Below are 60,948 nucleotides of genomic sequence, written 5' to 3' on the forward strand. Positions count from 1 at the left end.
TTCCCTCTATCCATTGTGAAATTCTTGGATATTTAAGTACAACAGGGAACCCCCTTCAATTTAGCCATACAAAGCACCTCTCTCTTTTTTTCTCTTTTTTTTTCTCTTTTTTGGGGGGGGCAAGAGCAGGGGGTCCGGACCCCCTGGACCCCCCTCTGGATCCGCGCCTGTAATAATTTTTACGAATCACAAGCTTTTAGCAACATACAATATGTTTTAAGCATATCATCAGAGAAAATATTCTGACCTCTTGCTTTGATGATTTTGTGGTACGTAAGGCATCTTTCGCACAGAGATTCAAGTTGCTTGCTCTGTAGCACACATAGTAACACATCCACCAGGAAATGAGCGGTGTGATCTGATGACAGAATTGTTCTACATAATAGGCCTATGGCAGGCTATACCAGTATTTATCTGAGTACTCATCACCATAGTGTATAACGACACACAATATCAAATTACGGTGTGAGTAAAACATGACCAGCTAATTAGTAGTCCGTAATCGCTTAATGAAAGACAAACATTATAGAAATAATAATAATCATATCTGGTTCCACTAGATTCATTCTCATTCTGCGTCCCAATTGTGCATACGAACTAGTCGATACCTTTTCTGATTGTGTAAAGCAAGTGCTCATTCTTGTTTAAAACCTCCATGGGGTAATTTATGTGCAGATTAGTCCGGTAGGGTGCTCACGCCTAAGCCATTCGGGAAAACACATAACTAGCGCATGACTAGCGCAAAAGTATGGACAGATTCTTTTTGTTTTTAGTCTTTTGCGGTAAGATTTGTCTCGCGAGCCGTTCAAGGTCTAACTATTCATATTTCGGGAATAACTTACACATTGTTATAGGTAATTTTACATCAATTGTTTTAAGGATAACTTCAGGCGCAATACTAATTTTGATTTGTTGCAGAATATTAAAACACACTGCTATCAAGTCCAGGTTGTATTGATATTCCTCTTTAAACTTTTGAGGAATGACTCTTTAATCAGCTGAGGTTCATCAGTTAAAGTGACTGGACTATGCAGTCTAAAACACAGACCATTAAAGCAGTTCCTTGGGTGCTAAACATAGCTCAATGGTAAAGCATAAGACTTTAATGGCCTCAAATGACATATTTACAACGCCTTAACAATTTGTAAAGGACAGATGGTGTTGAATGTCCTCTGTGGTTTACATGAAATTAAAAAAGAACATGTTATTGTAATTTAAAGAAGAATGATTTGACATTAACAATTGACACATCGTCGTCGGCACCATCAAGTTAGCCTTAAAGAAAATTCCGGAGTATTATCATATTTTTAAAGGAGCATATCTTTGAAAACCAGAAACTTTACAAAAGCTCTAAAGGTTACCTTTCCCTTGGACTATGACATATACAAGTCTAAAATTCTGACTATAGTCATAATTAAATCTCAAAGCAATGCTTTTAGAAGAGCTTCACTATTTACGACAAACTTCAAACCAAAACAGAAGAGAAATAGTTCAAAAATTAGGTGGAAAACACTATCCGAAATTACTGCTTACATTTAAGTGCTATACTTATATAATAAAGTGTCTAGGATGTTGACGAAATTCATCACAAAAGAACTTTTAGAATCACTAATTACTGATTGCTAAAGGTAACGTTCGTTTGGTGAAACATGGTAGACTGTCTAAGAATTTTGTTTTTGTTTTTTTGTGATCAACAGCAAACCTATTTCGAATACTATACCGTTATCTTCATAGAAAACGCATTAGCTACATGAACTTGAAGTAAGATCACAAACTATATGGTTACACATCACAAAACACGTAACGAAATGTCAAATTCGTATAGTCTTCTTTTTGTCTACATCAGAACTAGCCTTGCGGATAATTATCCTCACAAAATCGTAATGACGTTTCAATGCGAACATGATCCATTAGGGAAATGTCACCATTTTACCATTTATTAACAGTATCCTTTATGCATTTAGCTCGACCGTGAATGGGTGTCGCCTTATGTCACAGAAGTAATAAAACCAGCTCATGTATAAACCAGAAATTGAAGCTAAAAATACATCTCCCTAAAAATCGCGAGTCAAGGTGACTTTTATTAAATGAATAACGTTCACTCCTTTTCATATTAACCTAAAGGGCATGCTGTAATCAGGTGTAAAAAAAAGTTCACTGTTATTTTCCCGAGATGGATGATATTTGATGAAACGGTCAAGGCGGGCGAATTTTTTCGTGCGTTATGAGGTATAAATCAAACCGTTCCGTTTCCAAACAAAATAATAACAGTATGTAGGCTATATTTTGAGAGGATTTGAAAGTTTTGCTACAAGAGGCCTTGAGATGGGGTTTCTAAACTTAAAAATGTTTCGTTGATGGGCGATGAAGTTGCGAGGTTTGGAAGTTAAGACATCATGCTAATTCTTGTCAGACAAATATGCATTGAAAGGATGACTTTAGGCGTACTTTTAGGCATAAACATTTTAATATTTTATAGAGCCATTAATCACAAATTCCAGTTTTTTTGGGGGGAAAGACCTTAAAGATCAGAGGATCATCAGTTAATTTGGATAGAGTGCCGACATTAGAACAAGAACCAAAAATTATATGGATTAATATCAAAAGACAATTAAAATTTCAAGGAAGATTTTTAATTTCCCTGACAACCATAATCATATCGGAGTTGGCGCGTGCACAATTCTCATAATATCTGTAGGCAAGCAGCAGAAATCCAAACGTTCAGTCCTTAATACAATGGCGTTGACTGTGAGGATGAGGAGGAAGATGAGATTGAAAGTCATGGCGATGCTAATGAAGATGACAATGATGACGATTATGACGATGATGATGATGATGATGATGATGATGATGATGATGATGATGATGATGATGATGATGATGATGATGATGATGATGATGATGATGATGATGATGATGATGATGATGATGATGATGATGATGATGATGATGATGATGATGATGATGATGATGATGATGATGATGATGATGATGATGATGATGATGATGATGATGATGATGATGATGATGATGATGATGATGATGATGATGGTGATGATGATGATGATGATGGTGGTGGTGGTGGTGGTGGTGATGATGATGATGATGATGACGACGACGACGACGACGACGATGACGACGACGATGACGATGACGACGATGACGATGAAATATTATAGTTTTCATACGATGAAACGTCTGGTATTGATCTGGCCAATCCAGTACTGAAGTGGCCGTTTTTATAAACTGCAAGCTTTCAACGGACTAGCTGACCGCGCATCCAATCAAACATTTTTTTTTAAATTTTATAATCGTGGACAGCTTTCTTCACTACCTGCTTCCACGTTAGATGCAATCAAAGATTGTTTCATTTAAGTCGAGCACCGAAGTAAATTAGTCTTCGGAGGTTTGCCAATAGGTTGTTCGCCCGTATTTCTCGATAGTTCACACTGCCGGGTACCGTCACGAAAACGTATAAACACAATAGGCTTTTGTGAAGATTGCGTGTTCTCATTAAGATATTCTGAAATGTAACGATATACTTGACATTATTTCGTTGTTTGATTAGTTCAAGAGAGATCACTAAAGTTATTCCAAATTCTTTATTGTTACCTGTTGTGGGTATAGGATGATGTTAGGCAAATCGCCGAGTGAGACTGTAGCGTTGAAGTTGGTCCTCGTTCACTTAATTACCAACCATATACTGGTAGGCTATTAATTACTTGCGTGCGAAATTGATTTATGCTGGTCGTATGGTTAACTATCGTGTTATGCATATTATTCATGCATCACTGTTTAGTATCGTTCTTATGACGCATTTGATGAGTTAAAACAGAGAGAAAAAATGTTAAAAGAAATTAATCAGTCTTGAACCCTTGCCTATAGGCTTTGCTGCCGAGATATTAAATGCTGAAAATCTGTAGCAAATTAAACATGATCACAATTATTCTTTTGCTTCTTATTTCATGAACTGACAGTACGAGACCATAGCCCTTTCTAGCACATAAATATTACTACAATGATATTGCTTTCCAAGGTGGCTATACCAAAGAACTGCCTCACAATTTTGTCTGTATTTATAAATAGAAATGTCTATAAGTTGACAGTGCATTAGATCAAATTGGTCTGTACCACCCGGCTACAGTGATTCTGCTGGTGTGAAGGCTTTCTTTATCCGTCAATGACAGCACATGACACACGCGTTGGGATTGTATAGAAGTTCACCCCTGATGCTTTGAATCTGACAATGTACACAAAATTACCACATTTTGAGGTTATATATATATATATATATATATATATATATATATATATATATATATATCTATCTATATATATACATATATATATATATCTATATATATACATATATATATATATATATATATATATGTATATATATATATTATATATATATATATATATATATATATATATATATATATACATATATATATATATATATATATATATGTATATATATATATATATATATAGTAAAAAAAACTTTCCAGCGTCCATCGGGATTCAACAAAAAGGAGTTTACCCCTGTTCGACCTCGCAAGAGGTCCTACGGGGAAAAAAAAATCCATCGGGATTCGAAACCGGGCCTCCCGCTTTATATGGGCACACCATAAGCAACTAGGCCATGGATGCTGATTGTATGTCCATTGTATTTTATGAAAAATGAAAGTGAGACAAAGTAGGAATAATATTTATTTTAACAATATAGATGTATTGAAATTTTCGGTCCCTCTGCATGAAACAGAGGTTCTTTTCTCAAGTATCTTTGCTAATGATTACTTGTTTGTGATTGCGATTTCTTGTTTGTATCCTCTATACCCGTACATTTCATGCTGCCTAGTGGATGAAATATTTATCTTTGATATAAAGTTATGATTGTCATATGGAAGCTTCGTCTTATTAAATTATTTATTCAATTCTACCGCGGTGCCTCATTTGAAATCATTACTGTTGTCCTTTGACAATTTCTAAAATGTTTTTTTTTTTTTGTTGTAATACAGGAACCTCCTTGCAATGGCCTAAAGTTATTATTATATTATACTTTCAGCTGGCGAGGAAATCATTTGTTTGAATTAACCGACGATAATTTAATCAATTTTTTTAAATGGTTATAATGATTTTTTTTTTTCTTTCTTTGTGTTTGGGGCGACCGCATTTTTGCTGAGCCATACATAACTTTATATATCAAGAAAAGATTGGTAGATTTGATAAAGTTACGTCATTCGCACAAAACAGTGTTAGGCAGTTTGTTTAGGCCAGACACGAAATTCAATTATAAAAACAGTTTAGTTGAGCAGTTTGGTAGGCGGTCCCTTTCTCTCTGTAGTTTCCATGCATCTAAAACTGTCTATCGGTTAACAAACATTCCATAAATTTACAAAAAAAAATGGTAGTTAAAAGCTTGCAGCAAAATGCAGCTGATGACGTATCAAATAATATAGAACAACACTACTACAAGATTAGTGTACTTTGTGTTGCGGCTTGCGTAGACGCCATTTATAACTTCCATAAATGTTACTTCCATGCGGTAATTACTCGATAAGAACTTGTCTATGAATGAATTTACCGTTAGATCTTCTATTTCATGGTAGTATAACAGCACACCGAGTGAGGTCATGCACGGGCGCGTAGCCAAGGGGGGGGGGGCGAAGGGGCGACCGCCCATCCCCCCTTGAGCATATTTTTTAAATTTATTTAGGATATCGCTAGCAATTTCAAAATAGAAAATGCTTAGATGTATATTACAAGACCTCGGAAGTGCCATATCCAGCGATCTGGGAGGCATTTTCGGCCAATTTATTTTTGTACGCTTCGCGCCAACGCATGGTCGGAATACGATAGTTTGCCTACAAGCTTCGCCTCTCCCTTGGCAAATTCCTTTCTACGCGCCTAGTCATGCACCGCCGTCTCTCTGGTTACCTAAAATACTTAGACTAGCTTCTCAGCCACGGATGTAAAATTGTACTTAAATATCTGATCATGGACTAAACACATACCTACTGAGGTCCCGGACAATTTGTTTCAGACTCCAGCTTCCTTCATAAATCTATGCATCTTATATTACTATTAATCATTAAATTATTTTTCGATAACCGTCATTGATTGCAGATTGGGTATTTATAGTCCCATTCATCACGAATTTTGTGAGTGCCGATTTTGTTAACACTGTTCAAAGGGTAAAGAATAGTTATCCATTACATAGCCCCTGTGGCCTAATGGAGAAGGCATCGGTCTCCTAAACCGGGGATTGCGGGTTCGAGTCCCGTCAGGGGTCTAAGCTCTGGAAATTTGAGTGTCAATTTCCTTTTGCGGGTTCTTCCTGTAAATAAAATAACTTATTGTGTAAAACATCAATTTTGATAACACTGTTCATAGCGGGAGAGGAATTAACACTACATTATAATTTAGCCCTTGTAGAAACTTGTAAATTTGTAAATTAAATGAAGGAACATTTGAATAACAAATTTAGGAAAAAAAACACTTATATTTTAAAGTTTCGTCTGTGTCTATCTTCGCCTGTCTTTTTCGAGTCTTGTGACATCCGACAGATACCTTTCCAAAAACCTGATATGAAAAACGAAATCTTAACGATAAACGTGAGAATTTAACATAATATGAGTTTTCAAAATATTTTTGTCCCGTAGTATATCGCCTCAAATTTCTTGCTACAAATTGTGATATATATATATATATATATATATATATATATATATATATATATAAACATATATACATATATATATATATATATATATATATATAAATATATATATATATATATATAAATATATATATAAATATATATATATATATATGTATATATATATATATATATATATATATATATATATATATATATATATATATATATATAAATATATATTTATTTACCAAATCTTTTCTCAGTTCAAGGTTTTTTTCATATTAACAGTATTATTTTGTTTTTTGTTTTTTTGCTTCAGAGACTTTTGCACTTTACATCGATCCTGCAAGTTTGCGTATATATTAAAGCTGTAGGTTGTTATCAAGAATGCGAACACTTCAAAAACTAAAAGTACAACCACTTCCTTGCAAACACCCGGGAGTTAAAATTGTTTAAATAAATTTACATTTTTGTTAATGAAATTGTGAAACGATTTTCGAGAAAGCATGATTTATATTATAAGGCGTTAAGTTGCATGACCTTCCTACAGGGTTGACGTCAGAAAGAGTGTTAGTGCGGATTGACGCCCTTGGACAAATTGTTTTACTGTTTTCAAATGTTTTATTGAGCGAAATGAACACGGTAAAATGTGGAGAAAAGAAGAGAATTGTTCAAGAAGAATTCAAAATTGGAATTCACCTCTTAAAACTATTTCTTTTTTTTAACGTGAGTCTACCACATTGTTCCGTGTGAGCTGCAGCCAAGTTGCTTTCTGCCAAAACGTGTTTGACAATCATATGACAATGTATTTTTGAAACAAATATTCGTGTTCAATGTTCTGCGCATGTGTAATGGGATGTAGGCGTGTTCTAGTAAAGGAGAATGTTCACATTTTGAAACAATATGGCATTTTCTATAAGATATGTGCATGTTCACATGTATCAGGAATTCTAAATAGGCGGCCGCCGGGCCATATCTGGTTGCGAAAATGAAAAAAACAAAAGTGTCCTCAAAGATAAGCGCATGATTGATATTTATTGATCGATATATATAAATGTATGTTTAAAGGCGATATGAATACTTTCCAAACGAAATATAGCCTGTCCATTATCTAGACAGATGTGTGACAAATAAAATTAAACACCTTATTGTTGCTTCTAGGCACCATTATAAATGGCTAGACAAATATATGCGAGATGTGTTCAGTTATGGCGTAAAAATATCGTGTTGTCAAATATCAGCATATCAATTTACATTATGAGATTTAAAAACATTGCTCAACCGCGGACATATCTTTGTGAACTTTATCACATTTTGACATTTCGTGTGAATAAACAAGGGTGATTTGACATGCGCACTTCCAAGAACCTTCTGTTACGTAATGTTTCTGAGCAGCATGTGTCTATCAAATTTATAGACAATATCATTATTATTATACGGTTATTTGACGATGACTTCATCAATACTTCTCAGATTATGGGTATTATTGCCGAGTTGAAATTAAGTTAGTTGAATTGATATGAACATAGAAATACAGAGCAGTCTAATTTTTGTAGAAAAGGTGCACTGTACCATTTGATTATGACTGTTGTCGACTTAACGTGTTTTTTTTTAGTTTTTGTTTTAGTTTCGTTCTAATCCAAACGACTGCACACAATTCTATTATTGACTTTCTCATGTCGCATATTAAGAATATACACAGACATATACGACACAGGATACCAAACTTAACACGCATGTTTAAATAAACATTTGAACAATAATCGCAAAGTTTAGAATACAACAAAAACCTTTACGTGTCCTCACGCGATGCATAAAACAAACTCACTGAGTTACAATTTGCTGAGAGCAAATACGTATCTATATTTGTAAATTGACGATATCTCGTCAAGCCCATTTTGAACTAATGCCGATTCTTTCCCCTACTCTTTCATGTAAAAAATCCTACCTTGAATTAAACTATGTAGTTTACTGAATGTGTTTCAGAGATGGATCGCATGCATCTAGGCTCTCAGAAATGTAAATGCCATTCGCATTAGCTTCAAGGATTTATTTTAAAAGCAGCTCAAATTAGGAGCCAGACCGTAAGTGACATTTCAGTTTTGTTAGCTTTTTAGATTTTTCACTAAATTTAATAAACCTTGGATTCCGTTTGTAACGCCGAGTGGGGTAATGCAGAGCTAAATTATAATGTGGAAACCTAAAAAAGAAAGAAAAATTGAAATAAAACATTATAAAATAAATTACCGCGACAAATAAGAATTATGTCTATAGCTTATTGAATTACGTTTTAGCCTATACCTGGCAGGAAAAATGAAAAATAACCGAGGCTTGGAATGTTCTTTATTAATAACTTGCAAAGTACGACTTAAATAATGCACAGCATGTTTGAGGTTATAAAGTGTAGATGTCTATAGTATAGTACATCCATCTAGTAATGTACATGATCTCATGTAACCTTACCACAACCGATGGAAAACATTAAAGGTAAAGTAAAAGCCCATGCAATCATCATCTTTAGCTCACATAATAGAAAAATGTTTGTGGTTAACAATTCCCCCTAAATATTTAAATGTTTGTGGTGAACAATTCCCCCTAAATATTGTATGGCAAATTGTGCTTGGTTTGGGAAACAACGTGGTTTAACAGATGACAAAAATAACTTTGTTATGTTTTATATTGAACATTTATTTTAGATAATATATATTTTATGTTAATATATAAATGTATAATATATAGTATAATATAATGTGTATATATAATATATAATATATAAAATGTATAAGATATAAATGTTAATATATATATGTTATGTTAAAAACTACTGTTTTCAGCACAAGTAATATTTTGACAGAAAGTATTCTGGCAAAACAGAAAGCCGTGTCTTGTAGAAAAGCTGTGAAATCCTTCGGAATAATTTACTATGAAACTCCTGCAAACACACAAAATCGATTGATTCGCAAAGATGAAGCCAATTAATATGGTGACTTAATTAATAGAAATGCACAAGATTATGAAAAGAACTTTTTTCTTAAATGATGTCTTAGCTGATAATTGATGAATGAAATTTGGTTGTACCAGAACGTTTTCATTTTAAGATGTCTCGCTCGACTATTGTCCGTGTAGTCATGTCATCGAAGCTGCATTATTGTAACTATACCTGCTGTATGGCCTGCCCCATGTGTTCAATTACAACTGTTGCAGAGTGCTCAGAACACAGCAGCTAGGATTGTCACTCGTAGAAAAAAAATCTCACCACATCAGTATAGGGTTTGACAACAGCTTCACCGGGAGTAAGTCTCATGCTGTTGTTACTTTTTTTTTGCTAATTACTAATTACTACTTCCCACTGACATTAAAACAGCTCCTAGTGTCCACATTCATTTTTCAAAGGAAACTCAAGAATGATTCGTTCTCAAGAGCATTTTCCGTGACTCTGAAACATTGCTTGTCTTTGGATATTAGGCGCTAGACAATTTGTTTTTGATTGATTGAAGGATAGTTGTCAAGACTAAAATTTTGCCCAAAGTCATCCTTTTCACTGTCAAAAGACATGCAGTGTAGGGACAGACATAGTGTCAATCTGTGTCTACGTCACAGAGGTATACAAGGACTAAGGAATTACATTTTTGTTGTTGTATTCCTTCCATATTTTCGAGTTCAATTATTTTTTCATTTCATTTATTTGTTTCATCACATCGTACATATATGAACCATGTATAAAGTAATTAATACGATGATGACGTGCATTGTAAAATGAGGTGACCTAAAAGCCTTTGTAGGCTTGTCTTGTAGGTCATTCCCTGCATAACACATGTGGTAACACATAACTAATATACGTAAGGTCTACGTAAACAGTCATGGTATACCAGATGACATGGCATTTTATGAGGTCTTGTTGAGAACTTCAATGGTTTCAGTATTCAAAAGCCGTTACATTGAATAAACATATTACCTAGTTCACTTACAATGTGTGTTGTGCCGCAGAAATCTTGTCATGTCTATTATGTGCATCACTAACGGCAATATAGGAACCAGAAGACATTTGGAAATCAACCACGAAAGTATTAACATTAAAAGTTAGGGGAAGAAAAGTCTGTTTCTTGATAATATGGATAATAATATGTTTTCTGTACAAAATTAAAAGCAAATGATGAGTGTCTATACCTCATATATCTGTCAAGTGAGATTTCGGATTGCCCAATACTGTCTGAATGTTGAAACTCAACGCAAGCTACATCTTGAAAGCAGGGAGGTGTCACTCCGAAATAACTACGCCCTGCGTTTAACGCACCCCTTTATATGAAACTCCAAATGGCTCTGCAGTTCTGAAGGATACTTTCTCACTTTATTCATTTCAATATGTCACGGCTTTGCTCGCATAGGAACGACTCTTATACATACGAAGCATATCCATGGGCGTCAATCCAGGGGGGGACGGGGGGACACGTCCCCCCCACATTTCGATGGATGGGGGAAACAATATCAAATGTCCCCCCCACACATTTGGAAAAAGAGTAGTAGAGTGTCGTGGCTCTATTTGGTTACGGCTTACACATCTTAGGATTCATATCCTCGAATATCACTCAATGTTGCTGAATGGAGAATTCCACCCAGATCTCGTGAGTTGGTACCCTGAGCTCTCCAACAATCTTAAGCTTAGTCTGCCTTTATTTCGAGGCCAGTTCCATTCGTCGTCGGTTGAAGGGTATAGACAAATATTCAAGTTGATGAATCCAGTGGTACGGGCTATGTTTGGTGAAGTCGAAGCTCTCTTGCGGTTGCTCCTCGCCTCCTCCGCCAGTTCGACGGAAGCCGAGAGATCTTTTAGTGCTTTGAGGCGTTTGAAGACAACGCTACGGAGCACCATGACTCAACAGAGGCTGAACCATGTGATCGTGTTCCATATTCACCGCGCAGGGACGTCGTTAGAGGGGGTGTGGGTGTGTTTCACCCCCAAGCCATGGTAAAACTGACGCTAGTTGGAAAATTGGAGTGCGACAGTCGGAATTTCCGACTGTCTCACTCTAGTTTATCTAAGCCTTTTCATGTATCCCTGTGATTGTGCATGACCTAAAAAATTTTTAAAAATTTCGGTCAAAATTGACCTTTAACCTGTCATATTTACCACGTTTTCCTTGCCACTTTGGGAAATTGTTTCTCGCGATTCTTATACTCCACCGTACAAAACTTCTTATGATTTTGAATACTACAAAAAAATGCCTAATAGAACTACCGTCATAGGCGTAGGAGCCCAATTTGTTTTGTGGGGGGGGGGGGGTTGTAACGACTTGCCCGAAAAATATAACCAAAATTTTTCGCGCGCTACGCGCGCATCACACATGATCATGTGCATATCATACAGGCATGCATCGGATTTTACATCGCATGCAAATAGCATACAATCATTTTCCGTCTTATTACCCTTCCGTATTGGTGATAATTGTTGGGTAATAATAATATCAGTATAACCACACATTGCAAATTATCCAAAAAGCTATCAGCATATTGCCCGAATTTCACAAAAATATTTGCTTGGGGTGGGGGGGGGGCAATAAGTTTTTGAAATGAGTGCCAGTGGGTACAATGTATCGCAACAAGTTCGTAACAGAAGTGCTGTCGCGAAAGATTGGGTTTTCTGACTGACACTGACCGTATCGTTGACGAGTAGCGGGAGGGTGGGGGGTACAAAGCAGCAGTTGGAATTTTCTGGCTTCAAAACAGATTTTCAGCCACTACACCCCCCCTCCCCCAATCATCAGGCCTTAGCTACGTCCCTGGGTACATGGTGGTTACATAGTACGCTCACACCATAATTCACCCGATAACCAGATGCAAATCCACCTAGCAACCGAGGTAACTTGCTTGAGGACTCCAACGAACAACCACTGATTTATTTTCATGCCTTCATCACTTTAGCCACCACTCACATGGGACCTATTCTAAGTCTGACGATACATGCGCATGTGTGAGGTCCTGAAAACATAATCAAAGTTGTTTGTCTTGCTATCCTTGTTTTCAAATTTCATGTAAATGTATTCTCGTAGACCTAGCAACCTGGTTTAACATGCTGGCGCCAAATTTGCGCTAAGCTCGCTATACGAACTCGGATATGGGCTGTGCCTTATTAGTTAGTTATTTAAATTATTAATAATGGCGTATGAGGAAATGCACCATTTTGTGGTATGACTCCCAGGACAGAAAGTCGAGAAACTCACATGCAGTCGCGGCGGATAGCTTCCTTCGCCTATATGTCCGGGGAAATTTTGGGACATCGTTCCCATAGACCAGGGGTGGGCAACCTGCGGGCCACATGCGGCCCGCCAGTGATTTTTTTGCGGCCGGTGAGATGTCTCAAGAAAAAGAAAAAAATCAATCTATTTTGCATCATCACCAAAAACGAGCTAGCTGCTTAGAATTTATCTGCACTTATGATGCTGTCAGGTTGGTCTATTATCACCATTAATTATCAACAGGACTGTATTGATAATAATCAGTAGTTATTTTTACGGCGCTTAAAGACCAACTATGGAGACTTTTCGATGAACATAAAATCCCACCATTTTTCATGTATGTAATCCTTAACTGACTCCAATTACATTGCTGTAATTAACTTTACCAATTTCGGACGTTAAATAAGTGAAAAATGGGACGAAAAGTCAGCTTCTATTTCAGACATTCCTGAAACATTCCTAAGACATCAGGTGACCATGTGACGTCAACGTTTGTATACCTCACTCACAACTCTACTTTTAGTGTGTAAAGTCGTATACTTGAGCTGCCAAAAACATCAACGATATTACTCCTTTTTCCTCAAAATGTCACAATTCTGTGTTGTTGGAGGTTGCAGTTATACCTCATTCAACAAAATCATCAGCTTTTTTTAGATTTCCGAGTAAAAGAACCGACGTAAAACGCCGCAGACTTTGGATCAATTTTTTGAGATCCACGCGGAAAGATTTTTCAGCACCCTGAGTATCTCATGCCCATGAGTCCACATGCATGACCCTGCTTCTGTGTATGCTGCAAATGTCTCATTCTGTGAAAATTATATACTGTCGATAGCTGTGTCGGACCATGCTCGGACATAGCTAATGTGAAATTGACCGTAAACACGCCCTGGACGTCCTTACATGTAACATTATATCACGCAATTGACAGTAATATATTTACTGTAAGAGATGACCGTGCCAAGGGTATAGCATTGTTAGCACATGCACGGTAGTTAGTTACAACTCTCGCCGGCTTTGGCTCACAGCATGTGTAAATAGCCATGTTAGGATTTATCTATTTCATTTGTTGTATTCCAGTATCGTGAGTTCGTGATACATGTGTAATATTGTCCGTTCTGTTTATTCCGACATCTGCATGGTCCAAGGAGTTGAATAAAAACGGTAGTATGTAGCGATCGGACGTTTTATTTCGTTAGTGACTGTCTTGTGATTGTGGGATGTTAGTACTGGGCAAGGCCTGTTTCAACTAGACCTAACTCTATGGAATTACACAGACTCATGGTAGTTTTTCGCCCAGGATTGAACAAGAAACGTGGATTAGGATATTCACTGCTAAATTTGTTTATTGACAGGATACTTTTTCTGTGTTTGTATACTTTTGGATATTAAAACGAGTAAGTACTATGTAAGTATATTGTACCGTACGGACCTATTGACGCTACGCTATGTAAAAGATGCCTCCATTTGAGTGGAAATTTTGCTAATAAAATAAGCAATTTAACTAAAATTTCTGCTTATAATTGTCTTAAAACTTGTTGTTAACCTTCATGTGTTCTTGTTTTAAGCTAATAGCTTTTCAAACGCTCGAAATTGGAAGTCAAAAACAGTACAATTGTTCGCTATCTGTGTACAAACTGTGCCTATATCAGCGTTTGATTTTCGCGGTATACAAACTTTGACGTCACACGGTGACTAGAGGCTCCTTTGGGTCAATCTCTGTTTTCAGACATTCCAGAGGTTCATGTCACGTGACTACCCAAAATGTCCATTTTCGTGGTCGTTTTTGATGGGTAATAGTAGGTTTTGGAAGATTTTTTTTTACACATATTGATTATGGGCATGTAAACTCCTAAATTAATGGAAAATCTCAAAAAAAAAAATTGCCTCCATATTCGGTCTTTAAGCGACCACAAATGTGGGAGAAGCCCGCAAGGGCTTATGGATTACAACTTACACGTCGGGTGGCTTCCAATTCAACATTTTAACTCAAATTTGGAATCTTTTCAATTTAGAAAACCATTTCAGATGGGAAAACCGTAGATTGCTCTTGGATGAAAAACCCACCTTACTATGGCCCGGCCGGGAATCGAACCCCGAACCTCCCGATTGCTAAGCTTCACTGCTTCAAATGCCACCGCCTTTATCCACTCGGCCACAGCACCGGTCAACCATTGACATTATGGTTTTGTGAATACAGATTAAGTACACACACCTATTGCTTGAACGTCCTCGGAATCAAAGGTTTGAAATCAGCAGCAGGCCGTTGGTTAGGTGCGGCCCTGTCAATCTTTCACTCCTAAAATCTGGCCCATTCATTCAAAAGGTTGCCCACCCCTGCAATGGGCCTATATCTGAGGCCCTGGGGTCAGTGGCGTCGTGCCCATTGGGGCCCGGGGGGCACAGGCCCCCCCCAAAAAAAATCAAAGGTGTCATAAAATTTTGTCATAATTTAAAAAAAAAGTGTTTTGGAAATCGCAAAGTAGACTAAATATTCAATTGCTCTTTGATGGTCGTTGCGGATTTTCCACACACCTCAAAGACGACATATCGGGATTAGTAATGCCATTACCTTTGAATATGTTTGTCCTAAGCTCGCGTTTGATACAGTCTCAATTAACCTGGAAAATAATCACTGCGTTATCGCGCGTTTTACCTTAGGTTTCGCTACTTTCACTTTTTCTGCCCATGTTTTCAAACGGCATGGCTTTTTCTTCACCCAGTCACCACTTCTCACGGGCATGGGCGGCAAGGGCGGCGGAAACGGGGGCACAGGGGGCACGTGCCCCCACTTTTCCCCAGGTTAAAAATGTGCCCATTTTCTACATAAAAATTGAGGTGTCTCAAGTTAGCAAGAGGCCAGGGAACCAGAATGAACACTCGGGAAGGGCCTTTTTCCGGCCATCTGAGGGGTTTGTAAAACCAAAAATTTTCTACTACGCTCCGCGCCAACTGATGGTGGCGCTCCGCTCAGATAGTCGTGCATACAACTTTGCAACTCCTGGCTACGCCTCTGACTCTTAGTGAATTTCTGTGGGTCAAACTCAAAGCTATTTCGAATGGAAAAAATTTGTTAAGATATTAACAAGAAATAAACTCTAATTCGGAAGATTCCTACATTAGCAATTAGCATGATTTCGCCTCATTTTGTCTCAAAAGAAAACTTGTTCCTTGTTTCCCAATTTGCACATTGGATATTGCAGTGCTAGTATGCATATTTTCCTTGAGAGGGGGGGGGGGGGCGTTGATGGAGTGATGTGTGTACACAAATAAGATAATACAATAAGAGTTGTAAAGGGTACTAAATATAAGGCTGCATCAGTCCAATCGAATTGCTGCAAAGTGCCCTTTGATGTCGGTGCCCCCCCCCCAGATTAAAAGTGCTTCCGCCGCCCTTGATGGGCGGTGATCATGGATCAGCCAACACGAAAATGTTTCGACATCTTAAATGTTGGGCGCTTCTGGGAGACAAGGAATTGGTAAACTTAGGAATAAATGGCGATCACTTCCTTCGAGAATATTTCCCAAAATAAAAAATTGCCGGAAATTTTTATCAATTTTAGGGGTGTTGCTTTCTGCCATAATGCACGGGAAGTGCCGTTTCCTGCAATCTAAGGGGTCTGCCAGAAGAAAAATTTTCTTGTACGCTGCGCGCCAACCGATGGTGGCGCTCCGCTTAGATAGTACTTACGGCCGGAATACTCGAATCGATTCCGTCCCCCCCACGTTTCAAATCGGATTGACGCCCCTGAGCATATCTACGAAGAAAATGCGGCCTGCTGTTTCTTTTTTCAAGTGCATTTTCCTTCAGATATAGCCGTTAATGTATGTATACTTGTAATAATAAGTGGTTCAATCGGTTCGCGTTTTCACCAAAGTTTGCAGATGGTTGGAATTGCAGCATAAGGTTTACTTGCCACCAAATACACTTGAAAATACTTAATATTATAAAATATGTTTCATTTATGTTGCAAGTATAACTAACTTTAAGAACGAGTTTTAAAATATTCAAAACAAGCGTCGATACTTCGACAAGACGAATACCAAGCAATTGTTTCAGGTAGATCCTGCTCCCCCTCTCCCCTCTCCCCTCTACCGCCTCTTATAGTCGGGGCCGTTACTATACGCATATAAGATTCGTATCTTTATAAAGCAATGTTGATATGAAACCTAAAATTATATACAAAGCAGTGGCGTAGGAAGGCACTTTTGAGTGGGGGGGGCTGAAGACTGATGGCCGGCCTGGGGGAGGGGTCTAAGGGGAGGGGGTGTCCCCCTCCCCTTTGGAAATTTTTGCATTTCCAGGTGGCCTCAGATGCAATTTGGTGCAATATAGCACACTTCAACACCCACTCCATTTTGTAAACTTAATTTTGTATTTTCACCTGGCCTTAGATGCAATTTGGTGCTCCAAATGAGATTTTTTATCTCATTTGGAAATGAAAAAGGGGTTTTCGGACTTGCGAAGCGGGGGGGCGGAATGATACTTCCGCCCCTCCACATTTTTCACTGGGGGGCTGGCGCCCCCCCCAGCCCCCCCGGTTCCTACGCCCTTGATACAAAGTGTGGAAACATATTTACCCAAACGCATACACTAGCACGTGATGTCTGCAGTTAACTTAATCTTCATCAGTTTCGTGTCCAAATATGCTAAGAGAGGTCAAACAATGGTCACTCACAACATATAGCTCGGTAAACGTCTCCGTATAAACCCAAATCAAGCACAAATACCACTTTCTTGGAGAAATTCTTAGCCTTGCAAGTTGAGATTTCCAATTGGTTTTGGAACGTTAGATGAATACCATAACTTATGCAATGAACTTCACGTCAGTTTCGTTCGAAGAACGTATCAGATTTCATTTTGATAGAAACAGTTGTCACGACCGTCAAACAGAATCACCGATGTGTGACCAATCAACATTTACTATATATGTATATATATATATATATATATATATATATATATATATATATATATATATATATATATATATATATATATATATATCCCAGGTAAACGTTTTTATTGTAACCTTATATAACCTTAGAATTTCAGCTTATCTCCTAAATTGATGTACTGCTGCGTGGGGAGACCAATAAATACGAAATATAGAAGTAAGTGGTAAATCTTGCTTATTCTGTGGTTTGTATGCCTATTAAAGACTTAACACGATTAAGAAAACAAATCAATGGACGATGAATCGGAAACTTTAGGAAGCAGCGCTTTAGGCAGATAGAAAATAAAACTGCTCCTCTGTTTTGGCAGGTTTCCTTTTCTTGTTTTGTTGATAAATCGCAAAAAAATTGATTTCCCAGCTGCAAAAACACAAGCTCTTCCATTTTCCCCTTCAGCACGAGGTGGACTCTGTACCTCGTGTTTTATCGTGCCGATAAGGAGTTTCAAATTTTGGCTAAAAATTCCTAAAAAAACATCACCAAAGTGAGTGACGTCATTAAGACAAACCAGCTCAAATGCTATTTTATTTCTTATGCACGAATCATTTACATTTCACGTCCGGTGGCTATCCCATTTACAGTGTTAGATCCTGTTTGGAAAATTTGACATAATTTAAAAGAAACCGCCGTGAGTTTACCCTGGATGAGAAAAAAAAAACTCATCTTAGTTTAGCAGGCCAGTCAACCCTCGAACTCCGGACAACTCATATGCTTTGTTTGTTTCTAATGCTACCGCCTTTATTCACTCGACTCACATAACACTGATGACATCATGATGACATCACACATCTGTATGCCATAGCTAGGCATTCGTGGAACGGTAATCAGGAAACACTACACACTTCCCACTCAGTAGTAACAAAAAGGAATTTATCTGGCAAAAAGTATTTACCTCAAAACCTTCAAACAGCCATTTTTTTTGTTCTTTCCTAAAAACAAATGCCATATCATTTTGCTATAAGAATATCACCTTTAAGGTATCATATGAATGACAACCATTGTAGCCATACAATCTGAACGTTATAAGCTGTAAAGCATCACTAACCATAAAAATTGAGTGTCATTGAATTAATCTTTAGAAATATATTATAGTTTTTAAAAGCTCTGATTAATAATACCCTGCACGTATAAAGAAAACATTGACAGACTCTGCCTTTAACCAGGATAAAAAACGACTTTTATTGTCTAGTTCTTGGCATTTATTGTTATTTATTGCTACGTAATTCTCACCCGCAGGCGAGGTTTCTTTTTCATTAATCATGTTTTATGATTTTAATTGTCAAGGATGCACTCAAAAGCAATACTATAAAGTCCATAAGGAGACGCTTTTCAGTAAGTCGACAAAGATTTATGAACTCTTTTTTATGATTACTTTGCTATTGTGTTTTCTTTTAATAGTCTTTGTGGTGGTTTATTCCCTTTTGTTGAACGCATACATGACATTAAGTTAATAACTGATGTTTGCTAACCTTCTCATATAAACAAATAATCCTTTAATCACAAGTTTGGTAATGTTAAAAAACAAAAAATAATATAACAAAATTAGTTCATATTTCTTTCGTAAAAGAAAAAAAATGTACGGAATTAAATATGCAATTTGCCTGACGTGATTTTTCTTCAATAAAATGAACTATCCGGTTTTAGTAGTTTTATATAAAGCTGTGAAGTAAGCTGCCACGGATTCTAAAGCTTTAGTACAATAACTGAAGATGAAATATTCAGGGAGAAATAAATTTGTCAAACAGTCAAGCGGAATATAGAATTTGTTGTTTCATGTCAATTTTCCGCAAAAATGAGTTTTTGCCATTTCAGCTGAGATGAGGCTAATATCTCGGGAAGATCATTAGCTCAGCTGAAAGCTGTCAGCTGAGATATAGTGATCGTGCGATTCGGCCGAAAATCTGTCACTTTTTGCTACCGTGTAGAATGATTGCCAGTTCATCGCGTTTTGATGTGAGTAGCAAAAAATGTTTTCCATCTTAATATTCCCGTCATTTTCTCAAACTATGTCTGTTAAGAAGGAGCATAAAGCAATGTGGGGGGGGGGGGTGGCGAGGAAAGGAAATGACACCGTTATCCCGCCCTATGTCTTATATTTTTTCGCACGAATAAATGGATAAACTACGGTACTCCGAAATATTGCCAATCAAACAAATTCCTCAAATAGAAAACTTAGCTGAGCTTTTGCAGCGTTGCTACTCTTCTTTTTTTTTTATTTGCGGCCGTATATAACCAGAGAGGCTTTCATATTTGATATCAAGGATGTTTCTGAGATTATTGACCCGTGGATTAACGTAACCAACGACCAAGGGGGAATTGGTCAGAAATCAGATATCAAGAGGGACTACATTTAAGATGAAGTGCATGAAATTAGTAGGTGCGAAGAAAATCTGCCTGTGATTAGGTATATGACGTTGATGTTTATAAAGGTCATTTAAGGCTGGCAAGAGTTTCATAATATATGTTGTTTATGCATGGGTGTTAACTGAAATGTTCTTACAGTGAAAACATAAATTACAAAGGGAAGATATGTATATTGAGAATAAACAGACAAGAATGTAGGAAATTAAAGGACATTTTTGAAAAGATAAGGAGAAAAGAACAGTTCCTTGTTTATTCATATTGTTTTCAGCAACAACAACAACAGCAACAACGACAAAAAAGGGGAGGAACTTTTAATCGTGGAAGATCGTTATTCTGATAGGTGTCTGTTCGTCAGAAGGTTTCTATGAAAATGTTGACAGCAGTGGTTTTAAATTGCAAATTGATCGCTCGCAAGCTGAAGTATACCCGTGACAGCCTCAAGAGTTAACGAAAAAAAAAATCAGTAAGCTTTTAGTATTGTGTGCTACGAGGAATTGACAAACGCTCCAGGAAAACCCCTTCACAAAGTTAATGTAGGACGCCGTTTGAAGCAACTGTTAGTTATACTTCAAATGTTAAATATATTGTTTACTGACTGTGTAATGAATTTGTGACTAGCTGCCATGTGTCTTGCCTTTCTTAATATGGAAGGCCGTATTTGACAAAATTAAACGTCACTTCATTTCGATCTAGTATAGCTCTTTACTCCATAAGTTAGGATGGAACAAGCATCATACAAAAAAAAGTGGAGGACATATAGCATACCTACCATGCCATACCATATATACGTACACAATCGTACTATGCTTACCTATCACTACAACACAGCGCAATACACAACGCTATACACTATACTATAGCACAAACAAAAAGAGAATATCGACAATAATTACCCATCACTACTGATATCAATTCACTCCCTTTTAATTTCATTGCCATTGGCGAGCCACATTTCTTTTCAGCAACTAATGCTTCTCGGTTATATCATTTCTCTTCTTATAAATCCTTTATGTATTAATTTTTACAGCTTTATTTTCGTTTAGTATTAACTGTTATTTCATATTTAAAAAATAAAGAAATGTGTCCAACTTCCCACTTTCCAACATGTATTGACCAATCGATAAGTGTTTGCCAGGTAATCAATTAATCATATCGAATCCTGGAAGAGATCTTAGTTGACAGACATAGCTTGAGGGGAATTATATCTTAGCCACCTTTCCATCTTCAAGCTCTCAATTTACAATCCAAACAAATCGAAGCAAAATCAAGAAAATCTTATTTCTTTCTTTCTATCTATCTATATTTCTGTCCGTCTCTCTATCTCTTTTTCTTCTATTTTGCCGCTAGGGCTAAGAAGCGGTTGCCATGGTAGTGTTATTGTCTAAACAATATATACTTGACCTTGGGTAAAACGTCACATCCTGCTGCATTTACGTGTCCGTAGCTAACTGAATATTCTGTAAAGACAAAATGAATCATAATGTGTTGGTGCTGTGATGATATAAGCAAATACTTATAAATTATTGTGTTAACGAGGAACCTGCTTCTGTTGTATTCATGTAGTACAGTTGTGAACCCCGAGGGTGGGGTGGGGGCTTTGGAGTAATCCCAGTAATCCAACCACCCCTTAGCCAAATCACAAGCCACTTACGGGTGGTGTAATAAATTCACTAACGTTGTATAATAAGCTCACTAAAACCTCAAAGCCTACATTAAGTAATGACTTTGGGCAGAACGTTTGCCCTTTTATGTCATAGTAAAACAAGAATTGAGAATGTTGAGTACTTGCAATGCATCTAACGCTATTCTTGTCTTCAAGATATGCGCCTTTAAAATATGCCCGAATCTCTGGAAGGCTCCTTTAAGGCTTATTTGATGATGACGTCACCTACTCACTGCAGATTTGTTGTCAATGCTAACCCGTTGTTCTATAAATTCTAATACAACCGAAAATTGTTCTGTTCACTTCATATGAGAAAAACAGGACCATTGGATAACATTCAACAGCTTTTGCATTGCACGAGTTTTCATCTGAGAAACTTTCTTAATAATCTGTACAGACTAAATTGTCCAGCCGCTTAAAATTGATCAACCACAGCTGTTTCAAGGGTCAGTTTTCACAATTTGAAAACGCTATAATAAAAGAAACGCATCCTGAACAAATAGTAGGAATAGTCTTGCATGACGTTCTACGACAGATCAAACGTAACTTTAGACTGCACGTTACATGATACATTATACAGCACGTGTTCTATCTACGTAGAAAATTTGTCTCTCTCAACTTGAAATCTGTATGTCATGTTCTTCTTTTTTTTTCATAACAAATTTGATAAATGAAAAAAAAAACATTACTTTACTTCAATCTCAATCAGTAACAACATTCTGTGATACTTGAGCTAGTCTTGGATGACGTTATTCTTGGGTTTATATTTCATGTCTTATGTTTCATCCAGGCTATGCACGATTCTTTGGGCCCCATCTAGCGTCATAAAATTCCCATTGATACTGAAAATCTGCCTCTGTCGTAATTGCTTTGAGTAAAAACATTGTCAGATTTGATTCCCTTGACAACTCGCTGTTTTCGATCATACAAAGATATATATATATATGTGTGTCATTCTCTATCTATCTCTTCGTCATAATGGGCGTTTCCCAAAAGAAGGAGAACCAAACCTATAGTATGAAATGTTTCCCGAAATGTTATGACGGCGGTATTGGCCTTATAGTGGTGGCCAGTGAGTACTGAAATCTCTCGACCAATCAGTAATCATTACGCGGTAGGCCAAACTCTCTCTCTCTCTCTCTCTATATATATATATATACGGCTATATGTGTCTGTACAACGTAATACGATTTGTCACCATGGTATTACTCAATAATGCGTAAGGCTGGCATGTAATATACATTTTTGTAGTCGAATGATAACTTTATTTCAGGATAAATAAAACATATGTGTGTTGCTTATACTTTGTCTGTCGTGCAAGCATTTATAATATCTACATTTGTTATATATTTAAAGCCAACTTATGTCACCCCTATCAACATAATGGTACTAACGCTAAACAAGCTTCGGGTTCGTGGACTATCGTAGAGGAGGTTAACAATTGCTGTATCAAACACAAAATATTTTCTTTTTATATATAGTTCAACCCGTGTAATGTTCTTTTTTTCTAACATTGATAAACAGTGCACACTCTACGATTTTAAATGATGATAAACTTTCTGAGAATTGACGGTCTAGCCGTCGCTGACCAAACAACGAAGTCTTCGGCTTTGAGTACAGCGTTTCTGTATGTTGCCGTGTTGGACAACATTAACCGTATTATAGTAATAATCGACTTTGCGATCTGCGTTGTAGTCATAGCTGAATTTGCAATCCGCGGTTATCCTCACAGTTTTGCAAGGTCGATAAAGAGTGATTCCATAGTTTTCCCTTTCGGGAAAACAAAAAGCGAGAACGCAAAACGAACATGACGAGACTATACGAGAACAGCCTAACTCGGTTACAGATTTGAAATCAACATTTTTTACGTGCAAATGGAACGGTTACGAAATACGAGAATTGTAGTACTCGATTCCGTACGGCGTATACTAGAATAAGTTCGAATCAACATTCTTATTTTAAGATTTAACATAGACCTCATTATCTTAACGTAACACTATGGCATTGATTCTAAAATCTACTTTAATCCAACTACTTTAAACTCTCTGGTGAAAAGCCAAAAACTTGTTTATATGATTTAAAATTGCGAGAGAAGGTGTTGAAGCATTACAAAAATTGTTTTAACTTTTTCTTTCTTTTTAAGTTTTAGCCCTTGACAACTGAAATGAAAAACAAAATGCGTATACGACTTGAAATTAGTTGCCTTTCTTGTGAGAGGAATTCCTCACACCTTTTTAAACTCATTTTGTATCCTTGACCTCGTATTTGTTTTGCTTTTACAGATTAGATTCAAATTATTATTCTAAATTATAAGAGCTTTGCAAGTTATTTATTTTCGCCCACTTTCGCTTGGCATCGCATTTAGTCAACCTAATTGTGTTTGTCAGGAAATTATTGCAGATCAACGACTTTAATCCTCGAATGCAGATGGACTATAAATTTATGTGCAAACTTGAAATCTTAATGGTTGACACGAGCTTGTTTTTTTTTTTTCATCTTATAAAAGAGACACAAAACCGAATCATCAACTTAAGTTAATAGTATAGACAGAAAGCCTTGTGATGGACGAATCCCAGATGTAGCTAAGAAATATCTTGTTGTATTTAGGAGAGGTAACCTACATGCCATAACATGTGTACGGTGTCTGAGTCTTTCATGTGGGAACTTTGTGGTTATATAGTGTAGCTAGGAGTTGAAATCAGGCTTATGACCCTTCCTCCTCCATAATGATGATCTTTAAAATTCTCTCTTTACTGTTTGACATGAATGGTTAAGCTTGTGAATTACCACAACGATGATGACGACGACGACGACGATGATAATGATGATAAATGTTGACCACGTTCTTGTCTTAAATACTGCCCAAAGAATATCAGAGAGTGTTAATTTCGTCATCATTTAGATTTTTATTGTTGTAAATTCCGTCCATTCAACTTACGGGGCATATTTATGGAACTGTATTAACGGTATTATGTTCTGTTATACTCGATCGATTGCCAGACATTTATTACAAAATAATAATAATAACAATAAAAGTGATAGAATACATATAAACTTGAGAACAAACTCTTTTAACTTCCACATATAACTCATAAAAATAACAGTCTATGCGAAATTCCCAAAGTGAGCGTTCTTCTTCTTCTTCTACTTCTCCTGATATATTATGTTGACACCATTTATCGATAGACCTGCCCTACATTTTTGATCAGTCATTGTAGACGTTCCCAGGCCTTATAAGTACGAAGCTTTTAAAACATAAACTGAAGATACATAACATTGAATTAAAATCGAGTAAATAGTTTGCTTTCCATTTCTTGCTTGTTCTAAAGGGAATTAACGAATCCAGTAAAGTCACAATCCATTTAGTAGGATGCAAGTTCCCCGTGGTATCGATGTCAACTTACATTTTGGAGATAACGTTGAGCCGGAAGACGGATGTAGTCTGATATATAATTCAAATGATTTGATTTGACAGTAATTGATATGATGATATAACCTTCATATGAATCGTTGAAATCAAAGGCGAAAAGGGGAAAGAATACCCCTTCCCGTCCGTAAAAGAAAAAAAAAGGGCCCGTAAGGGTGACATTGCAATTTAACTCGTACCTATATTCTTGTACCATGTATACTTAAACCTAACCGATTTCGGCAAGTTGTAATAGTATATGCCTTTCTCATGTAATGACGGATCCAGGATTTCTCGGAAGAGGGGAAGGGGGAGGGGGCATGTAGGAGGGGGAGGCTGGTGGACTCAGGAAACAAGCATCACAGCAGCTATCGAAATTACTACGGAAATATTAGCGGCGGATATGGAAAACATCGATAAAAACTAAGCCTATATATGCCTGCGATCGGAACGTCATACATAAATTGTTTATTCTTAAATCACATCTTCTTTGTAAGGTAGTGATGAATTGATTAGTATTTAGTTGCTGGCATATTAAAACACAAAGTTGTTAAAACCAGGTAGACACCCCAATCCCGATGCAACCACGACGATAACGACTTCCATGTGCTAAATCATCTTATCGAAGAGTCTTTATCTGTTGGTTTTACCTTTTACCATAAACAAATCTCGTTTATTGGAAGAAGACGACTCACCTTTTTTTATATGTACTTTAAAGGACCAACGAACCCGTCAAGCGTTGGTATTATAGCCATTGGTGACACTTTCCTGTTGAAAATAGTCATTAACTAGTTATTGTATCGCGCTACTAGTCTCCTCGTCGTATACGAAGCTGAATTTACAAGTTACATAATTTCGTAAAAACCGTATACCATTTCTTGGGGGTTATAGTTAATGTATATATATATATATATATATATATATATATATATATATATATATATATATATATATATATATATATATATATATATATATATATATATATATATATATATATATAACGTTAGATGTTTCCTGAGGTATCGGTACAACGGTATCATGGACCGAAGGACTGGCGTGACGTCATTATGATGTCATATACGTCGTCTAACGAGACTTTCTATCTAATTGGCGCTTTATACTGCTTTTATATTGCCCATGCCGCAAATTCAAGTGCTGTAGTTAATTTGTATACATTTTTGGTTGTAAGTCTCCACAAACTAGTGGAAGCGCATATCCCAACAAAGCGAAAAACAAAGTTTATTAATAACCTGACAGCTTCGTCTGTCACTGTTTTGTTCGATTCGCAAGTCGATGAAAACTGATTTAATGTATGATTTCGAAAGGTTTTATGATGACATAACAGAACATTGCATGGAACTTGTAGGTCACTTTTTTTTAATTTATTTCTTCTTGGATAGAATGGTTCCTGTTGTGCAATATTTAAGAGCGGTACAATGATTTGCACCCGTGTAGTCTGTATATATCTTTCAGTCTGATTGTATTATGATGTTCAACCTGGGAAAATAACATTGCTTGCATGGTCCGAAAAGGACAAAGTTCTAATTACAGTATTCTTTGGTAGTTCCAAAAGATAATTAAACTGATTCATAGTAGGCTAATAACATTATACGTCAACTCAAGTTGCACTTAGTTTTTTACCGTGACTTAATTTCTCAAGCGTGAATAATCAGGTTGGAGAGTCGGTGAGCTCTCTTCGATTTGGAACGACTTCCATAGAAAGATATCGGCGCCGTTACATGAAATAGTTTGATAAATGATAAGCAGAACTGCTTTATAAAACCGATCTACCTAGCCCGAATAAAATAGTCTATACTTTTGTCCAAATTAGATCTTCATATTCCCCAAATTATGTAATATTTATATTTCGTCTCAAGCTCTTTCCATGAATTAAACGGCTGTCTTGTTGCGAAACGTGATTGCGACCAAAAAGGTAGGTTAATTTAACTGAGCCTTAATTGATGGCTTAGTTTAGCAGTTAAATTGGGTCATTCGGTCGTTTCTTTCTCCTCTTTAAGTGATCCATTTGGCAAGTCATTTGATTATGATTGCATTCTGTTAAGGCATCGTTATATTCAATTGTTGTACGGTATAACCCAAATCAGCACATTACGACTAGTACGCTAATAGATCAGCTTCTCTGGGTTGAAAACATTTCCAAGTATTCTTATTGATCCGGTGTGAAATGACGACGATCACACACACACATATATAATTTATATATATAATTTATATATATATATATATATATATATATATATATATATATATATGTATATATATAAATATATATATATAAATATAAATATATATAGATAAATATAATATAAATAGATAATATATAAATACATATGTGTATATGTGGCCTCAGATGCAATTTAGTGCAATATAGCACACTTCAACACCCACTCCATTTTGTAAATAATTTTCCATTTTCACCTGGCCTTAGATGCAATCTGGTGCTCCAAATGAGATTTTTTTTTCTCATTTGGAAATGAAAAAGGGGTTTTCTGACTTGCGAAGGGGGGGCGGAATGATACTTCCGCCCCCCCCCCCCCCATATTTTTCACTGGGGGCTGGCTCCCCCAACCCCCCCCCCCCCCCGGTTCCTACGCCCTTGGCTTGAACCTATGTAAGTGAAAAAGATATATATTTTCAATATATATTCTTATTCGAGATATATACGAAAATCGGTGCTAATTTTTGACATGAAGTTGTATATATGTGACGTCATGCTTATGCCTGGTCCGCTCCTGGAGTCCATTCGGCGCACAATACCTTGCATCTTTACGCGTTAAGATCGATCAAATTCAAAAGCGTTATGGACAAAGAGATTAGATAAGACATTGGCTTGGATAATTAAATTATGTTACCGTTAAGAGATAAAGGTATGTGATTTTAATCCTTCTAATACATAACAAGATCATTGATTTATGGGATATTAAAGTAGGGCTAGGCTTACGAATCTTTAGCCAGCTATTACAGTACTACTTGTATACGATACGTAGCGTAGGCTAGTCAGGGCTAAGCCTGAAGTAGGTCATGAACTAGTGGGAACTTTTCGCAAACCTCCACACTAGAGTCTATGGTGGATGTACAAGAAAACGATGCACAATTAGGCCTAAGGTACATATGTGAATTACATCACACTGGCCTAATTCGAGATAACGTCTATGGGCAGCGCGGCTGAAGTCACTTTTCGGCAGTCACCAGTTTTTGCCGGTGAGCACACACCAATCTAAAGTGTATTTCTGTTTCTGTTCAGTACTTGTTAAAACCCCCCTCGGGTATCACAACGAGGATGTTGTTACGCAGGTCAGCAGTGCTAGTAACACAAACAAACAATGCGTGGGCAATCTAGTTTTAAACACCTCAAGAATAGGGCTCTCCTTATCGGCCAAGGATTGCGTATTCCAGTCTTTTATAGTCCTAGGATAAAAACTATACAGAAAAGCACGATGATTATGTGGAATGAGTATAGCGGACACGTCTCCCTGGTTTCAAGAAGGGATTAGTCTCGTTTGGGACTGCAACTAGGCCATTTATAATTTGATAAAAAAAGCATGAGTCTGGCCCTTTTTCTTCTTTCTATGAGGGGTTCCCATTTCAAAGTCTTAAAGTTTAAGATCTCAGTGACGCTGGATTGCCTATGGAAATCACAAGTTACAAAACCTGCTGCCTTCCTTTGACTTTTTTCTATTTTATCTCGGTCTGAGACGTTATAAGGGTCCCAAATCTGAGCTGCATATTCAAGAGTAGAAGGACACATGTATAGACATATAGGCCAATTCATTTTTATATGTCAATGTGTCGTTTTACTCTTGAATAGTACAGATAAAGGCTCTAGCTCAGTATAAAAAGGTTTCTTGACTTACTTGTTACTTAAACGATTAGTGTTTAGTAGCAAATAACAACTACACAATTATTTGAAATTATTTGAAGTTTAAACTTCTGAATAAGAGTATTTTAGCTATATTTGACCTTATGAGCCATCTGGCACAGAAGAAAACCTACCTACCTTCTCACTATGGGTAACCTACCCACCAAGTACTGTATAAGCTCAATTGAATTTTACCTCATTAAGATATATATTGTTTACAAGGTTTTTATGTTTGACCTCTGTTAACCTCCACATAAAACTAAACACTTGAAAGAATACACATACTAAGTTTGAGCTCAATTGAAGTTTGTCTTGTCAAGATAAGGTGTTTACAAGGTTGTCAATGTTTGACATCTGTTGACCTTTGAGAAAAACAATAGGGACTATGAACTCACTATGAATAATCTACATAACAAGCATGAATTTAATTGAAGTTTGTCTCAAACTACGATGATTAAAAGGTTAACAGTTGTTTACCTCAGACGAACTTTGACCTCAACCAAAAGCAATAGGGACCATGTACTCACGAAAAGGTATTCTACCTACCTAGTATGAGCTCAACTGAAGTTTGCCTTTTAAGTATCAAGTTATTACGTTTACAAATGGCATCACATGCATGTCACTTACATACACATATAGCATGTACACACAAGCGTGACTGCATAGACCTGTTTCTTTTGCTTCTGCTCAAGTCATAGTTGTAGTCACACTAGAAAATACTCAGTAAAGTACTGTACTGTATCTTAAATTGATGCTGAAGAATTGGTCGTATGATGCTAAGATCAACTAGAGATAGCTATATTGTGCTAACCACCATAGCTAGAGAAGAGCAGATTGGGATTTTTCAATACCTGTTTGCCAGGAGATTACACTTCAGTAAAACTACTACCAGTGGCAATTCAATTACCTCTTGTGTTCATGCCTAATCCTGCAACAGATATCATTCATAGTATGATAATATTTTTGTTCCAGTTGATCTATATGAGGACTGTGAAAGTGAAATGGAATCTGATACAGAGTCTTAGGAAAACAGCAACAAACAATTGAAGAGATGACACAAATCCTTTACTACAGGTAGGATATTTGTACAATTTATTATGGAACAGTGTGTATAAATGTCATAGCCTAATTTAGTACATTACATACTAAAATCCCTTTTGTATGCTAAGGCTACAACAATGCAATGCCAAACCACTGTACATGCTCGTAAACAAAAAAGGGTCTTGGAAAACCCAGTTCTACACTTTTAAATAAGAAAAAAAAGGAAGATTATAAAGTCCAACCTTCTTTATTCCAATACTTCCCATGTTTAAAAAAATACTGTATTTGAAACTTATTTCTTCTTGTAGAACAGTTATATCCAAAGTGGTATTTTGTGTACTTGTATATTAATAATATTTAATATTAATAATAATTTAAGAATAATATTTAATATTAATAATAATTTAAGAAACACATCTCAATAAATATATAAGCTTCCTTCGTATGCATTCTTTTGTGGTTATTAACACTATTAGTGTCTCCTATGGATTTTTTTTACAAAGTTTGTCTTTTATCAGGAAGTACTTGTACTGATAGAGAATAATTGATAACAAACAGAGAGGAAATATTCATTTACTAAGGTTAGTTTTCATAACTACAGTAATACGCCCAGTTCAACCCCCCCCCCCCCCCCAAAAAAAAAAACACAGGTAGAGACATTAATAAAGCTTGGGTCACATAAGGAATATAAATACCAATTTGGATCACATAAGGAATGCAGATACACCATCTATCTAGTAGTGGAGATATAAGCTACTGTAGCAGTGGAGATTCAAACAGAGAAATTTAAGAATTTGAATCGTCCAAGAACATACACCTGCAAAGGTCATTCATTGACTCTCCACTTTTTTTCAACAGGACTTCAAATTAACAAGCATTTGAAAAACCTGGTGAGTATGTTATAATGCTAATTTGCCTTTTTTTAAACGATCCCTAAAGACATGCACATATGTCTTCAACTTAGGTCTAAGGAGGTCTCTTCTACTTAGTAGCCCCTCCCACCACACACACAAATCCATGTCCATTATACATGTATCAGAAATTCATTTGGTCTATGTGTATCATGTGCATATGGTTGTATGCTGAATGTCCTACCTACCATTCATTTAGCTGTATATTTTAAATATGTCCTCCTAATATTACTCACAGGAGTTGACACAAAAAATATGATTCCATGATATATATAGTATGTCCTCTATTGGTACTCATATGTAAGGTAACATACAAGTCATGGTGGTGAGGGGGGTGGGGGGGGGGTAGTCTTTCCATGGAACCTCCCCTTTGTTGAAAAGTGCAATTTACAGGTCTCTGGATGCAAAATGTTGCAATTTTTATGGATCAAATGGTTATTTTCCCATTTTCTTGTATTTATACCACCTCACATTTATACATGTACATGTCTCCTTCTCTCCCATGTACATAAAGATGAAAAATACACCCCCCCCCCCCCCCCTCCCCAAAGAAAAAAGAAAATCATGTTGATTCTATCAGACATTATTTGAGTTGTTTTGTAATTTATATGACTATAATATAACAGAGAACAAGTACAACAATGAATACCTTCAATAAGAAGTGTCATGTATGGTTGCATGCTTTAAGTCCAATATGCCTTCCATTTAGCAGTAAATCTCCAACAAGGATTATGAATATATGATATTATGTCCACCTAATATTACACATGTATGTAAGTTGATACCATATAATTTTATTTGATACACAGTAAAACAGTGTCTCCTACTGTACCCCCCCCCCCCCCCTCTATTCAATACTGTATAACATGTTTGTCTCAATGATACTCCTCTGCCTACCGTAAGAGGGAAACATTAATGTCCAACTTTTATATGTGTTAAAGTTCATTTGATGTGCACGAGTGAACTGTTTAATATATGTATATGTACCAACATTAAGGGTCAAAATTAATGTAGGTTTATCAATAATTATCTTTATGACTTTGAATTCCCCAAAATAAGATTAACCAGTGACAGTTGTCTTACTGTGTGGGTATGGTTGTGTATATTCAAAATATATGTGTTCCCCTAATATTGACACAAAATTTTTCAAGTACAATAAGGGCTAGTTAAAAAGTGTGCTGTACTAATTCCTCCTGAACAACTCATGTCTTGAATGAGATACTTAAGTGAAGTGTCCAACAGTACATGGCTATGGGCTGAATATTGTACATAGACTGATTAACATACAGTACAGTCCATGTAAGTCTACCATAAGGGCTATTCAAATTGAACCTCATGGAACTTGAATGTATGTATGTATGTAAGTATGTGTGCATGTATATTTACTTTGTTCCCCGCTTACCTGTCTCCCCACAACATTTTTCGAAAGATTTGAATCCACCAGAAAACGTATGAGTAAACACTTTGGATGGTAGAATGAGAAGGAAGGGCATTGACCGGATAGGACCTGTCACTGAGGGTGCACAGTATTAAAAGATTACCAGGGCATACTAGACACGGTAGAATGAGGTGCTTATGTTGTGGGGAGACAGGTAAGCGGGTCACTCGTAAATATATAAACCAGTAAGTTTCATAATGATGGGTGTTTGTGAGTGAGTGAGCAAAATTAAGTATGTCGCAAACTCCTCCTAGACCCGAAGTCCTGTCAAGTTAAGCTTGGTGAGTGGGTGCCTGACCATGTTAACTCATGCCTGCTGGAAAGATGATGTCAAAGAGGTCAAAGGTCAAGAAATCTAAAAATTGGTTTTTAGCAATTATGCCAACTTGTTGGACAAAGGCATTAAACCTCATTATATGTAGAGAAAGAAGAGACAAAGTTTAAAATAATACAGATTTAGCTGTTAATGCTTGTAGTTAACGGGACCGTCAATTGAGTTAAAGTTAAAATTGGTCTAAATTGTGCAAAAGAGTGTGTCGTGAACTTCTCCTACACTGTAAGTCCGATCAGGTTCAAACTTTGTGTGTAGGTGCCTGACCATGTACTGTAAACTTGATCTTAGGTGATTGGTATAAATGTCATAGGTGAAAGGTCAAATACCGAGAAACTGTAGCCATTTTCTGCTTGTCAGTATGTTTGAAAAAGTCATTAAACCACAAAATATGTAGACTATAATGGGATAAATTTTAAATTAGAACTTGCAGTTGTTAAGGGTCAAGGTCAAAGTCCATTGTAGATCCATTCCATCATAGAAGAGATGAGATGCCATGGATTGCCATCTTGTCTTATGTTTTAATCGTAATAGATGCTAAGATCCGATAACAAGGGAGCTTAATAGGCAAGTTTAATTCGTTTCTGTTTTTCTCGACAGGAAAGATACAATTGATAAAGATGGCTACCTTCAAGGTATGCAAGGAGTTAAGATGACTAATGAAGCAATCCACGACAGAATGAAGGTGAGATGACAAAACTGTTAATTAATGGATCATTCAACTGTCAATTTGAGTATAGTTTCATTAGTTTAATGTAAGTTTAATTGCTTTGTTCAAGAGCTGTCCTAACATTGTTGCTGTTCAATATCATTAGATGCAAGGTTACATTGCGACTAACATGCAACATCATGTAACATGTTGAAAATTTCAAGTTTCATTGCTTACACTACATTTCGTGTTTAATAGAATGCTGAGTGAAACTACCCACTGCTGTTGGTGATGAAACATTTGGTGTTTAATCTGCAAGCTCCAGCTCATTCATTGGGGCTTAAATTTTAACTCCTACCCAGATCCCAACGAAGAGAGTAAGTGATGTCTGCTCCTGTAACGCGACAATAGCATAAGAGAGTAAGAGATGGTGGTAAGAACAGACCTTATGGGGAAAAAGTTAACACATCATTTAATGAAGTGAAAATATTCCCCATCTTGGTGGGGTTGAATTCATTTCCCCTCTGGGTTGTATAACAAAAGAGAAATCTGTAAGCGATTGTTGTGAATGCATCTTTGTGTGATTGATAACTAATCCATCTTTGCGTGATTGATTATTAATCCATCTTTGCGTGATTGATTATTAATCCATTTCTGTGAAGAGACTGGTAGGAGGACTGTACAGAAGGTGGAAGAGCCAGGTACATTTTCAAGTTTCTTCCATTTGGGTTTGGTACGTTGAGAGTACAAGATGGATATGATGCTCGCATTGTATACAATTATTAATAGCAGTATGCTGGAGACAATGGGTTGTAGGACTATTGTTTGCGAGCGAGTCACAGATATGGTCATGTGCGAAGAAAGTTGTAATGAATTTGAAAACTAACCAATGAGTCTGTCTTGCGTACAAAGATTTACTTCGCTGCTAAATAAACCCGAGCGCGTTTAGCAGGAGTGTCAAGCATAAATCAGGGACGTTTAAATTCGGTTAAAATGTTCTATTTATGGTAGTTTGCAAGCGAAGATCTATGTTACCTAACTTAAATGGAATTGATACCAAGTTTTTGTATTGAATGAGTGCAGTTGTTAAAGTTTTTGTCCCCACCAACCCCACCCAACCCCCGGAAAGAAGTATCCCTAACCATGATGAAATATCACTTAGTAATATTCAGTCTTACCGAAGGCGATGGAGAACAACAGAGTTAAGGAGAGTGGAATTTTCGGAACGTTAAAGAATACATCAAGTTTATTTCCTTCATCCTCAGATTTAGTGTAAAGAACATTTGGTGAATATTTTAAGGATTACAAGCTCATTCCCTTTTTCCTAGAACTGAATAAGTGTTCACGCAAAGCAAATTGCTCTTTTTACCCATCACGAATGTAGCTGTGCAGTTACTAGTGTATTGGAAACAATATTATACCTGCCATTAGTTATACCACATGCAACTGTGTTTTATTTTTTTTTTTTTGGGGGGGGGGTTTCCCTTAAATTGTATGTGCATTGTGTCACTTTGTTTTGACAAATAAGGCTTTGTTCTGTGCAGTTATAATTTTTTCCTATAATCACAGAGATATAAATATAAAAATATTTAGAGGAAAATCTTGAAAAGGGTGTAACAATATTAACGTTGGGTCGGTTCAGATCTTTCTGGAAACCCTACACGTAAAGAGACTAGGAGAGAATTGGTCGGGAGGATGGGGAAGGGAGGGAGGGGTCTTGGTGGAATATTTAGGGACATTGCAGTTATTGTGTGTTGTTCTCCATCTCCATTTAAGTCCTGTTATTTATTTGTAAATAAACACCCATCAGTTACTTAGTATTTTGCTGTTTTGGATGCACTGCCAGGGGTGGGACCTAGATTCCTCATCTCTTAGATTTTCTCTTAGATTTTGTCTGTAACTTCACCAAAACACATATCCAGTACCACTAAACCCACTCCAAACTCTGTTGCTCCATTAACCTGAGCGAATCTTGCTATGAAATTGACTGACTTGCTACAAGTGTATATTGGGCATTTTTTGCCATTAATAGAAACTCTATTATTATCATCAATTTAATAATAAACAAAAGGGAGAAACTTTCAGCACATGTATTCAAAATAGTAAACACTTACACTTATTGCCTCCACTTCACCCTCCACTTTAATATTCTGGCTTTGCTTTCTGATTATGGGCAGGTTTGAGATGTAGTACATTTCTCCATCCGTGTTATTGTCAGATAATGAAATGAGAATAAGAATTAATAAAATTGTAAAAGAAATGTTTCCTTCCTCAACAGCATGACTTCATATCCGTCACTTCTTCAGTATCTACCTAAATGACAAATGTAGGCTGAATTTAGGCACAATAATGTCGTAGACCACCAGAACAAGGTTAATTTGAGATTTTACACTCATACACTGCTGATCCAGTTTCAAGCTATTCACCAATAAAATATGCTAAACCTCCGGTATGTTCCTTTAAAGGCTAACTTGATGTTATCAGCTCTTCTAGTACAGGCTTTAATGTTAATGGTAACCCATTGCTTTACATAAATTATCATAACTCACTCAACCAAAGCATGTTCCTTTAACTTGATAATAAAACAACAACACCCTTGCACCCATTGAATGAAAATTGAGCACCATCTGTCCAAAAGTTGACAAATTTGTACTACCACTGTAAACATGTCATTTGAGACAGGTAAAACTCACTTTGTGATTTTGTGTTGGATCTGAGGAACTGAGCTAAATGGTTAAAGTATTAGACTAAATAGTCATGTCACTCTAAACCGATGAACCTGAGCAAATTAAAGGGTCGTTCCCTCAAAAATTAAAAGTGGCATAAAAAATCCAGCCTGGCCTGTTAGCCTTATCTTTCAACGGTTCACAACAAATTAACTGATGTTTGTTAAACTTTTTTTCTAAAGTCATCTGTTTTATGAATTTATCCTTCATGTCTTTCCTTTGTAATATAGCTTGTAAGATCTATTGCAACTCAAAAGCTTTTTATTTTACATTTTTTTTCACATTTTATAATAATAATATTCTGTAACTACTGTAGTTGATACAACAATACTTGACATTTTACTAGAAGATGGGTTATAAATGAAAACAAAAATTGACATTTCTGACATTACATTAGTTAGGGAAGTCATTAAATGTTCTTACATCTCTGTCTGTGGCTCTGACCCCCTCCCACCAAGAAAGTGTTACTCCCCCACCCCCTCCCATCACCCAAAGCAATCCGTGTTCACCCTTAAAATTTTGGGCTATCGTTGACTCATTCCAGTCTTCAAATGTAACATGCATGATCTACACTTTATGCAGAGTACTTTTGTCTACATGGCTTGTTTATTCCTATCTAGTAATTTTCTTTCATACTCTTTTTTTTTGTGGACAGAACCACCTATGGTGTCCACCACGGAACAGCTCCCCGAGAGACCTCCAGAAGACTTAAATTTGGAAGAGACTTGGGAAGATGACGAAACATCAGACAGAGACAATAAATTGGAATCCCAAGCCCCTGTAGCCGATAGTCTCATTATGGACATGAAAGCTTCCATCTCATCTCTGAGTAAAGTACGGTCTAATTCGGACCGGATCAGGAAAGGCTTTAATACAAAAGACGATAACCTCCTGAAGGCAGAAGAAGACAGAAAAGTTTGTTTCAATTCTGGTAGCGACGTGCTGAACGCTTCATCAATCCAAAGAGACAAGCCGATAGAAGTTTCCTTCAGAGGGATTAGAAATAGGACTAAAGTTGAAGAAGAATTGGAAAGTGATATGATCCAGCTACCAGATAGTCCTGCCGGTCTCCAACTTTCAGGATCACAAACTTTTCAAGCCACCGATGCTGCAGCTTCTTTAAAGATATATATATATATATATGTATATTATATATATGTAAGCTTTTCTACTCTTTTTTATGTATGACCATGTGTGTAAATATTGAAGCACTAAGGATATGCATTCGTTTACCCTTAAAATAGCAACAGATAAAGGAGAATACTGTTATGAAAGCTGTACTTAAAAAAACTTGAAATGTTGCTTTCCTAAATTTTAAGGAACATTTTGGCAGAAATTTTTTCTGCAGAAATCTATCTATATATCACGCATAGTCTTGAATACTTCTGCAATACCATTAGACCATCTCTGCCCTGCACCTAAAAATACAGGTGGTTTTTCTCTCTTTTATGTCTTCAAAAGTGCTCTTCTCAAGGGTATCGTGTTGAAAATTTTCTCAGATTTACAGATGGAAATTATGAAAGGTTTTTCGTTAAGGATGGTCATGTGATGATGCTAAAAAATAATCTAATGCATAAAGAGTCTGTAAATTCAGAAGAGAGGAATATATAAGTATCCTCTGCCGGGAATCTTGGATTGATTCCTAGCCAAAAGGCAAAAAGAAATCTAGGCGTGTATGTATGCAGGAAAACGTATGTGTATGTGATGTTCCAACTCGTAAACGGGGTGACTCACCAAGCATATCTTACATGAATTTCATGCAAATTAGGAAGTAACTTTACAGCACTGAATTCTTTGGCTGCTCCAGTTATTAAGCGGAGTGAAATGTCAACTGAGGTCATCAGCGGCCAAACTACAAAAAACTCATAGTCAAGTTTAGTGAACATCTGTAGCATCGGTAAAATGTCATAGTTAGGTGGTAGGTCCCCCTCACTGAGCATTACACTTTGAGCAGTTCTGTTAAGAGGTCAAATGTAAATTGGAGTCATCAGCTGCCAAAAGCCTAAAATTCTTGTCGACATATTTAGCTTCAAACTCAAAGCTGCGATTATTCACATGCTCAGAAATTTACAAGAACTGAATGTTCTACGAAGAGGTCAAAGGTCACTTAGGGTCAAATTCTGACCACCTTGATAACTCCAAAAGTTAAGGTCGGATGAATCGCACGCCTGGTATGATGGTGCCCCCACTGTGAGTTCTCCATTGCAAACATTTCCTTTTGGTGCACATAATTTGGTCAACTTCAGTTTTAGTTTGTGAAGTGGCTCAAATTACAGATAGGTCTGAAGTAACCTTGAACAATGCATAAACAGTCAATCAGGTAAATGATATCTGCTTCAGAAGTGATAATCATATGTTGGATGATCTTAAAACACACCTCAAGTGATCCCTGGCAGTTACCACTAGTTGAGTCTCAAGGAGGTAAACAGGCTGTCTGAAAAGTTGCCTTCTTCTGTGTAGTATATATATATATACTGTATACTACATGGCTTTGGCTTTGAAAATATTTTAGTGTATTGAAGGGGTAGGTTGCTGGCAGAGCTGATTTGCTAACAAACAAAAAAGATAAAAGGTAATGCCCATTTGCTCATACATATTTAACATATATATATTTCACATAAAAGGAAGACTGTTCTTACTGGATTTTAAATCATTTTTGGCCATAAAACTTATGTCCTGTAAAAACGTTATCAGTGACTGAATAGGTTGATGTCCAAAGAGTGAGTTAGTACATGTGTTGTGGTCTAGGGAGCTTGAATTGTCTGATCATTTCTGGTTCTCACTTAATTCTTGAACAAATGTTAACTCACTTGACTCTACATCAGTCAGATAGTCAAGTGGGATTTTGTGCAAATAATATGGCAAGAAAATCACAATTCTTTGCCCCCTGTTTAGAGGATGCTAAAACTCCTCTTCCTTTTGGGGGGTTTGATATAGATGCAATATTTTGTTAGCACTTAGTGGACATAGTTTATTTGCAAGTTTTGGTTATTTGTTTTTACTTGTAAGCTGCAAAAAAAAATTTGAAAAATCGGTGATGTGTTGTTTTTTTTACTTGTGCTTTCACTGGAAGAATAAAAAAGAATAGCATAAGTTGAAATTGAACCAGGTACCTTGTGATGCCTATTTTTTTTGTCTACCACTAAACCATTAGGTGAGATCCTACTGTTGGATGCATTTCAAATATTTAAAGATCCTGTTGTTGGGACTAAGGTGTTTTAAAATATATTCCCCTCCACTGAACCTTGTCAGGAATAGAGGAGACCTCTCCGCTGAACCTTGTCAGGGAGAGGGGTAGTGGCCAACTCGGGTGCCGCTGGGGAATCTTGTCAGGGAGGGGGGCCGCGCAGCTCGCATGCGGCTTGGGTGCCTTGTCGGGGGGAGGGGTGCCGGCGAGCTCCTTTTACAGAATTCACTCACTCACCCACCCGGGGCTTGAACCATGCTGCTCAGTATCATCGCAGACGGAACAACCCATTACACCATTTTGGTTCCCAATGAAATAACATTCGTTTCTTACCTTTATACTTCCACCTGCTCCAAAGAAGAGAAAAGTAAAAGGCTCTGGTTGGGTCTTGAACTCATGACAGTGTGTTTGTCTGTCTCTCAGTCCAGAGCCCTTACCACTCTGCCACAGCAACTATTGAGAAATAATGCTCGTTTTTAATATTTCAACTTCAGAATGGAAGGAGGAAATGGCAAAAGATCAAAATGCTGTCTGGGGATTGAACTCATGACAGTGTGTTTGTCTGTCTCTCAGTCCAGAGCCCTTACCACTCTGCCACAGCAACTGTTGAGAAATAATGCTCGTTTCTAATATTTAAACTTCAGAATGGAAGGAGGAAATTGCAAAAGATCAAAATGCTGTCTCTGGGGTTTGAACTCATGACAGTGTGTCGTCTGTCTCTCTCAGTCCAGAGCACTAACCACTCTGCCACAGCAACTGTTGTAAAATAATGCTCGTTTCTAATATTTAGACTTCAGAATGGAAAAAGGAAATTGCAAAAGATCAAAATGCCATCTCTGAGGCTTGAACTCATGACTGTGTGTTGTCTGTCTCTCTCAGTCCAAAGCACTAACCACTCTGCCACAACAACTGTTGATATATAATGCTCGTTTTTAATATACAAACTTCAGAATGGAAAAAGGAAATGGCAAAAGATCAAAATGCTGTCACTGGGACTTGAACTCATGACATTGCGTCGTCTGTCTATCTCAGTCCAGAGCACTAACCACTCTGCCACATCAACTGTTGTAAAATAATGCTTGTTTCTAATATTTCAACTTCAGAATGGAAAAAGGAAATGGCAAAAGATCAAAATGCTGTCTCTGGGGCTTGAACTCATGACAGTGTGTTGTCTGTTTCTCTCAGCCCAGAGCACTAACCACTGCGCCACAGCAACTGTTGAGAAATAATGCGCGTTTCTGAAATTGCAAAAGTAATCATTTCAGAACAATATAGCAAAGATAATTTACGATCGGTTTAGAGGTTGATGATGACACCCGTTTATATATAATATGGACATGGGAGTTGCAGATTTGGGCTCCTGAGCATCGATTACCCCCTGTTACGTCATTTGGGCGAAATCGAGTTTGGGTCAATTTTTGGCAAAAATTGCAAGTGGTAGGTACCCTTACGGGTTTTTTTTAAATCAGTTTTTTGCCCCCCACGCCCCCACACAACACCCAATTCGAAAATAAATTTCAGATTCGTAATCAGCGTGTCGCAAACTACCAGAAAAGATACACATTTATCGCTTTTGCGACAAAAAGTTTTTTCCCCTCATAAACAAGGAAGAGCGAAAAACTTTTACGACGAACAAAGGATTAAAATCTTTTGTTGTCCCTAAAAGTTTTTCGCTTTTCTTTTGTTCATCTGAAGTTGCAAACTGAGCGAAAAAAGTGCCATAAGAGGGCTCAAAGGCGATAAATGTGTATCTTTTCTGGTAGTTCGCGACACGCTGATTACGAATCTGAAGTTTATTTTCGAATTGGGTACCAAAATGAGGTACTTTTTTAACTTTGAAAGACAAAACACCTATTTTTGACGCAAATAGAAATAATATAGACAAAAAGCCTTTCCCGGTCAGATAATTACACGAAATTGGTGTATAACAAAGACAAGGGTGTCTTCTACTTCACGTCCTATTTAAATGTCGATGGGTGTTTCAGAGAGGACAAGCGAGGGGGCTGAAAAGAGGATGTTTTCCAAATTGTGCACAGTCTTATAAAGAACACGTATTTCTATCTTGTACTCTGGGACCACGTATCTCCCGAACGGAAGCAGAGATGGACCTGGGAGTTGCAGATTTGGGCTCCTGAGCATCGATTACCCCCTGTTACGTCATTTGGGCGAAATCGAGTTTGGGTCAATTTTTGGCAAAAATTGCAAGGGATACGGATTTTTTAAAATCAGGTTTTTTGCCTCCCACGCACTCAAAATACATCCAATTCGAAAATAAATTTCAGATTCGTAATCAGCGTGTCGCAAACTACCAGAAAAGATACACATTTATCGCTTTTGCGACATAAAGTTTTTTTCCCTCATAAACAAGGAAGAGCGAAAAACTTTTACGACGAACAAAGGATTAAAATCTTTTGTTGTCCCTAAAAGTTTTTCGCTTTTCTTTTGTTCATCTGAAGTTGCAAACTGAGCGAAAAAAGTGCCATAAGAGGGCTCAAAGGCGATAAATGTGTATCTTTTCTGGTAGTTCGCGACACGCTGATTACGAATCTGAAGTTTATTTTCGAATTGGGTACCAAAATGAGGTACTTTTTTAACTTTGAAAGACAAAACACCTATTTTTGACGCAAATAGAAATAATATAGACAAAAAGCCTTTCCCGGTCAGATAATTACACGAAATTGGTGTATAACAAAGACAAGGGTGTCTTCTACTCCACGTCCTATTTAAATGTCGATGGGTGTTTCAGAGAGGACAAGCGAGGGGGCTGAAAAGAGGATGTTTTCCAAATTGTGCACAGTCTTATAAAGAACACGTATTTCTATCTTGTACTCTGGGACCACGTATCTCCCGAACGGAAGCAGATATGGACCTAGGAGTTGCAGATTTGGGCTCCTGAGCATCGATTACCCCCTGTTACGTCATTTGGGCGAAATCGAGTTTGGGTCAATTTTTGGCAAAAATTGCAAGGGATACGGATTTTTTAAAATCAGGTTTTTTGCCTCCCACGCACTCAAAATACATCCAATTCGAAAATAAATTTCAGATTCGTAATCAGCGTGTCGCAAACTACCAGAAAAGATACACATTTATCGCTTTTGCGACATAAAGTTTTTTTCCCTCATAAACAAGGAAGAGCGAAAAACTTTTACGACGAACAAAGGATTAAAATCTTTTGTTGTCCCTAAAAGTTTTTCGCTTTTCTTTTGTTCATCTGAAGTTGCAAACTGAGCGAAAAAAGTGCCATAAGAGGGCTCAAAGGCGATAAATGTGTATCTTTTCTGGTAGTTCGCGACAAGCTGATTACGAATCTGAAGTTTATTTTCGAATTGGGTACCAAAATGAGGTACTTTTTTAACTTTGAAAGACAAAACACCTATTTTTGACGCAAATAGAAATAATATAGACAAAAAGCCTTTCCCGGTCAGATAATTACACGAAATTGGTGTATAACAAAGACAAGGGTGTCTTCTACTTCACGTCCTATTTAAATGTCGATGGGTGTTTCAGAGAGGACAAGCGAGGGGGCTGAAAAGAGGATGTTTTCCAAATTGTGCACAGTCTTATAAAGAACACGTATTTCTATCTTGTACTCTGGGACCACGTATCTCCCGAACGGAAGCAGATATGGACCTGGGAGTTGCAGATTTGGGCTCCTGAGCATCGATTACCCCCTGTTACGTCATTTGGGCGAAATCGAGTTTGGGTCAATTTTTGGCAAAAATTGCAAGGGATACGGATTTTTTAAAATCAGGTTTTTTGCCTCCCACGCACTCAAAATACATCCAATTCGAAAATAAATTTCAGATTCGTAATCAGCGTGTCGCAAACTACCAGAAAAGATACACATTTATCGCTTTTGCGACATAAAGTTTTTTTCCCTCATAAACAAGGAAGAGCGAAAAACTTTTACGACGAACAAAGGATTAAAATCTTTTGTTGTCCCTAAAAGTTTTTCGCTTTTCTTTTGTTCATCTGAAGTTGCAAACTGAGCGAAAAAAGTGCCATAAGAGGGCTCAAAGGCGATAAATGTGTATCTTTTCTGGTAGTTCGCGACAAGCTGATTACGAATCTGAAGTTTATTTTCGAATTGGGTACCAAAATGAGGTACTTTTTTAACTTTGAAAGACAAAACACCTATTTTTGACGCAAATAGAAATAATATAGACAAAAAGCCTTTCCCGGTCAGATAATTACACGAAATTGGTGTATAACAAAGACAATGGTGTCTTCTACTCCACGTCCTATTTAAATGTCGATGGGTGTTTCAGAGAGGACAAGCGAGGGGGCTGAAAAGAGGATGTTTTCCAAATTGTGCACAGTCTTATAAAGAACACGTATTTCTATCTTGTACTCTGGGACCACGTATCTCCCGAACGGAAGCAGATATGGACCTGGGAGTTGCAGATTTGGGCTCCTGAGCATCGATTACCCCCTGTTACGTCATTTGGGCGAAATCGAGTTTGGGTCAATTTTTGGCAAAAATTGCAAGTGGTAGGTACCCTTACGGGTTTTTTTAAAATCAGTTTTTTGCCCCCCACGCCCCCACACAACACCCAATTCGAAAACAAATTGCTGTGTTGTATTATGCTTTACAAAACACATTACAGAACGTTTCCATAGGCTTAAAAGGTGTAGTAGACCTATTGGTTTATTTACAAGGCCGTTCAAAGGGCAAAACGATTATTGAGTAATATCATCTAGCTTTCATATCGACTTCAATATCCTGTCTTATCAAAACAATTGTTTTGGCAAACTAGTCTGTCAGATTATTCATAACATCCTGATATATATACGATATGTGGGGATGTTAAGCGAGGTCAACTTCCAGTTCCATTTGTAAGGACCAGACAAGTTCTCAAATTGCTCTGTTTTTTTCTTCTACACACTAGAAATAAAACAGAGACAGACAAGAAATAAAAACGGAAAGAAAAGAATTTCAGGACTGCCTGTTTATTTTTCCACTTCTTTTGGGACACGATATTGCAACATTTATTAAGCAAAAGTGCAAAGAACCACATGTGTGAATCGCATACAAAAAAAAATGGCAGTTGCCATGGAGACAATGAGTACACAATAGAAACCAGTGGTTCCTGCAATTATTGAACGTGCATTGAAAATTGTACATAGCTTCGTGACCTGTGATAGAACCCTTCACCCATTCTGCAAAAAAAAAAAAACAAGTCACGAGACGTCGCGATGTCGCGGAGCGTCCCCTCCCATGTTGTACCTCGGTAGAGGTTACTTACGACAATGATGACATGGGTGGGTGTTATCTGTGGTACAGGACTATGCGTATTAACTAAAGCACCTAAAGAAGCCATTCCAATCCCACAAGCAATGATCAAGCCACATTATTTACAGTAAAGAAATGAAACATATGCAAATGACTAAAAGGAAAGAAGAAAATCAGTATATATATATATCATTATTCCCCCATGCATTATTTTATTAAGTTTGGTTTCTACTGGAATAAAATGTGTCAAAATTCTTTTACCTCCACCCCCCCCCCCCCCCACCGATTTTGATTGATATTAATTCCGAGTTGAGTTTAGAAAGGCTAGGGTAACAATACCTTTTGTCCAAAAACTATAAATATTGGAAAAGAGAAGACCCTGCCACTACCCTGCCTGGGATTAAGAGTCGATCCAAAGTCTACTCTTCCAACCAACCAACCAACCAACAGAACCTCTTTTCTGGAAAGGAAAAAAACCCCACTTCAGTTCAACCTGTGTGATCTTGCCGTACAATTACAACGTCACGATTAATACCATGGCAATTTCTTTACAGCGTTTCTGACCGTCATCATTCACTCTTCGATAACCATTTATAGGTTTTTTTATTATCCATATTCAAATTTGGTTACATAACACTAATTACCTACCATACAGGATATACATTCAACTTTTTATCTCAATTTAAACCTTTTTATGAACTTTGTATCATTTTACAGCCTTGCAGTTATACCTCGCCTCACCTTCCCAATTATATTTTTTTCCATTCTTTTTATATATTTCTGTGCAAAGAATCTATTTTTCCAAAATTTTTAGTTAAGCAAACTACATGCATGAACTACATAATCTGTGGGGTATCGGTTCCCATGGTGACTGCAAAACCCTCCACTTAAACATGAACGCTCACATGACGACATGGAAAATCAGGCATAGGAATCATGCTAATTTTGATATTTGACATGAATATTCATTGTGCTTGTAGTTTCAGTACATCTGTAATGAACATCAGTTGATCCAAACTTGTCTATAAATACTGCCTCCTTCTATTTGTAATATTTCCCTTCAACCTCTGCTATCGTTACAAATCTCTTAATAAGGCACCCCGACACACACACAATGGCTGCAGAATGAGTCATTGCAACCACATCACCTTGGTAACCTCACAAATAGGCAAAATACCAAGAAATTTGTTGAATGAAATGGGATGCTTTCCAACTTGGCTGCTCTGCTCCTGTTGATCTGAATACAAATTCATGAATATTCATTAGCACTGCACTACACTAACATCAGCTAATAAATATATTTTCATAGCTTTAACACCAATATCCATATATCCCATGAGCACCTGTTCCTGGAGTGGCCTCTGCTCATTGTTAAGTTGTACATGTTTACCATGAGGACACAATGCCAAGTTTTTTGGCCCTCGGTACGACTGTTCCATTTATCCACGGGACAATGGTACAGCCCAGTCACTGAACCCGTCCAGAGGTACACGGGAAAATACTTCCTCGTGGTCTGAAGATGGCTATTCCCTTATTATCAAATCACAGCATGCATAACTACAGGTTTGTTCACACCCCCATGCTGGCTTTTAAACTTGTGAAATGCATTTGAAGTTTACAGGCAAATATTTCTGCATAATCATCATAGCTACACCTTTCATAAATTAAGAGCAGGACTAGATACAAATAACGAGTCAACAGCGGGCTAACAGACTTCATACTTTAACAACCGGTGCTTTTTCTGACTTTAAAAAAAAACAGAACACAGTTTAATATTTCTATATATATGACATTAGATGAAACAACATTGAAGATCTATCTTAGTAATGTCAATAATTAAGAATACAAGTCGTAATGAAATACTTTAATCATGAATACATGCATCCAAGACGTAACCTTATAACACAAGGAATAAGGAATACATTCATACTTTTTATACGTCTAGCCCTTTAATTATAATGAATTAAGAAAAAAAAAACAGTAAAGATTTTTTAAGCTTGGCTTTGTTGTACAAATGAAGATTACATCTCATATCCAAAGGAAAATCATAAACATTTCAACATGCAGTCATATTTGAAAAACAAAATACCCTATGAAATGTTTGTTTCCTTCTTTCTTTTATTACAAATTACCAGGTTTCACAAAGCCCATTCATTCTTCATCCATTCAACAAGGTTAATTGTTTTATTCATGCTATGCTACACTACACTACATTACTAAACAAACCACATTCCATACAGATCAGCCTCTGTTGACCAGATGCTGTTACTAAAATATTCCCCATTTTCTTTCTTTTGTTAAACCTGCGAAAATCAAAAAAAGACCTATATGATAATTACATTATTTTTGTTTTGTTTTCGATACGATTAAAATTGCACTTACTAAGTACCTGTAATCCTATAACTAAGTTTTAAGTAGGTCTGAATCCAAATCCAATAGGAAAAAAAAAGGTAAAAAAAAGCTATTCTTCAAATACGGAAACAAAATGAAGCATGCCTATGAAGTGTACATAACACGATGTGTTTATATGAGAGCAAATGCACACCTTATAGGCAGTTTCAAAGTGTTTCTTATTGACATTAGAGAAAAGCAGTGTCTGCTTGTTTATTATGTTAACATCTTTGGCAAAACAAATTAAAGCAATCCAGATCATTTCCTATCTCCATGGATCGCACATGGCATACTAGCTATTGGATAAGACTCCTGGCAAGAAATGCTTGTGCAATTTTTTTTTAGTGATTTTTGAGAATAAGCACAAAAAAAAATTACAAAGGATAAATTAGCTAGGGGATTGTTTCTATTCTTATTTCCGTGTGATGCTCCTGATATCCGCACATAAACAGAGCCGTGCGAGTAAATATTAGCTTCATTGGTAACTGGAACTTTGTACTGCGGCATGTCGAGAATTAATTCTAAACATGCCTCTCTCGTCCTGTGAAGAGAGTTTTGTTACAAATATAACGCTAGTCTGATAGTCCTTGATCCACGAGAATATTCAGAAATATTTCAGCAGAGTGATTTTCAATGTCTTCTTTCACGACAGCAGTTCTAATGTGGTTTAAATTCTTGGCTGGATATTTGAAGTTCAAGAACTAAAATTAAGAAAAGTATGTATAAAAAGTGACGTTTGTGCTCCAATGTAATAAGATTACGAACGAGTGGCTTTCTCTCGATCGTGAAGGCAGTTTGTATATGTCAAAGAGCTGTAGTTATCAGGATTTCTATCACTGTGACATGGCCTCGAAACAGAAACAAAAGACAAACTGTCTCTACACAACATGCATGATATTAACAACAATGCAAACATTCAGATAGGTTAAAAAATACAAATGAGAATAACATTTCAGGGAAATACACAAACCGAACCGACACGTGGTCCGGTTACGGAAACCCAGGCATGCAAGAAGGAAGGAAGGAGCCTTTATGTGCAACATTCTCATACATATCTACACAAAATACTTACCGAGGAAAGTGATACGACTCAAATGCTTAAAATCTGTTCTGACAAATACATGGTATTAAGTACTATACATTATGCGACTGGAGTAAATAGACCCTGTACGCTCTGCGATCCTGTTAGCCTAAACTTTAAGAGAAAAGTAAGGGGGAAAAAAAATAAAGAGAGGAAGAAAACTATTGCCTGGAACATAATGCTGATCCGGTCTAGAGTTAATTCCACTATTTAACAACAACCCAATAAACTTATATAATGGAAGCCAAAAAAAAAAAAAAATCCGGACAAAAAAATCTGGACATTTTCATACCGTTGACCTCTGCCCTGACTACTTCCCGTGGACACTCGAGAAAAGCTTCTCGCATCACGGAGTAGGCATATACTTGACTTCCATGTAGCTGTTATAATGCACCTACAAACATAGTACTTGCAAAGAGAGAAAAAATATATAAAAAAATTGTAATAACGAGAGGGGAGGGACAGTTGAACTCTAACAGTACTGCTTACTAACGTTTACAACCAACTTTCAACAGAAACAAACTTATGAAAGGAAATTTGACTTGTCATTTTAAAAGTAGCGATTCTTCCTCTAGCTCTCTGCCTTTTTGTCCTTCTTCTTCTTTGACAAGAATGATGGCGTTCGGAACTTCTTCTTCTTCTTGGTCGGCGAGAGGAACGAGTCCTTCGAGGGGGAACCTTCCACGCTCTGACTGCCCTCGGGGGTGGGGAGGGTGCCTGTCATCGTTGTCTTCCTTCTCGCCGTTCAAGATACTGACTGTGGTTGTTTCTACCGTCCCCAGTTGATCTGAAAGAGTTGTGAAGAGAGAGAGAGGATGGAAAACTGCGATCGTACAAGAGAGACATTGACGAGATCATAATTAAATTCTACCATGACTGTATCAAACCTAACAGAAATGCACCTATTTATGCATGTGATGTATTGAGTGGGCCATAGTATGGTCTCTCATGGCTTTAGGACTTACATACATACATACACACACATACATACTCTAGCCAACTTATTTTAAGTTTTAAGAGGGTTGTGCTGGGTTAAGAGAGAGGAAGCTGGAGAATACAGGACTAAAATGAATTGTAAGATCACAATCCACAGCTAGGTTATGTAGCCGCTTCTTGAACAGGAGGAATGACAATGACCTTCAGCTCTCTCTCTCTCTCTCTCCACCAGCGGTAAGTGGTAAACTCTGGCAGACTATTACCTCCGTGAATGGTCACAGTCTTGGTTGTAATTTTCGGGGGTTGGGATGATAGCGGAGTTTTACAGAATTGGAGTGGGAGGGTAGGAGCAGGATTTTAATGTGGTGGGATGGGGAGGGGCGTAGCATGATTTAAGCTAGAAATGGAACTGCTGAGGAGAGATTCAAATCTGTGTTGCGGAGGAGGAAACGTATGGAGATGGGTTTTCTCACTCTCCTTAAAGAGTGAAACAGACAGACTTATACTGACAACATCTAAAGTAGGGTGTAAGTCTGTCTTTCATGGCAATTCCCTTTCCTTGGGAGGGGTAGGGGAAGGGAAGGGGGGACAAGGGCTGAAAGGTCCCAAAACTGTGTCAGTGAGCCCTCATATCAGACCAATATGCCCTTCCCCTGGACCCCCCACGCCACCCACCCAAAAAAGAAACCGGTTAAAAATTAAAAAAGGCCGGTAAAAAAAAATATCTACAGGACTTGTTAAAATGAGATGAACAAACCTTGACCAGTTTTGTCTGCAATTTCTTCCTTGTAACCAAAGATTTCTCTCTTTGACATCGACGTGAATGGATTGGGAGCGTAGGCCGTGTACAGTACAGCCTCGTCTTGGTACTCCCTCTGGATAATTCCTTTAGACTTGGCGTAGACTTGATTGTACAGGTCGATTCGCTGAGGAGGGCAAACTCAAGCTGTTAATTCATATTTATAAAACCTCTGTTGTGTTTCTCTCGTCCCTCTTTTGACCAAGACAAGAATCAGCAGAGGATGAAACCATTCTTCACATTTGTCAGTTTAATTTTCTCCATGTGTAATATAATATAATTCATACTTCTGTGTTATATGTGTTTAATAGAAAATTAACAAATACTTAATTCTTCCATTTGTAATATATATATATAATGGCGGCCATCATGGCATGAAAATATGACATAAAATATTGCAGAAAGACTGTCAAATATACATCCCTCTCTCAAGATGGAAAGCAGAAATGTGATAGTGTTATTTTTGATATAATGTACATGCAGAGGTTCGTCATAATAATAATTATATGGATAAATGCATAATAGGTTTAATAATTCCTATCAACTTTACACTTGCATATATATGTTCAAGCTTCACTGAGATGATAGCAAAAAGCAATAAAAAGTAAGACCCGTAACTCTTGACAGGAGGAACTCTAAACAGGTAAATTTTTCAACAACAGGTTGGAAAAATGACAGTAACCAGTGACAAAAGCTTGTAACGGTTCATCCAAACCCAGGAAGGAAGTGATCATTGACCGTCACAAACGCCCATTACGATAATTACAACCAAATTTAACTAAAGGCAACTGTACTGCTTTCTCTTTGTTTCATAGTCTCCTTTTAAATTTCTTGTTTCTTCATTCTTCTCTCAACAGTTCAAAGAAGCTTGTCACATTTAATAACAATGGCTTTTAAGAGTCCAAGGAAGTAGAGAAAAAGAATGCCACAAAATATGACAACTTAACATGGTCCTGGAGTGAATGCTGATTGGTCGAATCATCCAGACAATGACAGCATTGTACATTAAGCACGACATGCAGAACAACACTGACCACAAATCTTGATATGGCGTGACATTTCCCTCATTTCAGCCCCCCTCTGACGGCTAAAGATCTCCCATCCTCCACCCCGTCCCAACCCAAGTGGAAACTTCAATGTGAAGGGGAATATTACCAGAATTTGGCCCAAGAAAATATTATTATTCAAAAATTTTGAATTTTGGCATTCATATTATATAACATTATAACAAATATTTGGAATAATAAGTTTGAAAATATAATGTGAGTGCAAGCATGCAAAGAAAAAAAAAGGAATACATGAAAACTTGAAATGTGAGCAGGTACAGGCAAAGCAGTTAATGTGCAGATAAATAAAAGGAGGAAGAATACAGAACCAAAACCAAAAAGAAAGGAATACTTGGGGACCCTTTCTATTCATACATCTAATTTGGTGGAAGAGTAGGTATAAATACCATTGCGGGGATATTTGTCTGGTTTAGTGGTAAATATAACACATTTTACCATGCCCCAAACTGACTTCAATTCTTTAAGGGCATTCAAACAATAAACATCCACTAACTTTGTGTCAAAATATGAGCTCTCTGTTACATATGTGATGGTGTGTTAGCACATTGCATATAACTCCTGACTATTCTGTCATTTGTGAATAGGACTGCATAATGCAATTTTAGTCTAGTATGTTAATTATTTAATGATGTCAATTTTCCTCACGATGAGCTTCATTCTCAAAAGTTATACGGTCTATACTTACATTTTATGCCTTTGTTTGCTAGCTGGGTCATCTACTTGGTTATTTTTCAGTGGAACAGGTGTCACTTAACTGTTTCTTCTCCTCTTTACTGCTTGCATGTGTTCCTCTCATTCCCAAATTTGTCCATCAACTTCATGCTCCAGTACTCCTGTTTCAAAAGGAATATAAATAATATCAAAGGCTCTATGTTCACATACTGGGTAATCACTAATCACAATAAATCCCATTCCAACCCCATAGCTTGACGCACACACACACATCTAATCAAATACAAACACATGCTGTTCAAAAGCTGTTATTTCCTATCCACAGTTGGTTTGGTCTACCAAACATAGTCTGAAACTCTCTACAAAGACAACGATGCACAAAGCTGACCTTGGCAACCTAGGATAAGGAATTATATTTTACCCAGCCCAGACACAATAACATGTGCATATCAACATTACTTACTATAGGATGAGCTCCAGGTATGGCTGCCTTTCCCAGGAACAAGTACACCCCACTGCCTCTGAGTAGTGGGCTGATGAGGGACGTCCGTGTGGTGATCGATCAGTTCAAGTGCAGCTTGTAGATTGCTCAACAGCATGTCTCTTCCCAGTCCTGCTGTCAGTACACTACAAAAGTCAGCCAACCAGTTTGGACCTACATGTAATGAAAGAAATTAATGAAAATGATATGGCACAAAAGAATGGGTCTAATAAAGAAGACACTGCAACTGGGTGGCCTCTCCAAGGACTCTCCAATTCATGCAGAATATGTTCATCAACATAACAACCCTCTGAGTAATGCAAGAAGTAAGACTCCATTTGCTCCTGCAAGCCAATGCAGAGATGTGACTGTTGAGAATGTCGCCATGGATAAATATTTATTAGTTACCATCACAGTATTAAACAAGTTGTCCTTAATGGGTGAAATGAAAAGAAGAAGGGATCACATGGTACAATGTCCAGACCATGAGAGCTGTTCAGCAAAGATGCCCTATTTCGGAGATGAACAAAATGGTGGAAAGATTTGCGAATCCAAATTACTTACAGGTAAGAATCCACTAATGGTCAAGTGTCTCACAACTGATGCTGATGGCAAGGCATGTCAAGGGTTCAGTAGTACAATGGCTGTAACTATTCATTCTGAAACAGAGAACCTGTTAGATCAAGTTCACCTACTCAAGTCACTCCGCAGAGCACTGACTAAAGCAGTATTCTTCTCTGATATGTTCCTGCAAAAACTGTGACTAAGAAGCGCTTGACACAAAAGCGCTTTGCAGAGGAGTTGACCTACCATGTACAGGCAGAGGTGACTGCTTGCAGGAGAGCACTCAAATATGACCACTGCAACGTTGTGAAAGCTTTATCAACTTGCTTAGACTGCCTTGCAAAATGCTACAGTGGAAATCATTCACATTGCCCAAAGAATTTATTTCTATGCAAGAGGGGCAGGAAGTACACATTTCCATGTATGCCAAATGCTGCAAAGGGTTCTCTGCTAATATCCCACACTAACAGCAGGAAGCTAAAAAAAATACTTGAGACACGCACCTGCAGCAAGCATTATGGTCCACTCGTTTTGAGACTTCCACTCAAAAAGCAAAGGCAGTCTTATAAGGCTTTCAAGGTGACCAACCCAACATAGTACCACATTTTCATGCAATATTCAGTACAGGGACCAGTGCCATACACATAACAAATAATGTGCCTGAAGAGTCCGTAGCCAGGAAGATGGAAGCTGCAATATTAAAGGTGAGCTCAAATAGTCCACGGTTTCCAGACTCTGAAATAGATGCAAAGAAAACAGCAATGTGATGAATTACGCAGAGCATACAGATGGAGGATAACATATCTCAGAGAGAGAACATACAAGCTACATGGTAGAACTAAAAACATAAACCTGCCCAGTATTTATAAAAGAGATCAACTGATTCATGACCGCAGTTACTCTAGGATGAAAAACTACACTGATGATGATGAAGATGACAATATTTATCAGTGATGCCAGTAATTTGTAAACTGAGTCCTATCCACACTCACTGTGATGAGTTAAAACAGTATCACTCAGTCAGGGAAGTAAGCAATCAAGCTGATGACCATGACCTTGGCAAGTGCCATCAAAGTTGCAAGGCCTTCTGCTGTTGTTTGCACTGCAAGATACTGCTGAGAGACGTGACACCTCTCTCCACATGTAGGCTGTTGTGGCATATGTAGGAGATGTCAAATGGTTTGGTCCTTAAAACTTGTTTTTTTTTTTGCACAATACTTTGAAGAGCCTCTATGTCAGAATGTGGACCCTGCTGTCTGTTCTCTAAGTTGCCAGGGGGAGCATTGTGATAATGTCATATGCTGGTGCCCCTGGCTTACTGATGGTATAGGCACCTGTCCACATTCTGCATCCCATTGTGCCACTTGCTGGGGCTGATGTATGTTTTGCCAACTTTTCATTTATGTCATCAGCCCATGCCATGCATCCAATCTTGGTCTGACATTGTAAAAGTGTGAGCTTTCCAGTTACATGTCTAAATGTATATAGGCCTATGCTTATTCTGAATGCAGCTTGGGGCTCAGTTCAGCTGATACTTAAACCACATTGAGTAGTAATGTATGCTTTTAAACTACTGACTGTCCCTTTTGAGCTGCTAGGTACACTGCACGAAAGTAGGCTAGTCACCAGATGTACAACTTCAGTCCCGCAGATTTTAGTTGTTATATAGCCTAACATTAAAATTAGTGGCTCCATATACCATCCTTTACTTCATCTCAGTAGCAGACAGCTCAAAACAGACACACACAGTTGATACAGTCCATGAACATGTTCTCCCAATTTAATCATTACTTCATCAGTGCATTTTTGGGAATATTGTGTACCAATGTGTTACTTCCGTGGCAATCTCTACCATAATATTGGGATATTTTGGTGATATTTCATGAAACTTGGCACTTATATCACTCAAGCTTAAAATGATGAGATGTTTTGTAATATTTCATGATTACACTTCATTATACTCAACACCTTCAGCTATAATCAAGGCTGATAGAGTTTAAATTAGTATCAGTGTGGCAATGCTACACAGCAGTTCACATATTGCACTTTAATGAAAAGAACAGCTTAAGAAAATGCAGCAATGCATGTGACAATCACTTTAATATTGGGAATTTTCTTACTAACTTTAACTTCCTTTGCAGATAAAGTTCTACTTCTCATCTGAATCTTCACTGCATTATCTTAACTTCCTTTCTGGAATGACTACTTGTTGTGTTGGATGTTGTTGGGATGTCCCATGCTTCTGAAGTTGATAGGCAACTGTCATTTTGTTGTGCAAGTTGAAAATAACACTGCTTATATGTTGGATGGCTCCATAACAGTCACCGATGATTCATGGAAACTATATAGTGGATCTTCACTATCAAATAAGTTACATGTACTACTTAGTGAGTGTAAGTCTGTGATGGTATAAGCTCTAAGGTGCTGGGTATTACTTTCACTTTTCCTCTTTGAGGTAGCTGAGAGGTTTCCACACCTACCCATGCAATCATCCCATTCTTAATCATAAAGTTGAAATTTGATTTATTCTTGAATATGAAACTTTTTTCCTAATTTAAAGTTGCTAACTCTTCAACTTGTTTCTGTACTTTTAAGGTGAGGTCATAGATAGCCAATGTGAGGAGTTTATAAATACTGATTTAGTTCCATTATATATGTCTAGTTTTTCACTCACTTCTCCAGTGCAAATACAAAATATAAGCCATCGTTGAATAACCTTGCAGGGTCTGGCATAATTATAATTGTGTGACAATGCTGGATCTTTTAGACACTGTACAGTCTGATGAAAAAGAAAATGAATGAGATTACAGCAAATACGGTTGTGTGCAGCTACTGTAGTAATGGTGATGTTGAACAACAAAGTTGATTTTATCAATATCTATAAACATCTACAGCTCAAAATACTTTTCATGAAACTTACACTTGATCACTACATAGCTCTTAGCATCAAATTTGTATAATGGCAAAGTACAGTGATAAGTAAAAACTCTGGCTTTCTTATAATTAATGTATTGTATGACTCTACAACATCATATACATGACATTCCCTATCAAAGCAATCAGTGTCCATTTAAAATCTTGGTTATCAGTAGGGCTCATTTATTAAAATTACAATTCATTCTTCTTAATTTTAGTTAACCATAAACATAGCTTGAAAAACAGATCTTGTCTCTTACTATTTTCATGACCAGTACTGCATGTGGATTCCTAACATAGTTCATGATCAGCTATCTGTGGTATTCTGTTCGTCAAGTGTTTGTGTAATGCGGTTGAGCAAGATTCTTTCCAGTAATGCCGTTGGAAAAGGGAAGATCACTGATGGAATAAATTAAAACAATTAAATGATACCTTAAATAACTGTTGACCACCTGATAAACATACTTATATTCTTAAATCCAGATTAGTAATAGTAATATACCAAACGTGTTCATCTGTGGGTGCGAGAGCAATTAGTTACTCTGTCACTGTGAATTTCCCTCATGCAGTGACATTGCTGGCACGACTCTTGCTCAGCCTATTCTTGTTAGTTTGTGACTTTTGGAGTTTAAGACAATGACATCTGGTATAACTAATATTAGCAAACATGAAAAAGTCAGTGAAGGATAAATTGTCAACATGATACACAATCTTGAAAACCTGAATCAAGTCACCACGTAACCTCCAGTATGTTGAGATTCAACAGTTGTAACCGCCTATAAAGTATAATAAGGGGCACCTTTAAGGAACTAATTATCCTAGTAGCCTTTCTCTGGACCTTTTCGAGAAGGCCTACTTCCTTATCCTTAACAAAATATTGGTTCCAAGCCTGCACAACATACTCCATATGAGGCCTAGCCAACTGCTTATAAAGCCTAACAACTATGTCCTCTAAAGTTGCAGAAAACTGAAGTTCCTCTTGATCATACCTAAACCCCTATTACTTCTTTTTAGCAGCTTCGAGACAATGTTTAGAAGGTTGCAGAGATGAGTCAATGTAGATACCTAGGCCTAGGTCTCATTCAACAAAGTCCTCCTGTAACTCCTCACCATTAAGATTGTAGGTATACTTTTGGTTACTTCTACCAATATGCATCACCTTGCATTTATCAATATTAAAAAGCATTTGCCATCCCTGAGACCATCAAAAAACGTTATCCAAATGCATTTGAAATTTTTCAATCTCAGAATCGCTATTGAAAGTAACCTCAGTCAGAAGAATACAGTTTGGTGTCATCATCAAACTAAATCTTAGCTGTACACAATTAATATCTCCGTCAATGTCATTTATATAGGCAACAAACAACAAGGGACCCAAAACAGAACCTTGTGGAACCCCACTAGTACTGTCCTGCCAATCACAACAACATTAACATTGCAAGCATGCATTACATCACATGCATGCGAGTCTGTATTGTCTACGAATGCAGCTGCAGCCTAGTGTTAATATTCTGGCTGGCATTGGTTCGTTTAGTTGTGTACGTTGTCGTCGTAGCCTATCGTTACACTGAACTAGCCAATATACTCAAATAGCACCTGCATTAATACTACTTACTATTTGGCCTATAAACGTCCCGAATTTTAATGATAAAAGTGCACATCCTTGATTTTCAGTAAGATGCTTAGGCTATGCAATACTTGGTGTCCTGGTCACAGCAGAAGTCGATTTTCTGTTCCAAGTTGATACGAGATGAGGTCTCACTAATAGTTATAGTACCGTGCCATCTTTTCAACAGGCCTTCGTACGTGTAGTGTGTGCGCGTGCGCGGGACGTTCACCGTACGTGTAAATGTCTGAGCACCCCCCCACACCCCATGGCACTATTTCAGTATTGACACTCCTGATCACTTTAAATGAGATCTTTCTTATCATCACCGCATATTGAAGGGCGGTTAATAAGATGTATGGTACTGGTCGGCCAAAGGTGAATCATGAGCAAGTTCGGAGACCCTTTCCCGTGACCCCCACCGGCCCCGTACCGCTGTCAGACCTGGCGATCGCGACAAAATAAACGTAGAAATTTACTGACATATTCCATGAGTTACAGACTTACAGTAATGAGCTATGAAAAATACTATAATTCTTGCTAAGTCTTGGTGTGTCCTATGGCGAAACGCACAGATTTGACAAATATGACGGTTCTGTGAAGTCTGAAGTATCCAGATGGGTGAAACTGAAGAGAGGACGCGGTGTCGGGGCTGATTCAGGTTTTCACCTTATCATGTGAACGATATGATGGAAATGTTCGCAACACCCTATAGAAAAACCTTCTAGCCTGAAAACAAGGTGAATGTGGGGTGGGGGCATGTCACAGTGACACGGGAACCTCTAAAGAACAGCACCTTTTGATAAAACAGTAAACTTTTCAATTTCTGTAGTTTAGAACCCCCCCCCCCCTAGGCATAAATCCATGGGTTGTGTGGATGGTGTACCCCTCCCCAACTCTTTTTGTCAACACAACCAAAAACGTAAAGCACATATTTGCACAATCCCAGTGTGGACCTATTGAAATACGGTACCTAATTTATAGCCCAAATATGCCTCAGAATGCAGCAATTTATGTATGTTTAATGGGGAAGGGGCCAATCCCCCATTACAAGGGCGTTGACTTGATGGACCTCTGAGTCACAACCCGTTCTTATTCAAATCACTGATCAATGCTGCATACTTGAACTAGAGCACCAATGGTGCAGAAGCTCATACCTTTTCGAGCTTAAAAATGTAGGGCCCACAAAACTTTATGGCCCATCAAATTTCAGGCCATTTTTCAGATTCCACCAATTTTGGGCCCATGAGGGATAACCCCCCCCCCCCCTCCGTTAGCAGAATCCTGGCCACACCACTGGCTATAATTCCTATTTTTCCCCCTTTAAATCCTATTTTACCCACTCTCTCAAACAATACCACTGACCTACCCTATTAAACTTTCTCCCCTTTACCTGAGCAGACCTGAAGCACTCCTTGCCAAAATTTTGGCTGGCTGCCTACATACCTCAGGCTCAAAGACTTCTAAGAATCGGCAAGTGCTGATTGGCTATAGGGCTCTCATGCTTACAGTTCAACAGTTAATAACAACTCCCAGTCCTGCTTTAATTCCACTAACAGCCTCTGCAGAGCTTAACCACAAATGTAAACAAACACTGCAGAGATTGGGAGACAAATTAAAGGAGCTTTGGCAAAAGGTAAAGGCTCAGATTTTTTTAAACAATGGGGATTAATTGTAATTAATTAACTTTTGACCAAAAATTATTAGGCATCACCTTATTCATACACAATCCAACAATCATCAGTTCAACTTTGAATATGATCCATCAAAATCTTGAGGAGATTGAGATATTTGAAAATATTACAAAGAATGACCCCGATGACCCCCTAAATGACATTTGACCTCAATTTTCCGAACACACCTCGTAACTTTCATCCTGAGGAACGTTGTGACCAAGTTTCATTATAACTGGCCATACACTGTACGAACAGGATCAATTTGAAAATATAGGGCCGCGGCCCGGGCCACAAAATACCCCTAGTTGATCTTTGATCTCAAATTCATGAACACCCTGAAGGTAAAACTTCCATAGTACTATCGTGACAAACCCTCAACATTGTACCATGGAATCTGTAGGAGAAGAAGCATTTTGCGTATTTCCACAAACTGGCCCATTACGGCCCACAGGTGACCTTTGACCCCAAATTTCAGACCATTTCTGATGGCCCTATACCCAATGGTCCTTGTGTCCAAGTTTCATGAAATTCCATCAAACACTGTGCGAGTGGGAGCGGTTTTACCAATTGTTGACGGATAGAGTGATAGAGTGATAGAGTGATAGAATGATAGAGTGATAGAGTGATAGACGCCGCACTGTAACAATAGCTCACACCAGCATGCTGGTATGAGCTAAAAACTTGATAACTTATCAAGCGATAAGTTTTGCTATTTTCGTTAACGCACATACTTCAAATGGCTTAATTTTTGGCAGAAAACCCAGGAAATTTCAGATAAACACGCCAATGAAATAGTACAGCGAGGAAAGACTGATATAGACTACTGCGCAAGAAAATAATTATAGTACTCATTTCAATATTTCTGTGATACAGTATAAGCAAAGGGGGCTACAGCTCCCATATTAAACACATTATATATATATATATATATATATATATATAAATATATATATATATAAATATATATATATATAAATATATATATATATATATATATATCTATTAAAATCTAGATATATATGGCGGTCGACTGATTTATAGTAAACCGAATAGAGTCACTAATCATTTTGTCGTACCTTCACTGACATTTTTTCTTCAAGTACTTGACGAATTTCTGGGAATTTGGCTCTATTGCTGCTATTTCAATATATATGAAGGTATTAAACATATAATTCGCTCATGAGCGCTCGTTTTCTTTATACTGAAGGAAACACTTTAATCAAAACGACTGAAACATTTCTATCTGACCACGCAAGCGCGTCTTCAAGAATTACGAATATAGCCACAAATCTTTCAATGTCACATACTCACGCGAGCGCACGCACGCACGCACAAGAAAACAAAGCGTCGTTAGTGTTTTATTCAACAAAAACATCAATTTAGAAAGAAAAGATCAATTTCCACTTTAAACACACATTTTCTTGCTTCCGTCAGGCGCGTAGCCAGGAATTTGCCAAGGGAGGGGCGAAACTGTAGATTCGGCATTGCAAACTATCTAAGCGGAGCGCCACCATGTTTGGCGCAAAGCGTACAAGAAAATTTTGGCTGTAAATGCCTCCCAGATCGCTGGAAATGGCACTTCCCAGGCCTTGTAAGTTGCATCTTAGCATTTTCTCTTTTGAAAATACTAGCGATATCATAAAAACATTTAAAAAAAAATTTAAAAATATGCTCAAGGGGGGGCGGCTGCCCCCTTCGCCCCCCCCCCCCTTGGCTACGCGCCTGGCTTCCGTTCAATGCTTCCACCTCATTTCAATCTCAAATATTCCTAAAAGTGTTAGACGTACGTTAATATTCAAGAACATCATTGTTTAATAGACTAAACGTTTGGCATATTTTGTCGCTATACACAGATTTACGCCTGTGTTTGCTTTGTTTCTGATCCATGCAGGCTCATCTCTGTGGCCTACATATACGTCTAAATATACTTCAATTAGAAACCATCGATCACTATGAACAGCTTCCATTTGCCTAGATTTCTTTCTTTTTTCTTAAAAAAAAGCTGTTAACAGAGTTTCGTCCTCCAAAACAAATTCTCCGTTTGTTTGCCTAAGAAATTTTTGAGTAACGATTA

The 60,948-nt window shown here is 37.3% G+C and overlaps 1 protein-coding gene, 1 long non-coding RNA gene and 1 other non-coding gene across 13 annotated transcripts; 2 read left to right on the forward strand and 1 right to left on the reverse strand.

Annotated features, from left to right (window-relative positions):
- The first annotated feature begins 6,225 nt into the window (after positions 1-6,225).
- Trnar-ccu (transfer RNA arginine (anticodon CCU)) lies at positions 6,226-6,298 on the forward strand. The gene has a single exon. It is a non-coding gene; the product is annotated as a tRNA-Arg (tRNA).
- Positions 6,299-28,025: 21,727 nt separating this feature from the next.
- On the forward strand, positions 28,026-39,370 carry LOC139979926 (uncharacterized). 3 transcript variants are annotated; one of them, XR_011797405.1, is made up of 6 exons: positions 28,026-28,177; positions 30,142-30,243; positions 31,069-31,100; positions 32,551-32,713; positions 33,491-33,575; positions 36,921-39,370. It is a non-coding gene; the product is annotated as an uncharacterized lncRNA (long non-coding RNA). The 3 variants fall into 3 exon arrangements; XR_011797403.1 differs by lacking the exon at positions 32,551-32,713; XR_011797404.1 differs by lacking the exons at positions 28,026-28,177; positions 32,551-32,713 and adding an exon at positions 28,377-28,511.
- Positions 39,371-48,219: 8,849 nt separating this feature from the next.
- On the reverse strand, positions 48,220-57,385 carry LOC139979517 (adducin-related protein 1-like). Of its 9 annotated transcripts, XM_071990403.1 has the most exons (8): positions 57,208-57,385; positions 55,853-55,991; positions 55,351-55,455; positions 53,180-53,411; positions 52,095-52,286; positions 51,645-51,792; positions 49,851-49,997; positions 48,220-48,944 (listed from the first exon to the last, which is right to left on the reverse strand). In XM_071990403.1, exons 6-8 carry the CDS (start codon positions 51,673-51,675, stop codon positions 48,703-48,705), a joined length of 420 nt encoding a protein of 139 aa, XP_071846504.1. In that variant the 5' UTR covers positions 51,676-51,792; positions 52,095-52,286; positions 53,180-53,411; positions 55,351-55,455; positions 55,853-55,991; positions 57,208-57,385; the 3' UTR covers positions 48,220-48,702. The 9 variants fall into 9 exon arrangements, 8 of the variants coding, with proteins under 8 accessions (XP_071846504.1, XP_071846503.1, XP_071846506.1 ...); XR_011797188.1 differs by lacking the exon at positions 55,351-55,455 and having other exon boundaries at positions 49,851-50,019; XM_071990402.1 differs by lacking the exon at positions 55,351-55,455.
- Positions 57,386-60,948: the final 3,563 nt, after the last annotated feature.

Source organism: Apostichopus japonicus, chromosome 14 (assembly GCF_037975245.1).
Source record: "Apostichopus japonicus isolate 1M-3 chromosome 14, ASM3797524v1, whole genome shotgun sequence".
Classification (NCBI taxonomy): Eukaryota; Metazoa; Echinodermata; class Holothuroidea; order Aspidochirotida; family Stichopodidae; genus Apostichopus; species Apostichopus japonicus.

Excerpts from the sequence above, each read along its gene's own strand:
- LOC139979517 (XM_071990407.1), bottom strand. The coding sequence starts at position 51,675 with ATGACCCAGCTAGCAAACAAAGGCATAAAAT. Across the intron at positions 49,998-51,644 it reads AGCAAACAAAGGCATAAAAT|TCTACGCCAAGTCTAAAGGA; the intron begins GTAAGTATAGAC and ends TGTACAATCAAG. Across the intron at positions 48,945-49,850 it reads TGCAGACAAAACTGGTCAAG|ATCAACTGGGGACGGTAGAA; the intron begins GTTTGTTCATCT and ends CAACTCTTTCAG.